The following is a 72,089-nucleotide window of genomic DNA, read 5'->3' on the forward strand; positions in this document are numbered from 1 at the left end:
ACTTATGATGGTCATATTTTGCTAAGTTAAACTTCTTGACGAAATTACCTATTTTTTATTTGAGAATGCTTTTTGTTGGAGTATTAGATAATGTTATCAAACTCAAGGATTGTAAGGGGATGAGAAAGGAAATAAAAACTCGTAATTTGAGATCGTAAGTTGACTTGTAAGATTCATAAATAGTATATCATTAAAACTAATATAAATGATAAAAATAACTCATTAATGATTCATCATAAAATAGGTTCATAACAATTAATATAGATTAATACAAGTGTTTCTCAAAACAAAAAAATCGTGAGAGTTCTCCAAATTAGAATCTTAAATTCGAATTGTAAACTTGTAAGACTTTAATTCATTACAAAAAAATCAAAATATTAAAAAATAATGTAATAATTTAATAACGTATAGTGTTATAAATAATTTTTTATATTTTTTGTGTGTATTGTTATTATTAATTTATGATATTATTATATATTACTTTTAGATATTTTTATAATAATTATTACACTTTAATTACTACTTTATGTAATGTTTTACAAGAAAAAAAATCTTAGTAATAAGAGATGAAAAAAAAAAATCCTAAACTACTAATATGACCCAACATAATAAGAGAGGGAAAAAAAATCCCTAACATGACCCAACCCGTAGATGCTCTATGATAGAATCCTCTATGCAGAACGACGACGAATTTCTTCAGTTTTGCACACGTGATGAAGCACTGATCAGAACACAAACGAGCAATGAGCTACGAATTTCGAGCAACTACCAACCTTACACTGAGCTTTTTTTACTCTTACACACCAAACAATTAAGATGGCTACCGTTTTTGAATTTACAAATCTTTTCATTCGAACTCATCGACCCAATGCAAGCTTGCAAGTTTGAGCTAGTCGAGTGAGTTTACCATCGATTCTACTGAATTTAAACAATACAAAGTTTACAACCAAATTAACTCAAAAGACCTATGTAAAAATACAAACTCGGACGACATGCGAGTTTAATAACTATTTTGACGACTCCCGTATAGGGATGTCAAAAAAATCCGTACTCGTGGGTATCCACGGATAAAATCCGCAATGGGTAGAAAACGAATATTAAAAATGGATACCCGCTACCCGTGGGTACGGGTATTTTTGATACTCGCATGTTAACGGGGGCAGATACGGGTATCATAGTATCCGTACCCGTAGATATCCATACCCGCTAAACTTACATCCCTTGACATTCTTCTCATTCCTTTCTTTCAAATTGGGCATATACATTAAATCTTATGTAGATAATAACGTTTATGGTATGTTTGTTGTCAAATGATGGAATCAAAATAAGAATACTTGACGCGTGACAATTGAGGTTTATTATTTGCTTATTTTGTTTATTTTTGAGGAACCAATAGGAGAAAGTGAGTTTGTTAATCAAAGCACTAATTAAAGAATTTCCATTGTGTTGAACGTCATTTTATATCTACTTTTACAATTATTTGGACTTGTATCAATTTGAGTGTATTTGAACTTTATTTAAAATTTAAAATTTATGACAGTAATGTATTTTATTTTATTTGAATTTATGACTAAATATTTGTTTTTTAAATAAATTTGCAAATACCCACGAGTATCCGTGGGTATAAAAAAATAGACGGATACTCGCACAATAGATATCCAACAGATATAGATACGGATACGGAACATATATTTATCCAGATAGAATACGAATGAGCTATTACCCGTACCCTACCCGCTCCATTAATATTCCTACTCTCGTATGTAATTAAAAGGACCTGGTCTATGTTTTATCAAGTGAAAAAACCTGCCCAACCCTAAAGCCCAACCTTTATCGTTTTTTATTAGGTTTACTTTCGCACCTGAAAGGCAGAAGACTCGCTATTCACACACAAAAAGTAGTCTTTGCAATCAACACCCTCTTTGTCGTGTCACTGTCCTCGTCTGAGGCTCGCCGCTGTCCTCGTCAACGACGTTCGTCGCCGTCCTCGTCAACGACGTTCTTCGCCGTCCTCGTCAACGACGTTCTTCGCCGTCCTCGTCAACGACGTTCGTCGCCGTCCTCGTCAACGACGTTCGTCGCCGTCCTCGTCAACGACGCTCGTCGCCGTCCTTGCCCTCATCCTCACGACCCCCTCCTGAAATTCTGTTCTTCTACTTGTTTTCTCACTGCATTTGTTCGTTTCTCAGTGTCAAACCCTCACTGTCACCGGTGTCGGCGATCTGAGCTTGTTCTGTAAGTTTGATTTTCTTCGAGCCTTTTCCCTTGTTCTCTATTTTGGTTCATTCATTTTCCCCATTAATCATGTCTTCAAGAGAGAAAATATCATGCTCTCGTTTCTCACCCATTTGGCTGGTGGTTTCAATTTTGAATACATTTTGGTCGTTGATGGAAGTTCGAGTTTATAATTTATTTTGGGAGAGATGATTTTGTTTGGCTTCAACGGGTGTTGAGGATAAAACTAAAGTTCGAACCGGAAGTTTGAAAAATTATTGAATGAAGAGGTGCAATTTGTTTAATTGTTATTTTAAATAATTGCTTGAGAAAATTGAATGATTTCGGTATTTGTTTTAATGATCATTTTGATTCTTGTTTGGATTTGAATTCATTGAAGTTTGGTACGAGCTGCTACTTTTCGTAATGGACGTTGCGTTAGGAGGGCTTGTTTAATCTGATTCGATCTTAGTTAATGGTCTCCATAAATCAGTGAATTCCTCATGTTTTTGCACATGTTTTCTTCTGAATCAAGTGAATTAGGTGGTATATATAAACATAAAGAGATTGAATAACTAATTAGACTGAAATGATCTATATTTAGCAAAATGTGGATAAAGTTAAAATAATATTTTTCAAACATATACTTTAAAAAAAACATTTTTAATTATATGGTCTGAGCATAGATATGATATCCTTGTTTGAATGTGAATTTGTTTCATTGGTTAGGGAATCCATTTTTGAATGTGAATTTAAGATATGTTTAATTTCCTGTAATTTCCCTCTTCTCTCAGATTACGAATTTATCATTCTCCTTAATGAAATCCATCATTTAAATGAGTTATACAATGAAATCTATGATGTTATCTTGCTGTCAGTCTTTGTGTTTCATTTTCTTATGACAATGGCTTGCGAGGTAAAAATCTGTGATATTCACTTTCTCCAGACATATGCCAGTTAATTGGATTGTGGTATTTGTAAGTTATCACACTGATAATAATGTTTTTCAAATATTTAACGTACTTTTTTATTTTTTTCATTCAATGTTTTATTAACTTGTTTTACGATACAAGTGTGTGATTGTTAGAGTTGTGATTTCAGTCAGTTTTTTTTTTTTTTGCCATTAAGTGTTATGTGTCTTATTGGATTACAATAGCGTTGCTAAAGTTCTTCATCCTTTAATCTTTCAATATCAATGGGTTTTGGTTTTTTAATTGATAAAACTCAATCGGCACCGTCATATATATATATATATATATATATATATACACACACACACACATATATATATATTTTGTAAAAGAACCTCTAAAAAATCAATTATTTTGTGTATCAGTGTTAGCATGAACTTGATCAGGCTAAGATTGAGACTGGAAAACTTGAACTTGAAGTTGTAGCTTTTGACCCACGTTTAGGGATTTGACTTCAGCATTATTAGTCCGATGTTATTGCAGTATGTTATGCTTTCTTTCTCATGATCTTCATATTATGTCCATGCTCGATTGGTTGGTGGATATTTAGATTAAAAAGAAACCTATTGATGTTGCCTACCTAACTACTTAAGCTTTTTGGAATATCAGTTTATTAGTGTCTGTGGCCAAATGATCTAAAGTTCCATCCTCAGTGTTCTCTTACAACTAAAAAAAATTTGAATTTCAGCATTAGATGGGCGGGTTTATGCATTATCTATGCTTCAAATCTAACTGGAGTTGTCTTGGGTGATTGGGGATGTTAGAGATGTAATACCAAAGAAACATCTTCTGTCCTTGAGAGTGTTGTGCCTCTAACTTAACGAGGAGTGTTTTAAGAGGCTTTTAGTTTGTATGACGAAGACGGCTAGCTGGATAATTTTTTATACTTTATATGCTATGGACATTGATTTGTTTTCCATTCTCTACTTTAAGCTGTATTCTGTAGTATTGTTACTTTATCTGGGTATATGCTTTTTCTTACGTGATTATAAGTATTAATATAGCAGTGCAATTTGCTTTTTCTTGTATACAATCAAGGCAAAAAGCTCTTGCAGATCTGCAGCAGATGCAAACTGTTCATGTAAGTTATATATATATATATATATATATATATATATATATATATATATATATATATATATATATATATATATATATATATATATATATATGTCATCTTCAGGCATATTGTTTGTAAAAATATTCTTAGCTTACATGTAATTTTTTGCACTTCAGTAATTTTTGTCTAACGAACCTTCACATTAGGTACGTTAGAATGTAATTTTTGGCTACTGAAAAAACATTGTTTTCACGAATATGCACTTTCTAACTCGGTACAGTTGTAGCTCACTTTTCCATGTCATAAGCCAAAATCTATGTAATATTTTTCTATTATTGCAAAATCTTTTATTCATAATCATAAACATTATATATTTGCTCACTAGTCCTCTCTTTATTTTTGGCTTGCTGACTGAGAAGCTTAGTGATATACAGTGTCAGCCTGAGTCACAACTTAAGTTTATTACTTAGGCCAGGCTACAAGTAAATTATTGTTTTTTTAGTGTTTTGTTCAGATTGATTTGTAGTATTATTTGAAGCTTTAACAGGGTTTTGATTGTAAGATTAGACCAGTTCATCTGCCCGTGGCAGATAGTTTCAAATGCTTTAGCTAGTCATTGAACATTTCAACAATCCATGAAACTTGTGATTTGTGAGAACTTTTAGTGCTAGTAATCTTTTTACATTTTTCTTTGCTATTATTATAACTGTAGGGAAATTCATTGTCAGCTGCCCCACTGTTTCATAAAATTCATTTTGGGAGTGAAATAGATGGCTTCCTTCCTAATAATTGTTTCATGTTTTCAGATAATCGAGTGTAGAAGAGTACTAAAATGGACATACACATGGGTTCTACTTACCCGAGCATGAACATGGGAAAAAACAGTTCTTTGAGTACTTACAAGGTTCTATTTTTCAATTTGAATTTAATTATAAATGTTTGTTCTGATTTCTCCGTAAAAATATACTCAGCTATAATTTGTTTTCAGGTGAAGCAGAATCAGGCTTGGGGAAGAGTTCAATGACTTTCGTACTAAACTAGCTGGATTGACTAGGTATACATTACATATGTTTTGTTAAGCATTTGCCTAGACTAGGCAAAAGAGTTATTTAAATCTGTCCTATAATGACTGTGGTAAAAGAGTTATTTAAATCTGACCTATAATGATTAGGCAAGCTACATGTTTTATAACTTTATAATTACGTTCTAACTAATCTTTTTACAATTTTTTTATATATTTAAGTCACTTAAGAAATATTTTGTAGGTAAGTTACATAGAAAAATCTTGATAGATAATTAAATGCTTTTTCCACAAATAGTTTTCGTAGATAAAGTTTGTAAGTAAATTATTTAAGAATACATATTTTGTAGGTAAAGTTATATATGAGCAGTTTATCTACGAATTTTTCTTCGTAGGCAATTCCTAAACAATAACCTACGAAAATTATTCATTACCTATGAATTTTTGGCGTAGATAAACATAGACATTTTTTTATATTGGTGCATATATTGTGATATTATTTGTAATAATATCTTCTATTTACTAAATTTATATTTGATTGCCATATATACTTGTATCACTATTTATTATAAATATATTCACCTTCGGTGTATTCTAGACACAAGGGAGATTCCTGTTCAATTTTTCTCTATATTTAACATGATATCTCAAGCTTAAAGTTTTGTTTTTGACATACCCTCCTAGGCAACTGCTACTAGGTTAGACACACTAGAGGCAAAAGAGACATTAGAATTTGAAGAGGCAGTGAAAGACGTCACAGAAAAGGACTTTGAAAAAAAAATCCTAAAACACCAAAGAGTTCCAATCTGATTACCAAGGCCAAATCCAGAAAGAGAATGAAGAGACGATGCTGGCGTAGGTGATAGTTGCTAAAGAAGAGTGGCATTGATCCACCATGCGCAATGGTGATGCTAGAGGAGGCTTAACTTTGAACAATGTGTTAGGGAGTGTGGTTGCTCCAACGATAGTGATTCTTACGGTGTGGGGTTCACTTGGCTAAGATGATAAACATCGTGTGGTCACCGATTAGAACTAACACTCCAGCGACAATGGCAGTGATTGTTGACGGCGATGGCAACGACAACGTCAACGATTGTGGTGGCAAGGGTGACAAAAAAAATCCTAAAAACCTTAAGTTCTAGATGCAATGTTAAATATAGAGAAAAACTGTTTATGGTTAATCTCTCTTGTGTCTACATAGGGTTTGTTAAGAAGTCAACTTTAAAATTGGCTTGTAAGGTTAGGTTTGCACTCACATATGTATTATAAGTTTGTCTTATCTATAGTTGATGTGACACATCCAACACACCCTTCAATGTTAGATATATAGATCTCGAGTATGAGACTAAACATTAATGGTTGGTTCGATAGTAAGTTAAAAAATATGCCCAATAAATACGATAGGATCTAACAATGGTTTTGATACCATCACATTAAGATAATCTTAAGTAATCTATTTGACTTTCTTTTCAACTTTTCAGCATTAGGATAACAATAAAAAAAGTGTCCCCATCCTTAACAATTACATAAGCATGAATTTCAATAGTTGAATGTTTTAATGTTAGCCACATTTTATATTTTCTAGTAATAGGAGAGTATAAACTCCCAGCTTAGCATGTCATTGCTGCTACCCCCCGAATAACATAATTGAATATAGACATCACCTTTGAATGAGTGAGAACACTCATTAAAATAACAAGTGTTAAATGATCATGATGATTCATTGTAATCGGTGAAGACTCAGTGAAACAAAAACAAGGCATTCCTCCCGAGGTTCAAGACAACCTATCATATTATATATATCAAAGTTTTGTAGTAAGGATAAAAACACTACGCTACAGTCCAACATGCAACTTAAGTTGCATATTCATAATCGTAACTCATTTACCAATGTTTAAAAGGTGGAAATGACACTTTTGAACATCTTTTCAAAAGCTATTTCAGAGATGAATCCAATAGTTGGGAAAATACATAAAATATCTCTTTCCAAAGGAAGTGACTACTGAAGTTCATTTTATAGGTTTGAACGTCAGACATTTGGTTGAGTATCAATACCATCCCACACAAAGATAAGCCATTGATCTTATGAAACCTCACTATGGTAAAGGATTTTGCATGCCGAATTAATGTAAGTTTCTTCCTTGATTTCTTTGAACTTAGGAAAATTTTCAGAATCTTCATGAAGTTAGAAATTGACCAGCTATTTTCTCAGGCTTATCTATGGCCATCTTGTCTTTATGATTGTGTTGAAATTCAGAAAAATTGGATAAGGGTCCAAATCATCACCATCTTTGCTTTTTTTTTTTTATACAAAGCTAATGACGGACAACTTTTTTTGAAAACAATAATTACTTCCCCGTTATGTGCATTAACCGAAACATAACAAAGTTGAACTACATCTCTAATGACTTCAATAAGGGGAGGACGTTTAGTATTTTAAGAAAAAATGTTGACAAATATGTTGACATCGTGATGTGTGCCATCCATTATACTGAGATAAATGACCGTATTCCAAGTAATTTATTGTGCTTCTTTCTTAACTTTTCAGTTCCAGGATAACTATAAAACGTGGTCTCCCCAATTTTAGGAATAACATAAGCATGAATTTTAGTCGTTCAATCCTCTAGTGTTATCCGCATTCTACATTTCCTAGTAGTAGGAGCTGCATTCTACATTGTCATTGATCAGGATGTTAGATTGTGTGTCAACATTTTTTGCTGAGAATACTAAAAGTCTTCTCCTTGTTGTTGTAGGGGATGTAGTTTAACTTTGTTGTGTTTCGGTAAATGCATATAATGGGAAAGTAATTGTTGTTTTTAAAAGAATTGTTCCTCATTTGCCTTGTATAAAAGAAAAAATGGTCATGACTTAGACCCTTAGATACATTTTCTTTTAAATTTCAACTTGCAAATAAAGACAAGATGCCCATAAGAAAATGTCTAGTGAACTTTCAGCTTCATGAATATTCTAATAAATTTCCTATATTGAGGGAGATGAAGGAAGGAACTTACATTAGTTTGGAATGCAAGATCCTTTACGAGAGTGAAGTTGTGAAAGATTAATAGTTTATCTTTGCTTGATAATGTTCTAATACCTAACCAAATGTCATATGTCTAAATTAACGGTTACGTTCTTTACAATTAGAATCTTTTCCTTTTCTAATAGAGATTTTATGTACGTTTCCAACGGTTGGATCCATCCTTAAATAACTTTTGAGAAAGTGTTTGAAAGTGTCACTTTCACTTTCTAAGCACTATTAAATGAGTCAAAATTAACAATATGCGTCTTAAGTTGCATGGCGCTTTTACCTTTAAAGCTTCAATATATACACAATGAAGATCAACTAAATATATACCTTTAAGTCTTCAATATAGAATCTCGCCTTGGCATGTCATTGGTTACCACCCGAATAACATGGTTGAATACAGACATCACCTTTGAATTAGTGAGGACACTCATTAAATTAACAAGTGTTAAATGATTATGATGATTCATTGTAATCGGTGAAGACTCATTACCACCCGAATAACATAGTTGAATATAGACATCACCTTTGAATTAGTGAGGACACTCATTAAAGTAACAAGTGTTAAATGATTATGATGATTCATTGTAATCGGTGAAGACTCATGAAAAGTAAAACAAGACATTCCTCCTGAGGTTAAAGACAACCTATCATATTATGTATATATATATATATAAAAGTTTTGTAGTAAGGGTAAAAATACCACGCTACAGTCCAACATGCAACTTAAGTTGCATATTCATAATCGTAACTCATTTACCAATGTTTAAAAGGTGGAAATGACTTTACTGAACATCTTTTCAAAAGCTATTTCAGAGATGAATCCAATAGTTGGGAAAATACATAAAATCTCTCTTTCCAAAGGAAGTGACTATTGAAGTTCATTTTATAGGTTTGAACGTCAGACATTTGGTTGAGTATCAATACCATCCCACACAAAGATAAGCCATTGATCTTATGAAACCTCACTATGGTAAAGGATCTTGCATGCCGAATTAATGTAAGTTTCTTCCTTGATTTCTTTGAACTTAGGAAAATTTTCAGAATCTTCATGAAGTTAGAAATTGACCAGCTATTTTCTCAGGCTTATCTATGGCCATCTTGTCTTTATGATTGTGTTGAAATTCAGAAAAATTGGATAAGGGTCCAAATCATCACCATCTTTGCTTTTTTTTTTTTATACAAAGCTAATGATGGACAACTTTTTTTGAAAACAATAATTACTTCCCCGTTATGTGCATTAACCGAAACATAACAAAGTTGAACTACATCTCTAATGACTTCAATAAGGGGAGGACGTTTAGTATTTTAAGAAAAAATGTTGACAAATATGTTGACATCGTGATGTGTGCCATCAATTATTCTGAGATAAATGATCGTATTCCAAGTAATTTATTGTGCTTCTTTCTTAACTTTTCAGTTCCAAGAAAACTATAAAACGTGGGCTGCCCATTTTTAGGAATAACATAAGCATGAATTTTAGTCGTTGAATCCTCTAGTGTTATCCGCATTCTACATTTCCTAGTAGTAGGAGCTGCATTCTACATTGTCACTCATCAGGATGTTAGATTGTGTGTCAACATTTTTTGCTGAGAATACTAAAAGTCTTCTCCTTGTTGTTGTTGTAGGGGATGTAGTTTAACTTTGTTGTGTTTCGGTAAATGCATATAATGTGAAAGTAATTGTTGTTTTTAAAAGAATTGTTCCTCATTTGCCTTGTATAAAAGAAAAAATGGTCATGACTTAGACCCTTAGATACATTTTCTTTTAAATTTCAACTTGCAAATAAGGACAAGATGCCCATAAGAAAATGTCTAGTGAACTTTCAGCTTCATGAATATTCTAATAAATTTCCTATATTGAGGGAGATGAAGGAAGGAACTTACATTAGTTTGGAATGCAAGATCCTTTACCAGAGTGAAGTTGCGAAAGATTAATAGTTTATCTTTGCTTGATAATGTTCTAATACCTAACCAAATGTCATATGTTTAAATTAACGGTTACTTCCTTTACAATTAGAATCTTTTCCTTTTCTAATAGAGATTTTATGTACGTTTCCAACGGTTGGATCCATCCTTAAATAACTTTTGAGAAAGTGTTTGAAAGTGTCACTTTCACTTTCTAAGCACTATTAAATGAGTCAAAATTAACAATATGCGTCTTAAGTTGCATGGCGCTTTTACCTTTAAAGCTTCAATATATACACAATGAAGATCAACTAAATATATACCTTTAAGTCTTCAATAAAGAATCTCGCCTTGGCATGTCATTGGTTACCACCCGAATAACATGGTTTAATACAGATATCACCTTTGAATTAGTGAGGACACTCATTAAAGTAACAAGTGTTAAATGATTATGATGATTCATTGTAATCGGTGAAGACTCATTACCACCCGAATAACATAGTTGAATATAGACATCACCTTTGAATTAGTGAGGACACTCATTAAAGTAACAAGTGTTAAATGTTTATGATGATTCATTGTAATCGGTGAAGACTCACGAAAACTAAAACAAGACATTCCTCCTGAGGTTAAAGACAACCTATCATATTATATATATATATATATATATATATATATATATATATATATATATATATATATATATATATATATATATATATAAAAGTTTTGTAGTAAGGGTAAAAACACCACGCTACTGTCCAACATGCAACTTAAGTTGCATATTCATAATCGTAACTAATTTACCAATGCTTAAAAGGTGGAAATGACTTTACTGAACATCTTTTCAAAAGCTATTTCAGAGATGAATCCAATAGTTGGGAAAATACATAAAATCTCTCTTTCCAAAAGAAGTGACTATTGAAGTTCATTTTATAGGTTGGAACGTCAGACATTTGGTTGAGTATCAATACCATCCCACACAAAGATAAGCCATTGATCTTATGAAACCTCACTATGGTAAAGGATCTTGCATGCCGAATTAATGTAAGTTTCTTCCTTGATTTCTTTGAACTTAGGAAAATTTTCAGAATCTTCATGAAGTTAGAAATTGACCAGCTATTTTCTCAGGCTTATCTATGGCCATCTTGTCTTTATGATTGTGTTGAAATTCAGAAAAATTGGATAAGGGTCCAAATCATCACCATCTTTGCTTTTTTTTTTATACAAAGCTAATGATGGACAACTTTTTTTGAAAACAATAATTACTTCCCCGTTATGTGCATTAACCGAAACATAACAAAGTTGAACTACATCTCCAATGACATCAATAAGGGGATGACGGTTAGTATTTTAAGAAAAAATGTTGACAAATATGTTGACATCGTGATGTGTGCCATCAATTATTCTGAGATAAATGATTGTATTCCAAGTAATTTATTGTGCTTCTTTCTTAACTTTTCAGTTCCAGGATAACTATAAAACGTGGTCTCCCCATTTTTAGGAATAACATAAGCATGAATTTTAGTCGTTGAATCCTCTAGTGTTATCCGCATTCTACATTTCCTAGTAGTAGGAGCTGCATTCTACATTGTCATTCATCATGATGTTAGATTGTGTGTCAACATTTTTTGCTGAGAATACGAAAAGTCTTCTCCTTGTTGTTGTTGTAGGGGATGTAGTTCAACTTTGTTGTGTTTCGGTAAATGCATATAATGGAGAAGTAATTGTTGTTTTTAAAAGAATTGTTCCTCATTTGCCTTGTATAAAAGCAAAAATGGTGATGACTTAGACCGTTAGATACATTTTCTTTTAAATTTCAACTTGCAAATAAAGACAAGATGCCCATAAGAAAATGTCTAGTGAACTTTCAGCTTCATGAATATTCTAATAAATTTCCTATATTGAGGGAGATGAAGGAAGGAACTTACATTAGTTTGGAATGCAAGATCCTTTACCAGAGTGAAGTTGCGAAAGATTAATAGTTTATCTTTGCTTGATAATGTTCTAATACCTAACCAAATGTCATATGTTTAAATTAACGGTTACTTCCATTACAATTAGAATCTTTTCCTTTTCTAATAGAGATTTTATGTACGTTTCCAACGGTTGGATCCATCCTTAAATAACTTTTGAGAAAGTGTTTGAAAGTGTCACTTTCACTTTCTAAGCACTATTAAATGAGTCAAAATTAACAATATGCGTCTTAAGTTGCATGGCGCTTTTACCTTTAAAGCTTCAATATATACACAATGAAGATCAACTAAATATATACCTTTAAGTCTTCAATAAAGAATCTCGCCTTGGCATGTCATTGGTTACCACCCGAATAACATGGTTTAATACAGATATCACCTTTGAATTAGTGAGGATACTCATTAAAGTAACAAGTGTTAAATGATTATGATGATTCATTGTAATCGGTGAAGACTCATTACCACCCGAATAACATAGTTGAATATAGACATCACCTTTGAATTAGTGAGGACACTCATTAAAGTAACAAGTGTTAAATGTTTATGATGATTCATTGTAATCGGTGAAGACTCACGAAAACTAAAACAAGACATTCCTCCTGAGGTTAAAGACAACCTATCATATTATATATATATATATATATATATATATATATATATATATATATATATATATATATATATATATATATATATATATATATATATATATATATATATATATATATATATATATATATATATATATATATATATATATATAAAAGTTTTGTAATAAGGGTAAAAACACCACGCTACTGTCCAACATGCAACTTAAGTTGCATATTCATAATCGTAACTAATTTACCAATGCTTAAAAGGTGGAAATGACTTTACTGAACATCTTTTCAAAAGCTATTTCAGAGATGAATCCAATAGTTGGGAAAATACATAAAATCTCTCTTTCCAAAAGAAGTGACTATTGAAGTTCATTTTATAGGTTGGAACGTCAGACATTTGGTTGAGTATCAATACCATCCCACACAAAGATAAGCCATTGATCTTATGAAACCTCACTATGGTAAAGGATCTTGCATGCCGAATTAATGTAAGTTTCTTCCTTGATTTCTTTGAACTTAGGAAAATTTTCAGAATCTTCATGAAGTTAGAAATTGACCAACTATTTTCTCAGGCTTATCTATGGCCATCTTGTCTTTATGATTGTGTTGAAATTCAGAAAAATTGGATAAGGGTCCAAATCATCACCATCTTTGCTTTTTTTTTTTTTATACAAAGCTAATGATGGACAACTTTTTTTGAAAACAATAATTACTTCCCCGTTATGTGCAATAACCGAAATATAACAAAGTTGAACTACATCTCCAATGACATCAATAAGGGGATGACGGTTAGTATTTTAAGAAAAAATGTTGACAAATATGTTGACATCGTGATGTGTGCCATCAATTATTTTGAGATAAATGATCGTATTCCAAGTAATTTATTGTGCTTCTTTCTTAACTTTTCAGTTCCAGGATAACTATAAAACGTGGTCTCCCCATTTTTAGGAACAACATAAGCATGAATTTTAGTCGTTGAATCCTCTAGTGTTATCCGCATTCTACATTTCCTAGTAGTAGGAGCTGCATTCTACATTGTCATTCATCATGATGTTAGATTGTGTGTCAACAGTTTTTGCTGAGAATACGAAAAGTCTTCTCCTTGTTGTTGTTGTAGGGGATGTAGTTCAACTTTGTTGTGTTTCGGTAAATGCATATAATGGAGAAGTAATTGTTGTTTTTAAAAGAATTGTTCCTCATTTGCCTTGTATAAAAGCAAAAATGGTGATGACTTAGACCCTTAGATACATTTTCTTTTAAATTTCAAATTGCAAATAAAGACAAGATGCCCATAAGAAAATGTCTAGTGAACTTTCAGCTTCATGAATATTCTAATAAGTTTCCTATATTGAGGGAGATGAAGGAAGGAACTTACATTAGTTTGGAATGCAAGATCCTTTACCAGAGTGAAGTTGCGAAAGATTAATAGTTTATCTTTGCTTGATAATGTTCTAATACCTAACCAAATGTCATATGTTTAAATTAACGGTTACTTCCTTTACAATTAGAATCTTTTCCTTTTCTAATAGAGATTTTATGTACGTTTCCAACGGTTGGATCCATCCTTAAATAACTTTTGAGAAAGTTTTTGAAAGTGTCACTTTCACTTTCTAAGCACTATTAAATGAGTCAAAATTAACAATATGCGTCTTAAGTTGCATGGCGCTTTTACCTTTAAAGCTTCAATTTATATACAACGAAGATCAACTGAATATATACCTTTAAGTTTTCAATATAGACTCTCGGCTTGGCATTTCATTGTTGTTACCACCCGAATAACATAGTTGAATATAGACATCACCTTTGAATTAGTGAGGACACTCATTAAAGTAACAAGTGTTAAATGACCATGATGATTCATTGTAATTGGTGAAGACTCAGGGAAACGAAAACAAGACATTCCTCCCGAGGTTAAAGACAACCTATCATATTATATATATATATATATATATATATATATATATATATATATATATATATATATATATATATATATATATATATATATATATATATATCAAAGTTTTGTAGTAAGGGTAAAAGCACCATGCAACAGTCCGACATGCAACTTAAGTTGCATATTCATAATCGTAACTCATTTACCGATGCTTAAAAGCTGGAAATGACTCTACTGAACATCTTTTCAAAAGCTATTCCTAGAGATGAATCCAATAGTTGGGAAAATACATAAAATCTCTCTTTCCAAAGGAAGTGACTATTGAAGTTCATTTTATAGCTTTGAACGTCTGACATTTGGTTGAGTATCAATACCATCCCACACAAAGATAAGCCATTGATCTTATGAAACCTCACTATGATAAAGGATCTTGCATGCTGAATTAATGTAAGTTTCTTCGTTGATTTCTTTGAATATAGGAAAATTTCCAAAATATTCTTGAAGTTAGAAATTGACCAGCTATTTTCTCAAGCTTATCTATAGGCATCTTGTCTTTATGATTTTGTTGAAATTCAGAAGAAACTAGATAAGGGTCCAAATCATCACCATCTTTGCCTTTTTTTTTATACAAGGCAAATGATGGACAAATTTTTTTGAAAACAATAATTACTTCCCCGTGAAGTGCATTAACCGAAACATAACTAAGTTGAACTACATCTCTAATGACATCAATAATGGGAGGACATTTAGTATTTTAAGAGAAAATGTTGACAAATATGTTGACATCGTGATGTGTGCCATCAATGATTCTGAGATAAATGACCGTATTCCTAGTAATTTATTGTGCTTTTTTCTTAACTTTTCAGTTCCAGGATAACCATAAAACGTGGTCTCCCCATTTTTAGGAATAACATAAGCATGAATTTTAGTCGTTGAATCCTCTAGTGTTATCCACATTCTACATTTCCTAGTAGTAGGAGCTGCATTCTACATTGTCATTGATCAGGATGTTAGATTGTGTGTCAACATTTTTTGCTGAGAATACTGAAAGTCTTCTCCTTGTTGTTGTAGTAGGGGATGTAGTTCAACTTTGTTGTGTTTCGGTAAATGCATATAATGGAGAAGTAATTGTTGTTTTTAAAAGAATTGTTCCTCATTTGGCTTTTATAAAAGAAAAAATGGTCATGACTTAGACCCTTAGATACATTTTCTTTTAAATTTCAACTTGCAAATAAAGACAAGATGCTCATAAGAAAATGTCTAGTGAACTTTCAGCTTCATGAATATTCTAATAAATTTCCTATATTGAGGGAGATGAAGGAAGGAACTTACATTAGTTTGGAATGCAAGATCCTTTACCAGAGTGAAGTTGCGAAATATTAATAGTTTATCTTTGCTTGATAATGTTCTAATACCTAACCAAATGTCATATGTTTAAATTAATGGTTACTTCCTTTACAATTAGAATCTTTTCCTTTTCTAATAGAGATTTTATGTACGTTTCCAACGGTTGGATCCATCCTTAAATAACTTTTGAGAAAGTGTTTGAAAGTGTCACTTTCACTTTCTATGCACCACTAAATGAGTCAAAATTAACAATATGCGTCTTAAGTTGCATGGCGCTTTTACCTTTAAAGCTTCAATATATACACAACGAAGATCAACTAAATATATACCTTTAAGTCTTCAATATAGACTCTCGCCTTGGCATGTCATTGGTTACCACCCGAATAACATGGTTGAATACAGATATCACCTTTGAATTAGTGAGGACACTCATTAAAGTAACAAGTGTTAAATGATTATGATAATTCATTGTAATCGGTGAAGACTCATTACCACCCGAATAACATAGTTGAATATAGACATCACATTTGAATTAGTGAGGACACTCATTAAAGTAACAAGTGTTAAATGATTATGATGATTCATTGTAATCGGTGAAGACTCACGAAAACTAAAACAAGACATTCCTCCTGAGGTTAAAGACAACCTATCATATTATGTATATATATATATATATATATATATATATATATATATATATATATATATATATATATATATATATATAAAAGTTTTGTAGTAAGGGTAAAAACACCACGCTACAGTCCAACATGCAACTTAAGTTGCATATTCATAATCGTAACTGATTTACCAATGCTTAAAAGGTGGAAATGACTTTACTGAACATCTTTTCAAAAGCTATTCCAGAGATGAATCCAATAGTTGGGAAAATACATAAAATCTCTCTTTCCAAAGGAAGTGACTATTGAAGTTCATTTTATAGGTTTGAACGTCAGACATTTGGTTGAGTATCAATACCATCCCACACAAAGATAAGCCATTGATCTTATGAAACCTCACTATGGTAAAGGATCTTGCATGCCGAATTAATGTAAGTTTCTTCTTTGATTTCTTTGAACTTAGGAAAATTTTTAGAATCTTCATGAAGTTAAAAATTGACCAGCTATTTTCTCAGGCTTATCTATGGCCATCTTGTCTTTATGATTGTGTTGAAATTCAGAAAAATTGGATAAGGGTCCAAATCATCACCATCTTTGCTTTTTTTTTATACAAAGCTAATGATGGACAACTTTTTTTGAAAACAATAATTACTTCCCCGTTATGTGCATTAACCGAAACATAAAAAAGTTGAACTACATCTCTAATGATTTCAATAAGGGGAGGACGTTTAGTATTTTAAGAAAAAATGTTGACAAATATGTTGACATCGTGATGTGTGCCATCAATTATTTTGAGATAAATGACCGTATTCCAAGTAATCTATTGTGCTTCTTTCTTAACTTTTCAGTTCCAGGATAACTATAAAACGTGGTCTCCCCATTTTTAGGAATAACATAAGCATAAATTTTAGTCGTTGAATCCTCTAGTGTTATCCGCATTCTACATTTCCTAGTAGTAGGAGCTGCATTCTACATTGTCATTGATCAGCAACATTTTTTGCTGAGAATACTGAAAGTCTTCTCCTTGTTGTTGTTGTTGTAGGGATGTAGTTCAACTTTGTTGTGTTTCGGTAAATGCATATAATGGGGAAGTAATTGTTGTTTTTAGAAGAATTGTTCCTCATTTGCCTTGTATAAAAGAAAAAATGGTCATGACTTAGACCCTTAGATACATTTTCTTTTAAATTTCAACTTGCAAATAAAGACAAGATGCCCATAAGAAAATGTCTAGTGAACTTTCAGCTTCATGAATATTCTAATAAATTTCCTATATGGAGGGAGATGAAGGAAGGAACTTACATTAGTTTGGAATGCAAGATTCTTTACTAGAGTGAAGTTGCGAAAGATTAATAGTTTATCTTTGCTTGATAATGTTCTAATACCTAACCAAATGTCATAAGTTTAAATTAACGGTTACTTCCTTTACAATTAGAACCTTTTCCTTTTCTAATAGAGATTTTATGTACGTTTCCAACGGTTGGATCCATCCTTAAAATAACGTTAGAGAAAGTGTTTGAAAGAGTCACTTTCACTTTCTAAGCACTATTAAATGAGTCAAAATAAATAATATGCGTCTTAAGTTGCATTGCGTTTTTACCTTTAAAGCTTCAATATATACACAACGAAGATCAACTGAATATATACCTTTAAGTCTTCAATATAGACTCTCGGCTTGGCATGTCATTGCTGTTACCACCCGAATAACATAGTTGAATATAGACATCACCTTTGAATTAGTGAGGACACTCATTAAAGTAACAAGTGTTAAATGATTATGATGATTGATTGTAATCGGTGAAGACTCACGAAAACTAAAACAAGACATTCCTCCTGAGGTTAAAGACAACCTATCATATTATATATATATATATATATATATATATATATATATATAAAAGTTTTGTAGTAAGGGTAAAAACACCATGCTACAGTCCAACATGCAACTTAAGTTGCATATTCATAATCGTAACTCATTTACCAATGCTTAAAAGGTGGAAATGACTCTACTGAACAGCTTTTCAAAAGCTATTCCAGAGATGAATCCAATAGTTGGGAAAATACATAAAATCTCTCTTTCCAAAGGAAGTGACTATTGAAGTTCATTTTATAGATTTGAACGTCAGACATTTGGTTGAGTATCAATACCATCCCACACAAAGATAAGCCATTGATCTTATCAAACCTCACTATGGTAAAGGATCTTGCATGCCGAATTAATGTAAGTTTCTTCCTTGATTTCTTTGAACTTAGGAAAATTTTCAGAATTTTCATGAAGTTAGAAATTGACCAGCTATTTTCTCAGGCTTATCTATGGCCATCTTGTCTTTATGATTGTGTTGAAATTAAGAAGAAACTAGATAAGGGTCCAAATCATCACCATCTTTGCCTTTTTTTTTATACAAGGCTAATGATGGACAACTTTTTTTGAAAACAATAATTACTTCCCCGTTATGTGCATTAACCGAAACATAACAAAGTTGAACTACATCTCTAATGACTTCAATAAGGGGAGGACGTTTAGTATTTTAAGAAAAAATGTTGACAAATATGTTGACATCGTGATGTGTGCCATCAATTATTCTGAGATAAATGACCGTATTCCAAGTAATTTATTGTGCTTCTTTCTTAACTTTTTAGTTCCAGGTTAACCATAAAACGTGGTCTCCCCATTTTCAGCAATTACATAAGCATTAATTTTAGTCGTTGAATCCTCTGGTGTTATCCGCATTCTACATTTTCCTAGTTGTTGGAGCTGCATTCTACATTGTCATTGATCAGGATGTTAGATTGTGTGTCAACATTTTTTGCTGAGAATACTGAAAGTCTTCTCCTTGTTCTTGTTGTAGGGGATGTAGTTCAACTTTGTTGTGTTTCGGTAAATGCATATAATGGGAAAGTAATTGTTCTTTTTAAAAAAATTGTTCCTAATTTGCCTTGTATAAAAGAAAAAATGGTCATGACTTAGACCCTTAGATACATTTTCTTTTAAATTTCAACTTGCATATAAAGACAAGATGCCCATAAGAAAATATCTAGTCAACTTTCAGCTTCATGAATATTGTAATAAATTTCCTATATTGAGGGAGATGAAGGAAGAAACTTACATTAGTTTGGAATGCAAGATCCTTTACCAGAGTGAGGTTGCGAAAGATTAATGGTTGATCTTTGCTTGATGATGTATTAATACCTAACCAAATGTCATATGTTTAAATTAACGGTTACTTCCTTTACAATTAGAACCTTTGCCTTTTCGAATAGAGATTTTATGTACGTTTCCAACTGTTGGATCCATCCTTAAAATAACTTTTGAGAAAGTGTTTGAAAGAGTCACTTTCACTTTCTAAGCACTATTAAATGAGTAAAAATTAACAATATGCGTCTTAAGTTGCATGACGTTTTTACCTTTAAAGCTTCAATGTATACAGAACGAAGATCAACTTAATATATATCTTTAAGTCTTCAATATAGACTCTCAGCTTGGCATGTCATTGCTGTTACCACCCGAATAACGTAGTTGAATATAGACATCACCTTTGAATGAGTGAGGATACTCATTAAAGTAACAAGTGTAAAATGATCATGATGATTCATTGTAATCGGTGAAGACTCAGGGAAACTAAAACAAGACATTCCTCCCGAGGTTAAAGACAACCTATCATATTATATATATCAAAGTTTTGTAGTAAGGGTAAAAACACCACGCTACAGTCCAACATGCAACTTAAGTTGCATATTCATAATTGTAACTCATTTACCAATGCTTAAAAGGTGGAAATGACTCTACTGAACATCTTTTCAAAAGCTATTCCAGAGATGAATCCAATAGTTGGAAAAATACATAAAATCTCTCTTTCCAAAGGAAGTGACTATTGAAGTTCATTTTATAGGTTTGAACGTCTGACATTTGGTTTAGTATCAATACCATCCCACACAAAGACAAGCCATTGATCTTGTGAAACCTCACTATGGTAAAGGATCTTGCATGCCGAATTAATGTAGGTTTCTTCCTTGATTTCTTTGAACATAGGAAAATTTTTAGAATCTTCATGAAGTTGGAAATTGACCAGCTATTTTCTCAGGCTTATATATGGACGTCTTGTCTTTATGATTGTGTTGAAATTCATAAGAAACTGGATAAGGGTCCAAAATCATCACTATCTTTTCCTTTTTTTTTATACAATGCAAATGATGAACAACTTTTTTTGAAAATAATAATTACTTCCCCGTTATGTGCATTAACCGAAACATAACAAAGTTGAACTACATCTCTAATAACATCAATAAGGGGAGGACGTTTAGTATTTTAAGAAAAAATGTTGACAAATATGTTGACATCGTGATGTGTGCCCTCAATTATTCTGAGATAAATGACCGTATTCCAAGTAATTTATTGTGCTTCTTTCCTAGCTTTTCAGTTCCAAGATAATTGTAAAACGGGGTCTCCCCATTCTGAGCAATTACATAACCAGGAATATTGGTCGTTGAATCCTCTAGTACTCCAAGTATTTTATTTTGCTTTTGTCTTAACTTTTCAGTTCCAAGAGAACTGTAACACGAGGTCTCCCCATTCTTAGCAATAACATAAGCATGAATTTTAGTCGTTGAATCCTCTAATGTTAACCGCATTCTACATTTCCCAGTAGTAGGAGTTGCATTCTACATTGTCAATGATCAGGATGTTCGATTGTTTGTCAACATTTTTTGTTGAGAATACTGAAAGTGTTCTCCTTGTTGTTGTAGGGGATGTGGTACAACTTTGTTGTGTTTCGGTAAATTCATATAATGGGGAAGTAATTGTTGTTTTTAAAAAAATTGTCCCTCATTTGCCTTGTATAAAAGCAAAAATGGTGATGACTTAGACCTTTATATAAGTTGTCTTCCAACTTTCAACTTGCACATAAAGACAAGATGCCCATAAGAAAATGTCTAGTCAACTTTCAACTTTATGAATATTCTAATAAATTTCTTATATTGAGGGACATGAAGGATAAAACTTACATTACTATGGAATGGAAGATCCTTTACCAGAGTGAGGTTGCGAAAGATTAATAGTTTATCTTTGCTTGATAATGTACTAAGAGAGATTTTATGTATGTTTCCAATTTTTGGATCTATCCTTAAAATAACTTTTGAGAAAGTGTTGAAAAGAGTCAATTTCACCTTCTAAGCACTATTAAATGAGTCAAAATTAGCAATATGAGTCTTAAGTTGCATGGTGTTTTTACCTTTAAAGCTTCAATATATACACAACGAATATCAACTTAATATATACCTTTAAGTCTTCAATATACACTCTCGGCTTGGCATGTCGTTGCTGTTACCACCCGAATAACATAGTTGAATACATACACCACCTTTCAATGAGTGAGGACACTCATATAAGTAACAAGTGTAAAATGATCATGATGATTCATTGTAATAGGTGAAGACTCAGGGAAACTAAAACAAGACATTCCTCCCGACGTTAAAGACAGCCTATGATATTATTTATATATATATATATATATATATATATATATATATATATATATATATATATATCAAAGTTTTGCAGTAAGGGTAAAAACACCACGCTACAGTCCAACATGCAACTTAAGTTGCATATTCATAATCGTAACTCATTTACCAATGCTTAAAAGGTGGAAATGAATCTTTTAAACATATTTCTCAAAAGCTATTCCCGAGATGGATCCAATAGTTGGGAAAATACCTAAAATTTCTGTTTGCAAAGGAAGTGACTACTGAAGTTCATCTTATAGGTTTGAACGTATGATATTTGGTTGAGTATCAATATCATCGTTGACAAAGATAAACCATTGATCTTATGAAACCTTACTATGGTAAAGGCTCGTGCATGCCAAATTAATGTAAGTTTCTTCCTTGATTTCTTTGAACATAGGTAAATTTTCAGAATCTTCATGAAGTTGGAAATTGACGAGCTATTTTCTTAAGCTTATCTATGAGCATATTGTCTTTATGTTTATGTTGAAATTCAGAAGAAACTGGATAGGGGTCCAACTCATCACTATCTTTGCCTTTTTTATACAAGGTAAATGATGAACAACTTTTTTGAAAACAATATTTACTTCCCCATTATATGTATTTACCGAAACATAATAAAGTTAAACTACATCTCTAATAACATCAATAAGGGGAGGACGTTTAGTATTTTAAGAAAAAATGATAACAAATATGCTGACATCGTGATGTGTGCCATCAATTATTTTGAGATAAATGATCGTACTGCAAGTAATTTATTTTGCTTCTTTCTTAAATTTTCAGTTCCAGGATAACCATAAAACGAGGTCTCCCCATTTTATCAATTATATAAGCTTGAATTTTAGTGGTTGAATCCTCTAGTACTCCAAGTAATCTATTTTGCTTCCTTCTTAACTTTTCAGTTCCGGGATAACCGTAACACGGGGTCTCCCCATTCTTAGCAATTACATAAGGATGAATTTTAGTCATTGAATCCTCTAGTGTTAACTGCATTCTACATTTCCTAGTAGTAGGAGCCGCATTCTACATTGTCATTGATCAGGATGTTAGATTGTGTATCAAAATTTTGTGCTGAGAATACTGAGAGTCTTGTCCTTGTTGTTGTTGTAGAGGATGTAGTTCAACTTTGTTGTGTTTCGATAAACACATATAATGGAGAAGTAATTGTTGTTTTAAAAAAAATTGTTCCTCATTTGCCTTGTGTAAAAGCAAAGATGGTGATGATTTAGACCCTTATATAAATTTTCTTCCAAATTTCAACTTGCACATAAAGACAAGATGCCCATAAGAAAATGTCTAGTCAACTTTCAGCTTCATGAATATTCTAATAAATTTGCTATATTGAGGGAGATAAAGGAAGAAACTTACATTGGTATGGAATGCCAGATCCTTTACCAGAGTGAGGTTGCGAAAGATTAATTGTTTATCTTTGCTTGATAATGTACTAATACCTAACCAAATGTCATATGTTTAAATTAACGGTTATTTCCTTTACAATTAGAACCTTTGCCGTCTCTAAGAGAGATTTTATGTACATTTTCAACTGTTGGATCTATCCTTAAAATAAATTTTGAGAAAGTATTTAAAAGAGTCAATTTCACCTTCTAAACATTATTAAATGAGTCAAAATTAGCAATATGCGTGTTAAGTTGCATGGTGTTTTTACCTTTAAAGCTTCAATATATACACAACGAAGATCAACTTAATATATACCTTTAAGTCTTCAATATAGACTATCAGCTTAGCATGTCATTGCTGCTACCACCCAAATAACATAGTTGAATATATACATCACCTTTAAATGAGTGAGGACGCTCATATAAGTAACAAGTGTAAAATGATCATGATGATTCATTGTAATAGGTGAAGACTCAGGGAAACTAAAACAAGACATTCCTCCCGAGGTTAAAGACAACCTATCATATTATATATATCAAAGTTTTATAGTAAGGGTAAAAACACCACGCTATAGTCCAACATGCAACTTAATTGCATATTCATAATCGTAACTCATTTACCAATGCTTAAAAGGTGGAATTAAATCTTTTAAACATCTTTCTCAAAAGTTATTCCGGAGATGGATCCAATAGTTGGGAAAATACCTAAAATTTCTGTTTGCAAAGGAAATGACTACTGAAGTTCATCTTATAGGTTTGAACGTATGATATTTGGTTGAGTATCAATACCACCCCACACAAAGATAAACCATTTATCTTATGAAACCTCACTGTGGTAAAGGATCTTGCATGCCAAACATAGGTAACTTTTCAGAATCTTCATGAATTTGGAAATTGACGAGCTATTTTTTTAGGCTTATCTATGAGCATATTGTTTTTATGTTTATGTTCAAATTCAGAAGAAACTGGATAGGGGTCCAACTCATGACTATCTTTGCCTTTTTTATACAAGGTAAATGATGAACAACTTTTTTGGAAAACAATATTTACTTCGCCATTATATGCATTTATCGAAACATAACAAAGTTGAACTACATCTCTAATAACATCAATAAGGGGAAGACTTTTAGTACTTTAACGAAAAATGTTGACAAATATGCTGACATCGTGATGTGTGGCATCAATTATTTTGAGATAAATAAACGTACTTGAAGTAATTTATTTTGCTTCTTTCTTAACTTTTCAGTTCTAGGATAACCGTAAAATGGGGTCTCCCCATTCTTAGCAATTACATAAGCATGAATTTTAGTCGTTGAATCCTCTAGTGTTAACCGCATTCTACATTTCCCAATAGTAGGAGCCGCATTGTACATTGTCATTGATCAAGATGTTAGATTGTGTGTCAACATGGTTTGCTGAGAATACCGAAAGTCTTCTCCTTGCTGTTGGTGTAGGGGATGTAGTTCAACTTTGTTGTGTTTCGGTAAACGTATATAATGGGGAAGTAATTGTTTTTTTAAAAAAAATATTGTTCCTCATTTTCCTTGTATAAAAGCAAAGATGGTGATGACTTAGACCCTTATATAAGTTTTCTTCCAACTTTCAACTTGCACATAAAGACAAGATGCCCATAAGAAAATGTCTAGTCAACTTTAAACTTCATGAATATTCTAATAAATTATTAATTACATAATTAATTAATTAATATATATTAATTGTTGGCTAGTGTGATGTGGAAAAGTGCTAGCTCTTGTGGTTGAGAGTACTTTGATTGTGTGAGAGGACTTGGGTTCGAGTCGTATGTTTGTCAATTATGTGTTGCTATTTTATTATTAGTTTTTAATAATATGTATGAGTATGAGATTGATGATGTAAACTGCTTTTGATTGGAGGGTATCACCAAATGTGAATTTGGCATAGTGGTTGTGCTTTGGCCTTATGAGTGGAAGGTCACGAGTTCAAACCTTGGTGGGCAAAGAATAAGCTTTATTTTTGCTAGCTATTAGTTGTGGTATGAATGAGAAGGGGTAAAGAAAACCTAGCAGAAGAGTAACCATTAGGTGCTGAAAAATCATCTAGGGACTTGAATAGCCATTAAGCCCACACCAAAGTCAATCTCGTTTTATTTTTAAAACCTATTTTAAAGGCACCTATAAAAGCCCAAGTTTAGGAAAAAGGAAGGGTTTTGGCAATTGTGGTGAGCTGCTATAGAGAGAACACGAAATTGAGACTGTGAGGGAAGGTTCTGAGTGTGCAAAGGGCTGAATCGAGAGGGAGTCTGTGGCACGTCATTGGCAAACCAAGAATCTCAATTTTTCTTCCCAATTTCAATCTAAAATTCAGGTTAGGGGTGCTGAATTATGTGCATTTTATCTGGGTTGTATTCCTGTGTTTTATTCTCAATTGGGATTTTATGTGTTGTGGTTTTTGGTATAAAGTATACTGCAATTGAGAATTTGGAAGAGAATGTGGGTGCCAAGTCTTTTGGGTATGAAATAAGCAATGTCATGAGGGTTTCGGGTACTATTATTGAATCATGGTTATTTTTATGCGTTTTGGGGATTTAAACTTGTGTAAAACGTGTTTTTAGAGTTTGATTGATGGTACATATTAAATGAAACCTGAAGGTATTGTAAATTGGTATTGGTTTTGTGTTTCGGGTGCGCTAGTAGTGGCAAAACTCTGCATGTTTCGCCCAAGCGACCCCTTCTCGCCTAGGCGAGAGTTGTAGGGTCTTGTGTTGGGTGCGGGTTCGCCTATCTCGCCTAGGCGACCTAGTATTAGAGTTGAGCGACCTGCTTCTCGCTCAGGCGAGAGACGCTCGCCTCAGCAAGGTTGTGATGAAGTTGCGCGTGTTGAGCGCGACTTCTTGTCCAGGCGAGGAGTTTATGGATTTTGAGTGAACCAGGGTCTCGCCTAAGCGAGATGTCATGGTCATGTGTGGTGTTTTGCTTGTATTTTAGCCCAGGCGATATGGAAATGGGTGTTTGGGCGAGAGACGATCTCGCCTAGGCGAGGGGATCTCGCCGAAGCGAGATAACGTGCTGTTGTTGCTGATTTAAACTCGCTCAAGCGAGGTGGATTAGCCTAAGCGAGACTGAGGGTCTTGCTTGGGCGAGAGGTCCCTAGCTTAAGCGAGTTTATGCGAATTACTATGTTTCTATGTGCTTGTGAGTGTGTTTTGGCTGTTTATACCATGGTCAGGTTGTACATGCATGTGGTGTGATGTTTGGGCTTGAAGGACTAAGTCCAATAGGGGTCTGGGATGTGCTTGGTGGTTAGACACATGATGGGCATGGAACTGATTGAGTTCCCATCGGCTACTAATGGGCGAGGAGTCCTTAGTATGGTGATTGCATGTGTCGGGCGCACGATGGGCAAGGAATTGTTATGTTCCCGTCGGTTCCTATTGGGCGAGGAGTCCATAGTATGGTGATTGCGTGCGTGCCAGGGTCCAAGTTATGAGACTTGGATGTTTATACTACAGGCGAGGAGTCTGTAGGGTAGGACTATGAGCAGGATAGGCTCATAGGGTCGGACCACAAATGAGTTAGTTTCGTGGGAGCATAGGGAAGTCCCAAGACCTAGTTCATGCATATGACTCATGAAGGACTATGAGGTCATGGTTGGGGTGATTTGGAAACTATGAGGATTTTAATTATGTATTTTTGGGTTGGGGAAACATATTTATTTCATATATCTGTTTATATTGTTAATGTTGATAGCTCACCCTATCTGTATGTGTTTGGCGATGATCGGATAATTTGTTATTCGGGAGCAGATGATATGACAGGTGAGCCAGGAGATGCTTAGAGACGGAGAGCATGGGCTACTTGGGATTTTGAAAGAAACTTTATAGTTTTGATTTTGATGTAAATATTTTTATGATGAGTTTTAATAACATTTCTATTTCACGATATTGTACATTCGGACTATGTATGGTACCAGTTATGGTTTTAAATTTCCCGCGTTTTTGGGAAATAGTTATAATCAATGCGGTATTTATTTTTTTAATGGTAAATTTATCTATAAAAAAATTACTAATATTCCTTGGGGATGTTACAACTGTGGTAAAGGATCTTGCATGCCAAATTAATGTAAATTTCTTCCTTGATTTCTTTGAACATAGGTAAATTTTCAGAATCTTCATGCAGTTGGAAATTGACCAGCTATTTTGTCAGGCTTATCTATGGGCATCTTATCTTTATGATTGTGTTGAAATTCAGAAGAAATTGGATAAGGGTCCAAATGATCACTATCTTTGCCTATTTTATACAAGGCAAACGATGAACAACTTTGTTGGAAAACAATATTTACTTCCCCGATATATGCATTTACCAAAACATAACAAAGTTGAACTATATCTCTAATAACATCAATAAGGGGAAGACTTTTAGTATTTTAAGGAAAAATGTTGACAAATATGCTGACATCGTGATGTGTGCCATCAATTATTCTAAGATAAATGACCGTACTCCAAGTAATTTATTTTGCCTCTTTCTTAACTTTTCAGTTCCAAGATAACCATAAAATGGGGTCTCCTCATTTTTAGCAATTACATAAGCATGAATTTTAGTCGTTGAATCCTCTGGTGTTAACCGCATTCTACATTTCCCAGTAGTAGGAGCCGCATTCTACATTGTCATTAATCAAGATGTTAGATTGTGTGTCAACATGGTTTGCTGAGAATATTGAAAGTCTTCTCCTTGTTGTTGGTGTAGGGGATGTAGTTCAACTTTGTTGTGTTTCGGGAAACGTATATAATGGGGAAGTAGTTGTTGTTTTAAAAAAAAAAAAACTGTTCCTCATTTTCCTTGTATAAAAGCAAAGATGGTGATGACTTAGACCCTTATATATGTTTTCTTCCAACTTTCAACTTGCACATAAAGACAAGATGCCCATAAGAAAATGTCTAGTCAACTTTCAACTTCATGAATATTCTAATAAATTTCTTATATGGAGGTACATGAAGGAAGAAACTTACATTAGTATGAAATGCAAGATCCTTTACCAGAGTGAGGTTACGAAAGATTAATGGTTTATCTTTGCTTGATAATGTACTAATACCTAACCAAATGTCATATGTTTAAATTAACGGTTACTTCCTTTACAATTAGAACCTTTGCCTTTTCTAAGAGAGATTTTACGTACGTTTCCAACTGTTGGATCTATCCTTAAAATAACTTTTGAGAAAGTGTTTAAAAGAGTCAATTTCACCTTCTAAACATTATTAAATGAGTCAAAATTAGCAATATGCGTCTTAAGTTGCATGGTGTTTTTACCTTTAAAGTTATATACACAACGAAGATTGTAACATCTCTAGGGAATATTACTTAAAAATAAATAATAAAAGAAAAAATTATATTAATAGTCATCCTTATAAAAATCCTAACGCGGGAAAATCTCAATTTATTAAAATAGCGCGCCAAAACTCATAATTAAATTCATAAAATGTTACAAGTTCCCAAAATTTGTATTTAAAACATAAAATACATATGAGCAAAACCCTAGCTCTAATCCCATGCTAGCCCTCACTCCGCCATTTGAACATCCTCAGCACCACCTGTATCAACATCTGCTCCCGTGTAACGAATTACACGATCATCGCCAAACACAAACAAAAAGGGTGAGCTGAGAAAAATAAAATAACAAGCATAAAAAAAATGAGATAAATCATACACCCATCTTATTCATTATATAAAATTCTTGGCCAAGACCCTAACCCCAAGACTTAGCAGTCTTCAAATCATACAATTAGTTAGCCTTGAACTCAGGAACCTGATGCTCACACGAACCTGCCGCTCGTGGTCCTACCTCTACGAACCTCCCCGCTCGTAGTCCTGCTCTACGAACCTCCCCGCTCGTAGTCCTACTCTACGGACCTGCCCGCCCGTACTCCAACACATGTGATCCACCAGCCCCCGTACCTCCCCGCACGTGGCATCTCTCAACGTGAGCATGGAACATACGAACCTACCTCGCTCGTATCCCCACGTGAGAGTAACTGGATATGAACCTCCCCGTTCATATCATCACATGTCAAACACCATCCATGAACCTACCCGCTCATGGCACAGCATCTCCCGATCCAAGCAAAGCATCATTGTCAGTTAAAACAACACACCAGAAAGCAAAGAACAACATCATTTCTGCCTGGCGCGGCCCACATGCCGCCAGGCTAAACTGTTCCAGACCGCCTGGCGGTATTCACTCACCGCCAGGCGCCAACATTCTCCCAGACCCATTGTTTTCTCGTCACCGCCTGGCGGAGCACACCGTGCCGTCAGGCGCCCCTCGGTGTAGTATTCTCTCACGCTAAGCCTATCGCCTGGCGGTTTCGTTAGCCCGCCAGGCACTATACTAGAACAGTACTTCACTGGTTTTAGCACCTCAACTAGTCTAATTGGTTATATACTCACTCTTATGGACCAATAGAGACTCCTCCCTGTGGTTAGTCTACCCCAAACATGATTAATCAAGTATCTATACACTACCATGATAAATCCATCTTATTCAACTCTTTTCAAGTAACAAGAACATTGTCATAACGGTGCATCTCCATACATCCCACGAAATTAGCTAGTAATCCATTTCCTTACTTCATACCACCGATTCTACCATGCTAAACTAACCAATGCATGCCTTCCACCCTAATTCCCATGCATAACCCCTCTTAGTGCATTCTCACATCCCTCACTTATCCTTAACTAGCATACCAAAACGCAAGCCTTATATTTACTTACAAATTATGATTACCTCTCCCACACCATTTATTTATATCGAATTCTATATCCCCATCAACATTTTCATCTCTTATCGAACATCAACAATTACAATCTCACCGCTCCCTTCTATTCACTATTTGTATACGGGTGTATTTCACTTCCTATCCTTCTCTCGCCTTACCACAGTGCAACAGCTAACCTGGGTTGCCACACCGCATCGCCTAGCGGCCAGCATGAAGGCCGCCAGGCGGCATATCAGACGCAGACCCCTTTACCCCATTTTTCTGCATACTCCACGATCCCAACTCTCTTCTCTTCTTTCCCAATAATCGTCACCTCACCAATTGCAACATTTTCAATACGCATCCCTATAACCAATATACTTTATGCATATCATAATTTAAATTATTTCTTAATTAACCCTAACAACCCAAGGTTCACAATAACCCATTGGTTTCAACCCGACCTTCCCATATATGAAAATTTTAGTATGATCCCCAACATCCCTCAACCAATCCAAGACCATAAATCGATCACACAATTATATAAAATTAATCAGAACTCGACAACTCATTACATCCATGCAAAACAGCAGTGAACCCATCAAACCGAACGCGAAAGTGTCGCACCGCCGGGCAGAAACTCATCACCGCCAGGCGGTTCATACCAAAACAAGAACAACACAACAACTTGATGTGTCGCCTGGCGGTAGGGGATGAACCGCCAGGCGGTTTCTGGAAAAATCCAGAAACTTCAATGCAACAGTGCATAAAACAGTGCAGAGGTCGTGTTATAATTCAAGGCACAACGCAGTAATTCGATTACAAGCACAAAAGACAAGAAAGCAACTCCCCTAACCTGGAATTTGCTTCAAATTACGAATCAGTGTGAGTGTGCTCCAATCAAAATCTCCTTGCCCTTGCTCACACTCCCACGCTAGTTTCTTCTCCTTACTTTCCCTCTGCTTTCAGTCCCAAATCCACAAAACCTTCTGTCCAAGTCTCCCACGTACCACAACACCTCTCCTTTCACTAATTCACTCTTTCTCTTGTCTTATGAGTAATCTATTCACTCATTCACTTTCCAAAACGAAAATTACTTTAAATGGGGTTTAATAGCTATTGAGTGGATCATCCATCTGATTTTTCAGCCCCTTAGACAACTAGGTTAAGCTGCCCCTTTCAAATTCCATGCAAAAATAAAATTTGGTAAAAAGAAATTATTTAGTTCTCACCAAGGTTTGAACCCACACTCATGCACATACCCAACCAAGACCAAACCATTCAACCAATCCTTATTTCATGATAAGTCCTACAATTCTAAGAATTTATCATCAAACCGCGCATTCAATATATAAACACACAAAACGCATAATTTAAATAACACCCAAGTGGCACACATAGGACTCAAACCCAAGTCCTCACACACAATTAAAGCACTCTCAACCACTTGAGCTAGTACTTTTCCACGTCATAGTTCTTCACATTTATTACTTTAAATGTTCTCATTACCCATCCTATTTATATAATTAATTAAATAACTATTTAATTTTCCCGGGTCTTACAAAGATCAACTTAATATATACCTTTAAGTCTTTAGTATAGACTCTCAGCTTAGCATGTCATTGCTGCTACCACCCGAATAACATAGTTGAATATATACATCACCTTTGAATGAGTGATGACACTCATATAAGTAACAAGTGTAAAATGATCATGATGATTCATTGTTATAGGTGAAGACTCAGGGAAACTAAAACAAGACATTCCTCCCGAGGTTAAAGACATCCTATCATATTATATATATCAAAGTTTTGTACTAAGGGTAAAAATGTAAGACCCGTGACATTAATTAATTAAAAAAGTAATTAATTTATAAATGCGAGTAGAAAGAGCCTTTATGGAATTAATTATTGGTTGTTGTGATGTGGAAAAGTACTAGCTCAAATGGTTGACAGTACTTTGATTGTGTGAGAGGACTTGGGTTTGAGTCCTATGTATGCCAATTATTTGTTGTTGTTTTATTATTAATTTTAATAATATGTATGAGTATGGAATTGATGATATAAACTATTTTTGATTGGAGGGTCTCACCAAATTTGGTTCAGCATAGTGGTTGTGTTTTGGCCTTATGAGTGGAAGGTCACGGGTTCAAACCTTGATGGGCAAAGAATAAGCTTTATTTTTGCTAACTATTAGTTGTGGTATGAATGTGAAGGGGTAAAGAAAACCTAGCAGAAAAATAGGAAGAAAAGATAATCTTTTTTAGGTCCCTATACCCTTTATGTTTAGCATTGACGAGAAATGGGTATTCACCTTATCAATATCTCAAATCAATTATGGATTCGATTTTATGGCTAAACCCTTTGTCAGGCTAATGTTCTCTTGTTTTGTTCCTTAAAATGGAGTAAGACACCGATTTCTTACTATAAGATAAACTTTTTTAATTACAAGATGAACTCCTCTGAAAAAAAGAAGGGTAACCACTAGGTGCTGAAAAATCACCCACTAAGGAACTTGAATAGCCATTATGCCCACACTAAAGCCAATCCTGTTTTATTTTTAAAACCCATTTTAAAGGCACCTATAAAAGCCAAAATTTAGGTAGAGGGAAGGGTTTTGGCATTGTGGTGGACTGCTATAGAGAGAAGCACGAATTTGAGAGTGTGAGTGGAGTTGTGGGTGTGCAAGGGCTGAACCAAGAGGGAGATTGCGAATCAAGGCCTCTATCTTTTCGATTTTTGATCACTAATTCCAGGTTAGGGGAGCTGTCTTTGTGCATGTGAATTCGTTGATGCGTGTGCTATAATTCTGGATTTATTGGTTTTCTCACATGTATTCTGAATGAAGTACATTTTCGTATCCTATGTACTGTGGATGTAAATTGGTTGGTTTGACATTTGGGGTGCAAAGTCTTTTATGCGTATATGGGGTACATTGAGGGTTTTGGTATGGAATTGGGTAAGGATGACTCAATCTCGAGTTAGGGTGATAGGAATGGATGAAATAACAGGTTTGATGTTTGCTAGCCATTGTTTTATGTTGGGTAATGATCGAATGTTGTTTTGGCATGTGTTGGTATGCGAATTGGGCAAGGTTGGGGGAATTGTGTGCGCAATCAGAGTTGGAACTCTGCAAGTCTCGTCCAAGCGAGTCCATCTCGCCTAAGCGAGAGTTGCAGAGTCTCATGTTTGGTTCTGGTACACGTATCTTGCCTAGGCGACTCTGGACGAATTGAGCGACTTGGTCTCTCGCTCAGGCGAGAGACACTCGCCCAAGCGAGGTCGCGAAGTGACTTGGGAATTTTGAGCGCGATATCTCGCCCAGGCGAGAGGTTTTGGGTTTTGAGGCGATGGACACTCTCGCCCAGGCGAGAGTGACTCACCTGTGTGAGTTTTCGAAGTGCAGTGGTGTTGTTTTGTCGAAACTTCGTCTAGGCGAGGTCTGTGTTTTTTTTTTGGGCGAAGGTGTGACTCGCCTAGGCGAGAGGATCTCGCCTAAGCGAGATAATGTGATGTGGTCATTATTTTTAGCTCGCTCAGGAGAGGTGGGTTAGCCTAAGCGAGGCTGAGGGCTTAGCTTGGGCGAGAAGTCCCTAGCTTAAGCCATTTTATGTGAGTTAATATGTTTCTATGTGCTTGTGAGTGTGTTTTGGCTGTTCATCCTAAGGATAGGATGTATGTGCATGTGGTGTGGTGTTTGGGCTTGAAGGACTAAGTCCAATAGGGGTTTGGGATGTGCTTTGTGGTTGGACACATGATGGGCATGGAACTGGTTGAGTTCCCGTCAGCTACTAATGGGCGAGGAGTCCTTAGTATGGTGATTGCATGTGTCGGGCGCACGATGGGTAAGGAACTGTTATGTTCCCGTCGGCTACTATTGGGCGAGGAGTCCATAGTATGGTGATTGCGTGCGTGTCAGGGTCCAAGTGAGAAGACTTGGATGATTTACTACAGACGAGGAGTTTGTAGGGCAGGACTATGAGCAGGATAAGCTCATAGGGTTGGACCACAAATGAGTTAGTTTCTTGGAAGCACAGTGAAGTCCCAAGATCTAGTTCATGTGTATGACTCATGAAGGACTATGAGGTCATGGTTGGATGATTTGAAAAGTATGAGAATTTAGTTATGTTATTTTGGGTTGGGAAACATATTTATATTCATGTTTGTTTATATATATTGGGCATAGCTCACCCTTTCTCTGTGTGTGTGTGCCGATGATCAGATGACTTGTTATCCGGGAGCAGATGATGTGACAGGTGAACCAGGAGATGCTTAGACTCGGAGCGAGGGCTAGCAGATGATATTTTGTATATACATATTTTATATGTTTATTATTTTAGCTTTGAGAATAATATGTAAACCTAGCGGGAGCTATTGACTTTTATTTCAGTTTTACGAATTATGGACTCCTGGTTTTATGGCTTTATATATTAAAGTTTTAAATTTTCCCATGTTTTGGGAAAATGTTTATATTAAATGCGGCATTTATTGTATTTCAAACTTTATTTATTTAATATCAGTAATATTCCTTAGGGATGTTACAAAAAACACCACGCTACAGTCCAACATGCAACTTAATCTACATATTCATAATCGTAATTCATTTACCAATGCTTAAAAGATGGAAATGAATCTTTTAAACATCTTTCTCAAAAGTTATTCCCGAGATGGATCCAATAGTTGGGAAAATACATAAAATTTCTGTTTACAAAGGAAGTCACTACTGAAGTTCATCTTATAGGTTTGAACGTATGATATTTGGTTGAGTATCAATACCATCGTTGACAAAGACAAACCATTGATCTTATGAAACCTCGCTGTGGTAAAGGCTCGTGCATGCCAAATTAATGTAAGTTTCTTCCTTGATTTCTTTGAACATAGGAAAATTTTCAGAATCTTCATGAAATTGGAAATTGAAGAGTTATTTTCTCAAGCTTATCTATGAGCATCTTGTCTTTATGTTTGTGTTGAAATTCAGAAGAAACTGGATAGGGGTCCAACTCATCACTATCTTTGCCTTTTTTATACAAGGTAAATGATGAACAACTTCTTTTGAAAACAATATTTACTTCCCCATTATATGCATTTATCGAAACATAACAAAGTTGAACTACATCTCTAATAACATCAATAAGGGGAAGACTTTTAGTATTTTAAGGAAAAATGTTGACAAATATGCTGACATCGTGATGTGTGCCATCAATTATTCTAAGATAAATGACCGTACTCTAAGTAATTTATTTTGCTTCTTTCTTAACTTTTCATTTCAAGGATAACCATAAAAGGGGGTCTCCCCATTTTTAGTAATTACATAAACATGAATTTTAGTCATTGAATTCTCTAGTACTCCAAGAAATTTATTTTGCTTTCCTTCTTAACTTTTTAGCTACAGGATAACCGTAAAACAGGATCTCCCCATTCTTAGCAATTACATAAGCATGAATTTTAGTCGTTGAATCCTTTAGTGTTAACCGCATTCTATATTTCCCAGTAGTAGGAGTCGCATTATACAATGTCATTGATCAGGATGTTAGATTGTCTGTCAACATTTTTTTCTGAGAATACTGAAAGTCTTCTCCTTGTTGTTGTTGTAGGGGATGTAGTTCAACTTTATTGTATTTCGGTAAACTCATATAATGGGGAAGTAATTGTTGTTTTAAAAAAAAATGTTCCTCATTTTCCTTGTATAAAAAGCAAAGATGGTGATGACTTAGACCCTTATATAAATTTTCTTCCAAATTTCAACTTGCACATAAAGGCAAGATGCTCATAAGAAAATGTCTAGTCAACTTTCAGCTTCATGAATATTCTAATAAATTTCCTATATTGAGGGAGATGAAGGAAGAAACTTACATTAGTCTGGAATGCAAGATCCTTTACCAGAGTGAGGTTGTGAAAAATTAATGGTTTATCTTTGCTTGATAATATACTAATACCCAACCAAATGTCATATGTTTAAATTAACGGTTACTTCCTATATCACACCTAGCCGATCTCGAGTAGCACATCTATACATATCATCCTTCACCGACACATCATATCGGCAAAGGTTGGGGGACTGGTGTACCGGACCTAGTCAACGTAACCATATAAATGACAACCCTCACATATATGCCGGAAACAACCCAAGTACGTGACTTGGGCCGGCATAAAATCAGACTCATAACTGAACGAAAACAAAAGTAACAACAAAACGGCCAATCTAGGACAGTGTGCGGCCAAGGACGACATCCGACAAGTTGAGAGGTAAACGGATTAGAAGGCTCTTAAAGACTTAATAAAAATGGAAGCCCCCGCGTTCAATAGGTCTTAAGGGCCTGGGTTAGGGCCTAGGCCCACTCACATCCCAAGCTAGAGCCCAAGTCAAGGCCTGGCCCATGGGATAATCAGACATCATTAATGCTCTATAAATACGCGTGGACCCCAGTAATTAAAGGTACGCATTCATTAATCACATATTTGACCTTTTTGAGAGCTTTGACTCACTTGAGCTTCGGAGTATCTTCTGCAGGTAACCCCTTCTCGGTCCAAACCGATATGTACAGACCAGGAAGAAGCCCACCGAGGAGATAACGGACTACATAGTAAGGTGACGCTTGTGCCTAACTCATCTTATTTGTTCTCTGCAGGAACAATTGGCATCCACCGTGGCGCACGAGACGAACACCTTTAGTACCCATTTTTCTCTAAAGATGGTTTCCACCTGCAGCAAAGCTGGAGTGAACAAGCAGGCGGATGCTGGTCCCTTTGGACCTGCTGGCATCACCCTTGACCTCGCCGCCATCCTGGACGGCCAAGCGAAGATGCAACAAGAGTTGACAGACCTGAAGAAATGCAGCACGGATGAGATGGAGGCGCTGCGACAAGAGAACTCTCGCCTTAGGCGGAAGATCGAGGTTGATCCCACCCTGAAGGGAAAGGCCAAGGAAGCCTCTGAAGCCGCAAGCTCCCCGGCCATCCAGCCCACAGAGGAGGAAAGCGAATACAACCCCACCCCTCACACCTTCACCACCACCCAACAAACACCCATCCCTTCTACCCACCCAACTCACCTCCCATCCAATCAATCAGGGCATACCACCGCCCCAACCCCTGTCGCTACCCTCCCTACCACCCAGATCCCCTACAACATACCCACCACCCTACACACCACACAAGTTCCAACGTACAACCCGCAATACCTCCCGACAAGCCACATCCCCCTTCACAACTTTACCTTCACCTTCCCCGCTATGATCACTCAACCCATCCCACCCCACCTGCTCCCTCCCCACCAGCCCAGACGTCGTCACCCCATCACCGACTTTATCGCCAACACCCCTCTTCATGCCCAATGGGAACCTTTCACCCTAGACCGCTATACTGGCGAAACCGACCCTAACGAACACCTCAAAGTCTACATCACCCATGTCGCCCTGTACACGTCCCAAGACGCAGTCTTCTACAAAGCCTTCCCCACCACCCTTAAGGGTCCTGCCCTAAAATGGTTCACAACCCTTCCACCCTACTCCATTGACAGTTTCGATGTTCTTTCCCAAATGTTCTCCACCCATTTCGCTGGCAGCCGTCCACACCAAACTACCACAATCTCCCTCCTGGCATTAGACAGGAACAAGGCGAACCACTCAGAGCGTTCATAGATCGCTTCAGTAAGGCAGCTCTTCGCACCCCACACCTCAACCAGGAGATGATACTCTAGTGCATGGCACTTACCCTGCAACCCGGCCCCTTCGCCAACAACGTCTACCTCCACCCACCTGCCTCTATGCACGAACTTAAACTACGTGCAGCCAACTACGTCGCATGGAGGAAATGCAAACCCTCCACACCAAATTCTGCAATGACTATGCAGCCACCACCGCCAACCCTACCCCGCAACCTCCCCGCCCTAATGCCCGCCCACGCGAGATCCGCCAACCTCGCTTCACTAGATATACCCCTTACCGTAGCTCGCTCCTGCATCCTCGATGAGGCCCTACAAGCTGACCTAATCCCTCCACCACGCAAGACAACCACCCCTCCTAATATAGACATGACCAAATATTGTCACTACCACCGCAACCATGGCCACACTACAGAAGAATGCAAAGCACTCCAAGATAAAATAGAAGAACTGGTCTGTGCTGGCCACTTTCGCCGTTTCATCCGTAGAGATGACCATTCATCTTCCTCTCGATCTTGCCACCCCCCTCGATCTGACCATAAACGCCCTCCACATGATTCCCGTCACGACAGACGCCCCACCCAACCCACCAACCAAGAACCCGAACCAGCCCGCACCGACATCACCCCCGCCGACCCTCCCCTACGTGGCACCGTCACCACCATCTCTAGTGGCTTCGCTAGTGGAGGATCCACCTCTTCTGCCAGAAAAAGACACCTCCGCCATATCTAATCCATAAACCATATCACCCATTCCCACCACAGACGCCGCATGCCTCCTATCATCTTCACAGATGATGACTTTCATGGCCTAAACCATCAACAAGATGACCCCATGGTCATCATTGTAGAAATCGAAAACTACGCCGTTAAGAAGGTCCTTATTGATCTGGGCAGCTCCGTTGACATCCTGTATTGGGCCACCTACCAAAAACTTTAACTTCCGGACACCGCCATGGTCCCGTATGACGAGCCGATCTATGGCTTCTCTGGCGAACAAGTATCCACTCGTGGCTACATCGACCTCCACACCGTCTTTCGTGAAGGGACCCAAACCAAAACCATCCCAATCCGCTTCCTCATCGTCGACGCACCAACATCCTACAACATCTTCCTAGGCCGCCCTTCCCTGAACACCCTTGGCGCCGTTGTCTCCACCCCCCACTTAGCCATGAAGTTCTCTTCTCCTTCCGGTGATATCCTCACCATCCACTACGACCAACACTTGGCACGCGAATGCTACATGGCCAACTTACGACCATAGCTCCCAATTCAACAAACCAACCACATCGAGCGACCTCCTGGCTTCGACACCACCCTGTCAGGCGAGGATCTAGACCCTAGAGTAGGCCGGGATGTTCGTCTTGAACCAGTTGAGGAGACCTCCCCTCTAGAGCTTCCCAATGGTCACTCTATCAACCTAGGCACCGGTTTGAACTCTAACGAGCGTGCCATCATCACACCCATCCTCACCAACAACACAGACCTTTTCGCCTGGTCAGCCGCCGATCTCCCTGGAGTGGACCCCCTAGTGACATCCCACAAACTATCCATCTGTAAAGAAGCCCGCTACGTATCCCAGAAAAAGCGCAAACTTGGCGAAGAACGTCGGCTAGCAGCTAAGGTTGAAGCCGACAAATTACTGAACGTAGGATTCATAGAAGAAGCTCAGTACACCACTTGGCTTTCTAACGTAGTCTTGGTGAACAAAGCCAATGGTAAATGGCGAATGTGTGTGGACTACACGGATCTAAACAAGGCTTGCCCCCGCGATGCCTACACCCTACCCAATATTGATCGACTCGTTGATGGTGTGGCAGGAAATAAAGTACTTATGTTTTTGGATGCATATTCCGGATACAACCAAATCCCCATGGCCGTATCTGACATGCACAAAACCGCCTTCATCACAGACGATGCCAACTACTTCTATAGGATAATGTCTTTTGGTCTCAAAAACGCTGGAGCAACCTACCAATGACTGATGGACAAGGTTTTCAGTCACCTGATGGGACAATGTGTCGAAATGTATGTTGATGACATGGTTGTCAAGTCACCAAGTCACCACCAACATGCTGAGGACCTATCAGCAGTCTTCTCTGCACTACGCCAATACAATCTTCGCCTCAACCCAGACAAGTGTGTATTCGGCGTCGACCAGGGTAAATTCCTTGGTTTTATGCTAACCCAGCGCGGCATAGAAGCTAATCCCGAAAAATGCAAGGCCATCATCGAGATGCGCAGCCCCGCTACCATCAAGGAGGTCCAACGGCTCATAGGCCGCCTCACAGCCATTTCCCGTTTCCTACCCAAACTGGCCGAAGAAACCCAACCCATAGTCCAACTCTTAAAGAAATCCACCACGTTCACGTGGACGGATGATTCTGAACAAATCTTTCAAAAACTGAAAACCACCCTCACCTCACCACCTATCCTCCACAAGCCGAACACCCACCAACCCCTACTCGTATACATCACGGCCACCGACTACACCATCAGCGCCGCGCTCGTCTAAGAGATAGAGGGAACGCAGCATCCTGTCTACTTCGTTAGCAGGACACTGCAGGATCCCGAAACCAGATATCAAATGGTAGAGAAATTGGCTTTATCTTTCGTCCACGCAGCTCACCGCTTACGCCCATACTTCCAAAACCACATCATCACCGTCAAAATCGACTACCCAATCCAAAAAAATTTGCAAAACCAGATCTAGCCGGACGGATGTCATCCTGGGCCATCGAGCTGTCAGAATTCAATATTCGCTACGAACCCCATGGCCACATCAAAGCTCAATGTCTTTTAGACTTTATCAACGACCTCCAGCACACCCCCACAGAGGACCAATGGACACTTCATGTAGATGGTTCCTCAAACCCAAAAGGTGTCGGTGCTGGCATTGTGTTAGAAGGACCCAACGACATCCTCATCGAAAAATCTCTTCACTTTGCCTTCAAAACATCAAACAATCAAGCCGAATACGAAGCTATCATCGCCGGCCTTTCCCTTGCCCACGAAGTAGGTGTCAAGACGCTAACATGCAAAACCGACTCCAAACTCATTGTAGGGCACCTGAATGACGAATTCCAGATTAAAGACCCCATCCTCCTACAATATTACCATCTAGTCCGAACAGTCATTCAATCCGCTTTTAAGCGAGTCTGCATCGAACACATCCCACGAACCGATAACATCAGAGCCGACATCCTCTCTAAATTAGCCAGCACCAAACTAAAAGGCCGCCACCGATCCCTGTTGCAACAAACACTATCTACACCCTCCATAACGCATACTTGTCAAAACCTAACCCACAACCCAACGGACAGCACCGCCCCTCCCCAAAACCATAACTGGACCACCCCCTATATCCAATACCTAAAAACCGGCAACCCCCCATAAGATGCGGACAAAACTTGGCTGGCTAAGGCCGCTAGGTATACCATGATAAGCGACGACCTTTACAAACGCGGGTACGACCAACCCCTCCTCAAATGTGTCACGGTAGAGCAAGCACAGTATATCATTAAAGAACTACACGAAGGCGTTTGCGGCTACCATTCCGGCGCACGTACAATGGCCACTAGGGTACTTAGAGCCGAGTACTTCTGGCCGACCATAGAAGCAGACTGCCAAGATTATGTCAGAAAGTGCAAACCATGCCAAAAACATGGCAACCTCATCCACCAGAAGCAGGAACAACTCCATCACATAATATCCCCATCGCCCTTCGCAAAATGGGGAATGGATATCCTTGGTCCCTTCTCACCTGGCAAGGGACAAGTGAAATTTCTGATTGTCGTCGTCGACTACTTCACCAAATGGATAGAAGCCAAACCATTAACCACTATTACGGCCCAGGAGGTTCAACAGTTCGTATGGAAGGACATTGTATGCAGATATGGCGTCCCACACACCTTCATTACCGACAATGGTCGGCAACTTATAGATAAAGAGTTAGCCAAATTCTACACTGGCCTGGACATAAAACACATCATAAGTTCTGTGGAACACCCACAAACTAATGGACAAGCAGAGGCGGCCAACAAGGTTATCCTAATGGAACTATGCAAACGATTAGACAGCGCCAAAGGCCGATGGCCCGAAGAGTTAGTAGAAGTGTTATGGGCTTACAGGTGTGATAGAGGTCGTACCCCACCAAATTAAAACATATTAAATATAGTATATGAAAGTGAACCAAGTCGTCTCCCAACGACCAATATTTTCATTTAAAGAGAAATTTCCAGATTAACACAACAATAAAACACAAAGGGGGGGGGTTTGGCAGATGCACACAAGTTTGCTAAATTCAAATCAAAACACCAAAACTGAATTAAACACACAAAACGTACTGGTCCCTTGATTCCACTGAAAATCCACCAATCACAGGTTACTAAATCAAGTCTCTTATCCAATTTACTCTCATGAAATCTGAATTAATCAACTATGCAAAAATTAACACAGCTTCATTATGCCATTAAGCATAGCACACATCCTACTTTCAATTTCACACACACACACACACACACAGATTAAGCAACTGTGGCCAAAACCCGAACTCACTAAGCATGACAAGGATTCTGAAATTGTGCAAAATATGAATCCATGATTAAGCATCACAAATTCCATTTCATTCAAAGCTACGAAATTGAATAGGATGAAGAGAAATTAGGAATTGGAGTGCACTGCAAAACATCAATCTCATGGTTTCAAATTAGTTTCTTCAAGGAACCAATACGAAAAACTTAGCTAGACATGGAAAATGAACAATCAAACACTTCAAAACTGCAATAACAAAACAGAACCAAGAACCCTAACTTATGAATTCTGAAAAACGCAATTTAAGAGCAAAAATAGAGATTTCAAAGCTTAAATGGAATGCAAAACGGTATTGTCATATATAAATGCGAAAACCCCATGAATGGGTATTGTTCCAAGTCAATAAAACCCACAAAACGAACTGCCCAAGCAAGAAAACGAATTCAAAACGTAAAACCCTCAATGGGTGCTGTCAAATATGCATAAAAACGGTAAAAATGAGCCAAAAACGTGAAAAACCGCAAGGGGGGCGTCCATGGAAGCTTGGAGAACGAAAATGGAGGTTTTGAAGAGAGGTTGAAGATGATGGAGCGGATGACCTCCTTTCATGCAGACCTAATTCGTGGTCATATCACCCCTGCCACTCATATTTACAAAACTACCACTCTGCCACTTAGATTTACAAAAATGCCACTCTGGGCCTCAAATGTTGACCCATTGACTTTGCTGACGTGGAAATGACATGGAAATGATGTGGAAAGTCTCTTCAACTAAATATTAATGTCCAAGCTCCAAAATTGCTTCACCCAAATACCTAAAAATAATTAAAAACAAAAATTAGGCCAAATAATGTGAAATTAGTCCAAATTCAGAACAGTGGCCCAATAAAGCCCAATAGATGAAAAACACTCTAATGATGAACAATTAAGCACTAATCAACTGTCTAATGGGTGCACAAAGGCTAGTGGAATAGAAGAAAATAATGACTCATTAAAATCGACCACACTTACCCTTTTGCACTCTTGGGCAAAATTAAAGAGTAAAGCAAAGCAAGGACATCACAAACATAACAAGAGAGACAAAAAGACACAAGACAAACAGACACATGACAAACGGAAACACATCTAACACAGAAGGATTCAAAGCTGCAAGGTATCCATGAACATCATCCAAGCAATTCAAAACATGTCAAGTACTCAGTTCAGCTTAAGGAGAGAATTGAAAGCAACATAACCTCACGAAATATGCACTGTATCACTCAAATCTCTAGGCTACTGTTTACTCTTAAAGCACCCCTGAAAAACAAACATCAAACAGACTTGGCAAGCCTCTAGAACGAACAACCAAACCAGAAACACATGCAGGTCAAGATCAGAAGGACTTTTCAAGGTTGTAATGGGGTTGAGGACAAGGTGTGGAATATATGGATAAGTAGCTAAGCAACCAAGGAAATAGAGGAGCAATGGGGAATAAGTCTCAATCAATCATGAAAGTAATCCCAAACACCAACACTTCCAACTTCGGTTCTCACACAATGCTCAAATCCAAACTCCTTTTTATTTCTTTTCTTTATTCTCTTTTCTTTTCTTTTTGTTTTCTCTATTTTTTTTTCTATACAAAGAACATGCAGAGAAACAACAATTTTGAAATCCCACTTTGGTGTACAAATGAGCAATTCCAAGAACCAACCAACAACAAGTGCGCGCACAACCACACTTGTTGTGCGCGACCACACTTAATTGAGCACCCATTCCCAAAACAATTCCAAAGCTCCAAAATTTCCTAAGGTAGGAATAATCATGGTTTTTCAGGCTAAGGGCTTGTAATGAGCTGTAGAACAATGAAAGGGTATGCAGGCTCAAAAAGGGGTATCAACAGAAATAGTTCAAGGTAGGCTCATCTGGCTATAGGCTCACAAAACAAAATGCCTAAATCATATCCCAACATGCATGTGTATCAGGAAAGTATCAGAAAGAGTTAAGCCAAGGCCACTGTGCAAGCATTCAAGAGGCGGTATCACACAACAAAGAACAGAGAGTGGCTCAAATTCTCACACAGGATAAAACAATTCCAAAAGCAACTTGACATGCAAAGAGAAAGCAAGGACATCCTCCAAAAGTGAAGTGAGTGTTCCAAACAGAAAGCAAAAACATAACACTAACTAACACAAATTAACAAAAAGGAATCAAACAAAAGGAAACAACAACAGACAGACCTAGACAAGTGCAATAAAAGTAAAGAAGAAAGGGAAAGAAATCCCTGAATCATGGTGAAGCAGTAGTGGGGTCAAGCAGGGAAGTTTCCTCCACAACAGTATCCACCAAGGCAGGATTGCTGAGGAATGGCTTAAGACGATGCCCATTCACTTTGAAGCTCTTATCTGTGGACTGGCTTTTGATTTCAACTGCACCATAAGGATAAACATTAGTGACAACAAAAGGACCAATCCACTTTGATCTCAACTTACCCCCCATGAGTCCAAGTCTGGAGTTATACAGTAAAACTTGCTGACCAACAACAAACTCCTTTCTAGCAATGGAGCTATCATGGAATCTCTTGGTCTTCTCCTTGTAGAACATAGAGTTCTGATATGCCTCCAAACGGATCTCATCCAACTCGTTCAACTGTAGCTTCCTTTCCTCCCCAGCTTGATCAATAGAGAAGTTGCATGACTTGACAGCCTAGTAGGCTCGATGCTCTATCTCCACTGGAAGGTGGCATGGCTTACCAAAGACAACCCGATAAGGAGACATCCCTATAGGTGCCTTGTAAGCAGTCCTGTGAGCCCATAGAGCGTCCTCAAGTCTATTGCTCCAATCCTTCCTGTTGGGTTGCACAATCTTCTCCAAGATCCTCTTGATTTCTCTGTTTGAGATCTCGGCTTGCCCATTAGTTTGGGGGTGATATGGTGTAGAAAGTTTATGCACAACCCCGTACTTTTGACCCCCAAAGATCTGTTGCAAAAATGGGTGCCTTGGTCACTAACAATAGCTTGAGGAACTCCAAACCTGCAAAATATGTGAGACCTAACAAAATCCACAACAACTCAAGCATCATTAGTTCTAGTGGTTTTGGCTTCCACCCATTTTGAAACATAATCAACAGCAAGCAAGATGTAAGTGAAACCAAAAGAGACAGGGAAAGGGCCCATGAAATCTATACCCCAGACGTCAAACACCTCACAAAATAGCATAGGTTGTTGAGGCATCTGTTGTCTCCAAGAAATGGCTCCTCTTGCTCGTTGGCATTCCTCACATGTGCTACAAATCCTCCACGCATCTTTGAAGATGGTGGGCCAATAAAATCCGCAATCTAGCACCTTACGAGTTGTCCTTTGTGTGCCAAGGTGACCACCAGGTGCAGATGAATGACAAAATTTGAGGACCGAGTCAATCTCATGGTCCGGAATGCATCTCCTGGTAACCTGATCACTGCACATTTTCCACATATAGGGGTCATCCCAAATGTAATACCTAGCATCACTCTTGAGTTTATCACATTGAGCTCTGGATGCTAGGGGAGGAAAAACAGAAGCAGCAAGATAATTAACAATGTTAGCAAACCAAGGTGAGGAAGAAGTAGAGAGTGTCAACAAACTTTCATCGGGAAAGTCATCTCGGATCGGTGAAGCATCATCAGTAGACCTCTCAATCCTGCTTAGGTGGTCTGCAACCAGGTTTTGTGCTCCGCTCCTATCACGGATCTCCAAATCAAATTCTTGGAGCCAGAGCATCCATCTTATCAGCCGAGGTTTTGATTCTGCCTTCTTCAACAGGTACTTAAGAGCTGCATGGTCAGTAAACACAACAACAGGAGAACCAAGCAGATAAGATCGAAACTTTTCAAGTGCAAAAACTACCGCAAGGAGCTCTTTTTCTGTTGTGGTGTAATTTGATTGGGCATCATCTAATGTCCCGGAGGCGTAGTAGATTACCCTCGACTGCTTATCAATCCTTTGAGCTAGAACAGCCCCTAATGCATAGTTGGATGCATCACGCATAAGCTCAAATGAGGCTGTCCAGTCGGGCGCCTGAATGATTGGAGTTGTGGTCAGGGCCTTCTTGAGGCAATCAAAAGCCTCTTTGCATCCTTCATCAAAGATGAAGTCAACATCCTTTTGTAGTAGGTTAGATAGTGGGAGGGCCTTCTTACTGAATTCTTGAATGAAGCGCCTGTAAAACCCTGCATGGCCAAGAAAAGAACGAACCTCTCGCACAGAAGAGGGGTAAGGCAATTGTGAAATAATTGAGATCTTGGTAGGGTCAACTTCAATGCCCTTTTTTGAAATTATGTGCCCCAATACTATGCCTTGTTCTACCATGAAATGACATTTCTCAAAATTGAGAACAAGGTTAGATTGGATGCACCCGTTTAAAACTCTATCCAAACTATCCAAACATGCATCAAATGAGGACCCATATACAGTAAAGTCGTCCATAAACACCTCTATGCATTTTTCAAGAAAATCACTAAAAATGCTAAGCATGCACCGCTGGAATGTGCCAGGGGCATTGCATAGGCCAAACGGCATCCTCCTATAGGCAAAAGTGCCAAAGGGGCAGGTGAATGTGGTTTTTTCTTAGTCCTCAGGTGCAATGTGAATTTGAAAATAACCAGAAAACCCATCAAGAAAGCAATAGTGGGACTTACCTACCAAGCGCTCAAGCATCTGATCAATAAAAGGCAGGGGAAGTGGTCTTTTTTGGTTTCTTGATTTAGCCTTCTGTAGTCAATGCAAACCCTCCAACTGTTTTGCACTCTTGTTGGAATCAGCTCCTCTTTTTCATTCTTGACTACAGTGAGGCCATTCTTCTTTAAAACAACATGGATGGGGCTAACCCACTGACTGTCAGAAATGGAGTAGATGATCCCAACTTGTAGAAGCTTGGTCACCTCCTTCTTTACAACATCCGAGATGACAGGGTTGAGTCGCCTCTATAGCTGTCTCACTGGCTTTGCTCCATCTTCCAACAATATCCTGTGCATGCATGTTGATGGGCTAATACCAGGGATGTCAGCCAATGTCCATCCAATTGCCTTCTTATGCTTCTTAAGAACTTGCAACAACCTCTGCTCTTGTTCAGTAGTGAAGGAGGTGGAAATGATGACAGGCAGTTTGTTCTCTCCTCTAAGTAGACATACTTGAGGTTGTCTGACAGTGGTTTCAACTCTAGAGTACTGGATGCTGGTTGAACATCAAGAACCAGAGGGGAGGGAGAAATGGGTTCCATAGCCTGTACCTGAGCATAACAATCAGATGCATATGTACTTCCTGCAACATGGTTAGTGCAACCTAATTGTATAACATCAAAGTGAATAGGTACAACATCCAAAGAGTCAAACTCTGTACATTCAACATTATCCACATCATATTCAACATCATCAGAATCAGAATTAGAATCAAGAACATCAATGCATGCAAATTCAGATAACTTAGACACGAATGAATGTTTTAATGTAAGCAAAGAGTGGAAATCAGAAATCAATCCATCAACAACATCATCAATAATATCCACGTGAAAAACAGAATGATCCTCGGAAGGATGTTTCATGGCATCCAGAATGTTGAATCGTACAACAATATCATCAAACTCCATGGATAAAGTACCTGTATGGACATCAATTTTGGTTCGTGCAGTTTTCAAAAATGGTCTGCCTAAATGATTGGTGCAGAACCATGTGAAAATCCCTCTTCCATATCAAGAATGTAAAAATCAGCAAGGAAAATCAATTCACCAACTCGAACCAAAACATCATCAACCAAACCTACGGGGTGGGCAACACTTCTATTTGCCAACTGAATCACCACACCCGTAGGTTGTAGGGGTCCAAGAGAAAGAGATTTAAAAATAGACAGAGGCATTACATTTATTGAAGCACCAAGATCAAGCATTGCATTTTCAAATTTATTGTTACCTATGATGCAAGGTACACAAAATGTACCTGGGTCCTTGCACTTCTCAGGAATCTGAGGAACAGATTTACCTATCAATGTTGACACGTTTCTGCCATGCTGATCTTTTCGTTTCCCTTTAGCCTCCTCTTGTGCGTGCATAGCTCCTTCAAGAACTTTGCATATCTGGGAATCTGTTTAATGGCATCCAACAGAGATATGTTCACCTCCACCTTCCTAAAAGTTTCTAAGATCTCCATGTCAACCTCTTCCATCTTTTTGCTTGGAATGGCTCTTGGAGGGAAAGGAAGAGGTATGGAAGGTGCAGCAGTAGAGGTGGAAGGTGTAGAAGTCACACCAGATGTGGAAGGACCAGCTGCATGAGCATCACGCTTTCTCTGAAGTGTGACAGGGTCGGCTTCCTTTGGTGGTGTAGGCTCAGAAGTGGGAACTTCAATGTTCTTCCCAGATCTCAATGTAATGGCACTCACATTCCTTGAATTTTCCACCGTCTGTGATGGAAGCTTGTCAAAATTCTGAGCCTGTGCCTGGTTTAGCTGAGTGGCCATTTGCCCCATTTGATTTGTCAAACTCTGGATTGAGGCCCTAGTCTCCTGCTGAAATTGCATATTTTGAAGGGTCATCATCTTGACTAACTCCTCCAATGAAGTAGAAGAAGAAGGTGCAGGTGCTGCAGCAGGAGCTGGTGTGGGTACAGGTGGAATAGGAGCAGCTTGTGGTGCAGGTGCAACTCTTTGTTGTGGAGGTAGTTGCACATTTTGAAATTGTTGGGGCTGCTGGTTACCCTGGTTTCCCCATCTCAAATTAGGGTGATTCCTCCATCCTAGATTATATTTGTTGGTTGACAAATCATGGTGGTTTTGTTGTTGTTGTTGGGGCCTACTGTTGTTGAAAATATTTGTTGCATAGGCCTGAGGTGTATCCACTGGTGTAGAAGAAGAAGCTTGTTGTTGCAATGCTGGGCAAGAGTCTGTAAAATGATCAACAGATGTACAAAGGCCACAAACTCTTGCAGCTTGAGCTCTCTGATTGGAAGCAAGTTGGTTGACCAGTGTGGTAAGAGCATCAATCTTACTCTCCAACTTCTTCGTGTACTCGACTGCTCCTACATCATGAACACCTCTAACAACTATGGCATCACTCCTTGTGCCAAATTGTTGAGAATTTGAAGCCATGTTCTCTATTAGTTGTCTGGCTGCAGCTGGGGTTATGTTACCAAGGGCACCACCACTTGCGACATCAATCATATTTCGATCCATGTGGTGCAAGCCTTCATAAAAATACTGCAGAAGGAGATGTTCAAAAATCTGATGGTGTGGACAGCTTGAACAGAGATTCTTGAACCCTCTCCCAATACTCATAAAGGGTCTCCCTAGATTGCTGCTTGATGCCAGAAATCTCCTTCCTTATGGCTGTTGTCCTTGAAGCAGGAAAGAACTTGGCAAGGAACAATCTCTTCAGGTCATCCCAGCTTGTGATGGACTTGGGTGCTAGGTAGTATAGCCAGTCTTTCGCATTACCCTCCAAAGAATGAGGGAACGCCTTCAAGTATACATGGTCCTCTTGTACATCTGCAGGCTTCATGGTGGAACAGACGACATGAAACTGCTTCAAGTGTTTGCACGGGTCCTCTCCTGCAAGACCATGGAACTTTGGCAACAAGTGTATTAAACCAGTTTTCAGCACATATGGAACCTCCTCCTCAGGGTATTGTATGCATAAACTATCATAAGTGAACTCTGGTGCAGTGAGCTCACTCATGGTTCTCTCATGAGGTGGAGGAGGTTGAGCCATGTTATCAGTATGAAAATGAAAATGCTCAGAATAAACAGTATGCTCAGAATGTAAAGAATGAGGAGTGTCAGGAATGTGATGAGAGTCAGAAGAATAAGGAAAAGTCACTAAATATTCAGCATGCAAAGATGGATTCCTAAGATGCCTACTTCCTCTGTGGAATGTCCTATCAATCTCAGGGTCAAATGGTTGTAGTTCACTTGGGTTTCCCCTAGTCATGCAGCAAAAAGCACTAATTGTAGTGATATTGGCATAACAAAGGGTATAACTACAAGTATACTCAAACGACCTTCAAATGACTTGAAAATTGGTAGGATATTCCTTTGAGTGGTCAAACAAAAGCACAAAAAAAATCAGATCAAAACTCAAAGCACAAGTTTTTTTTCAATTTTTCAAAAGTAAAAATAATGAAGAAAAATCACAAAAAACATTGCTGAAATGTAGAAAATGGCATTTTCTGGAGAATCTGAGTTTGCAAACTGGGGAGCGGGTTACAAAAAGGTGGGAAATCAAATTCTACCCCAAATCCATATAAAATAATAGTGATTCTGATAACCAGAGCAAAAGTTATGGTCCTCAGAAGTTTCACTAAAAATCAGTCCAAAATTTTTTTGAATCTCTTAACTCAGATCATACCAACTGCTCTAGCTATTTTTCCTATCAAGTTCAACGTCTTAGAAGTGGGGGAAAAAAATTTCAAGTCAAAACAAGCACCGTAGCTACCAGAACAAAAATCCAGAAGTTAAATGCCAGATTCGGACACTATTCATACACTATTCACTACTACAAATAACACTATTCATGTGCGCCGCGACACTATTTACTACACTACACAGAAACACACAGGAATGGAAACAGCCACTGAACTTAACACAACATTAACATCACAATGAACATATACCAACTCAACCACACTTAAACTACACACACACCAAAACACAAAACACAAACACACTGGAAATTTTACTTTGAACGAAACGAGTGGTCCCCGGCAACGATGCCAAATTTGATAGAGGTCGTACCCCACCAAATTAAAACATATTAAATATAGTATATGAAAGTGAACCAAGTCGTCTCCCAACGACCAATATTTTCATTTAAAGCGAAATTTTCAGATTAACACAACAATAAAACACAAGGGGGGGGGGTGTTTGGCAGATGCACACAAGTTTGCTAAATTCTAATCAAAACACCAAAACTGAATTAAACACACAATTCAAAACGTACTGGTCCCTTGATTCCACTGAAAATACAGCAATCACAGGTTACTAAATCAAGTCTCTTATCCAATTTACTCTCATGAAATCCGAATTAATCAACTATGCGAAAATTAACACAGCTTCATTATGCCATTAAGCATAGCACACATCTTACTTTCAATTTCACACACACACACACACACACAGATTAAGCAACTGTGGCTAAAACTCGAACTCACTAAGCATGACAAGGATTCTGAAATTGTGCAAAATATGAACCCACGATTAAGCATCACAAATTGCATTTCATTCAAAGCTACGAAATTGTATAGGATGAAGAGAAATTAGGAATTGGAGTGCACTACAAAACATCAACCTCATGGTTTCAAATCAGTTTCTTCAAGGAACCAATACGAAAAACTTAGCTAGACATGGAAAATGAACAATCAAACACTTCAAAACTGCAATAACCAAACAGAACCAAGAACCTTAACTTATGAAATCTGAAAAACGCAATTTAAGAGCAAAAATAGAGATTTCAAAGCTTAAATGGAATGCAAAACAGTATTGTCATATATAAATGCGAAAATCCCATGAATGGGTATTGTTCCAAGTCAATAAAACCCACAAAACGAACTGCCCAAGCAAGAAAACGAATTCAAAACGTAAAACCCTCAATGGGTGCTGTCAAATATGCATAAAAACAGTAAAAATGAGCCAAAAACGTGAAAAACCGCAAGGGGGGCGTCCATGGAAGCTTGGAGAACGAAAATGGAGGTTTTGAAGAGAGGTTAAAGATGATGGAGCGGCTGACCTCCTTTCATGCAGACCTAATTCGTGGTCATATCACCCCTGCCACTCATATTTACAAAACTACCACTCTACCACTCAGATTTACAAAAATGCCACTCTAGGCCTCAAATGTTGACCCATTGACTTTGCTGACGTGGAAATGACATGGAAATGATGTGGAAAGTCTCTTCAACTAAATATTAATGTCCAAGCTCCAAAATTGCTTCACCCAAATACCTAAAAATAATTAAAAACAAAAATTAGGCCAAATAATGTGAAATTAGTCCAAATTCGGAACAGTGGCCCAATAAAGCCCAATAGATGAAAAACACTCTAATGATGAACAATTAAGCACTAATCAACTGTCTAATGGGTGCACAAAGGCTAGTGGAATAGAAGAAAATAATGACTCATCAAGGTGCACCCCTCAATCAGCAACAAACGAATCCCCTGTCAGCCTAGTTTACGGCACAGATGTCATGATACCAGTTGAAATTGGCGAACCATCCCTGCGTCGAGAACTATACGACCCAACCCACAACGATCAAAACATGGCTACTCACCTTGACCTCCTACCAAAACTCAGAGGGAAAGCCCATATACGAAACTTAGCTGCCAAACGAAGGGCTGCCAGAAAGTATAATGCAAACCTATGTCCACGATCATTCGCCATCGGGGACTTAGTATGGAGAATGGCCAGTAGTGCTAGAAAGAAGGATGGCAAGTTCTTCGCCAATTGGGACAGCCCATACCGTATACGCGAAGACGCATGAGGAGGAGCTTATCGCCTGGAGCACTTTTCCGGGGAAGAGATTCCCAACACTTGGAATGTATCGCACCTCAAATTCTACTTTAGTTAAATGTATACTGTAGTTGGACCAATACTTGTAACCCTGGGTGTACTCTTTTTCCTCACCTAGTCTTTTTCCCTAAGGAGGGTTTTGGCCAGGGAGGTTTTCACGAGGCACCCCATATTCAATAAATAAAACGAAGGGTTCCCAACTATACAACTTCCCTACGTTTTTACTCTCATATTAGTTTAAGTTCTCCACCCTTACCACAAGTAAGCGGCTTGGGTCGAACACCCTTAACTTGATGTTAATTCGTTTAAGTTCCCCACCCTTACCACAATTAAGCGGCCTGGGTCGAACACTCTTAACATACAATAGCATACACAAACATTCCATACATACACAAATTTAAAGAGCAATTAAACCGTAAGTAATCGGCATGCATATCAAACAGCAAAATAGAGCAATGTACAAGTTATTACAGACTTAGAATAATTAAACTAAATAGGAAGTATTAAATTAAATCCTAAGCCGCCTTCTGCTCCACGTCTTCCGCCACCACCTCTTCACCACCAACATTAGCGTCAACCGCCTCCTTTTCCCCATTTCCTTCTGGACTAGATTCTTCCTCATCTATAAGCACATCATCGACAACATCCTTATTCACATCAAACCTAACATCATTAGCATCAACACTCTCATAAAAAAAATGATGCTTGTCGAACACCCTTCTTAAAGCCATTGATATGTTCTTGTATTGTGCACCTCTTCAAGTCCTCCAGCTCACCCTCCAGCCCATCATGTTTTTCCTTGATATCATCATAGTCGGCCTCCAGTTCTGCAATTTGACCCTTCAATTTTTCCTCAGAATCAAGGCATCGTACCCTCCATGTAGCAAGCCTCTTCCTTTCCAGTTCCCACTCCTCCTTCTCCTTTTTCCACGCTTCCTTCTCTTCATCATGCTTATCAACTTTCTCCTGCAACTCCTCCACCTTGGTTCGATTTCCTTCTTTCACCTCTCATTCGTATAAAGAACCCACACGCCGACCAAGCAGCAAGGTCTTGCTACTAAATTCGACCATGGCCTTCACCAAAGCTCTTGGCTCCATATTGTCAATTGAATTTATCAACGATTCCGGCACATTAATCTCAATATCCTTCCTCACAGTAGTTTCCGGAAGCTCAATCAACCCAGCTTCCGGCCCCTTCACCCCACTGGTCGAGCCTGCCCCCATCACGGCAGCTCGCACTTTCTTCACGTCCTTGCCCTTGCCCGCCCTAATAGGCAACTCCGCTTTCCTTTTTGTACCGCCATGCACGTGGACGTCCACTAGTGAATCCTGCAAGTTGGGAACCATAGTGTTCCCGGCAGCTTTAGCCTTCACCGCCTTCTCCTTACGAAGGGCTTGGAAGAGTGTCAAGTTCTTCTTGCCAAGTTGCGCCATATGCCCTGAAGTACACAACAAACAAATCGTCAAAATACTCCAATCAATAACAATGCTCAAAGTTACAAAAAAATACCTTCAATATCTATGATAGGGTGAACCGAATTATACACCCTAACTAAGCCCTTAGTGGGCATCTTATCGCTAAATCGCATCAAAGTATCCACCACCTCCTTCTCACCCACCGACAGATCTTCCCTCGAAATCACCTTATATCTCCAAGGGTTGCCGATCCAGAAGAACGGAAACTTAGTATTACCATCAGCGGTATAGAAATGTGACCGACCAGCCGGCTTTACTACAACTTTGAAGATCCCATCTTTGAAATGCTTGAACGATTGAGTGAAGGCCTCCAATTTGTTGAGACCAGGCCGACTGATTAACGATAACCATGTTATCGGACTCTTCGGCCTTGTGACAAAAAAGTATAAGAACGCTTGGGGAGACGGTTCCAAGTACAGCACCATGCACAGTAATCTGAAAGCTTGCAAGTACGCCCAGCTGTTCGGATGAAGCTGAGTAGGGGCAACATTCAACAATCGCAACACTCCCATAGTGAATTCGTCAAAAGGTAGGCGGATGTGTAGCTGTGAAAAGTGGCACATATACATATAGAAGAATTCTTTGACTGCTCCTTCTCGGCCATGGCACCCGCATTCAACAGCAGTAACCCGCTCTGCAGCAATTATGTCCCTTCGCACACCCTTCTCGATAGGTGTACAATTCAACCACGATTTTAGCAAACGCGACCACCGGAACAACGACCGCTGAGTCCGCACGTCTGTCGCTACCCATTCATATCCGGTCTTTGTCGGCCAATTACTCTCAGCTAGCTCCTCGGGCGGATCCTCCCTAATTTCAACCACCCTCTCCACTGGAATTCCCCTTACACTACCAACTTCTTCCCTATCGCTACTATCATCTCGACTACTCCCGCTATCCTTAGACCGCTCACTACCCGAGTCTGACAACGAAAACCTATCGCTACTACTAGACATACCTGATTTCTTTAGGAAAGATGACGGAAGAGGAAGGGAAGATATCAGACAGCTCTATACGCACACGAACGAATTTTTTGCAAATGAAACATAGTGAATGAAATGCAACACCATCTTCATTTATACACACGAATTTCAAGCGTCAGAACCCTTTCCCGCCAAAAAACATAACTCTTTTTAATCATCACAAAGTACCAAAATGGCGGTGCCAAACCTCCCTAAGTCAGCCTTCTAACGCCTTTTCACCTGCCACAAACCCTTTCACCTGCCACAAACCTCTTCTAGCCTTAACATTGTTCATCACACTTAAAGGTTAGGGGACTGGTGTATCACACCTAGCCGATCTCGACTAGCACATCAATACATATCATCCTTCACTGACACATCGTATCAGCAAAGGCTGGGGGACTGGTGTACCGGACCTGGTCAACTTAACCATATAAATGACAACCCTCACATATATGCCGGAAACAACCCAAATACGCAACTTGGGCCGACATAGAATTAGACTCATAACTGGACAAAAACAAAAGTAACAACAAAACGGCCCATCTAGGACAGTGTGCGGCCAAGGACGACATCCGACAAGATGAGAAGTAAACGGATTAGACCGCTCTTAAAGACTTAGTAAAAATGGAAGCCCCCGCGTTCAATAGGTCTTAAGGGCCTAAGTTAGGGCCCAGGCCCACTCACAGCCCAAGCTAGAGCCCAAGTCAAGGCTCGGCCCATGGGATAATCAGACATCATTAATTCTCTATAAATACATGTGGACCCCAGTAATTAAAGGTACGCATTCATTAATCACATATTTGACCTTTTTGAGAGCTTTGACTCACTTGAGCTTCGAAGTATCTTCTGCAGGTAACCCCTTCTGGGTCCAAACCGATATGTACAGACCGGGAAGAAGCCAACCGAGAAGATAGCGGACTACATAGTAAGGTGACGCTTGTGCCTAACTCATCTTATTTGTTCTCTGCAGGAACACTTCCTTTACAATTAGAACCTTTGGTTTTTTTAAGAGAGATTTTGTGTACGTTTACAACTGTTGGATCCATCCTTAAAATAACTTTTGATTAAGTGTTTGAAAGAGTCACTTTCACCTTCTATGCACTATTAAATGAGTCAAAATTAACAATATGTGTCTTAAGTTGCATGATGTTTTTACCTTTAAAGCTTCATTATATACACAACGAAGATAAACTCATTGTAGAACGCCAAAAGGTTTCTGATTAGAGACTACCTTTAACACCAAAAGGAATGCCTTGTTTGAGTTTCCTTGAGCCTTCACAGATTATAGTGAATCATCATAATCATATGACACTCTTTACTTTAATGAGTATCTTGAATCCTCAAACATTTAGAGGTGACAACTATATTCAAGTGTGTTGTTTGGGTGGTAGCAGCAATGTCGTGCCAAGTTAGAAATCTATGTTTTCATACTATTCGTAAATATAGAATGTAGCTAACACTTAGTGTAAAAATGATTGTGTTCTTGTCGCTTAGAGATTCTAGTAACATCATTCCCTACAATGACTAAATCATTAAAATACATTATTAAATACACACATTATCAAGGAGTTATGATCCTAGAAATTGAATGATCTACCTTTATCGCATTTTAGCCTAAAGGTTTGAACAATGTGACTAAATTTTCCAAACCAACCATATGGAGATTGCTTGTGACCAAGTGACACAATTTAAAACTAAGGTGGTTGCCCTATGTACACTTCCTTTTATATCATAATAAAAAAAAACATTTTATCTAATTAACGAAGATACTAGTATGAATAGCTGCCATGGCAAGAAAAGGACAGGCCATAGTCATGTTTTAATTGAGGCCATAAACTGTATCTTATAGCCAACATCAAGTGTTGAGGTGATCAAACTCACCATTGGGTTCTACTTAATGGCATATAAACATACACAATAGTAACCAATCGTCTTTATCTTGAATATAAGAGGAACTAACTCCCAAGAGCTTGTGTTCCAAAAATCATGACTTGTCATTATCAATCATGACTTGTCATTATCCAAGACGATCAAGTGCTTTTATCACAATTTTTAAAATAGGGAATAGAAGATATAAAGAAAATAAATGAGAATAGGAAGGGATAACTTGTAATAGCTAAGAAAATTATATATATGATGTAAATTATGATTAAAATGAATCAAGTCATCATTATAAAAGCCATGTTGTTAAGTGATGATGGAGAAGAACTTCATGACGAAGACTCACTTTGGAGCATTTGACTACTTATTTGGTTCCTCCATTGATGGGTAATAAGAGGTGGTGATGATGGTTCAAGAAAATTCAATGTGGAATTTAGGTTGTCATTAGTAGGAAGAACAAAAGACTCAACAAATGGCATAGGTAGGACTTGTTGGACAAAATAAATATCATGTACAAAAGTATGGAAGAAAGGATATTGTGTAAAAGGGTGACATTAGTAGACATATAATACCTTTTTGTTTCAAAAAAGTAACACAATTATCATTTTTTTATGACAGGAAAATCCTAAGAAAACACATTTGATGATTCTAATTGATACTTTATCTAAACGTAGAGACATGTCATATACAAAGCATACACATAAGTTCATCTTATAGGTTTGAACGTATGACATTTGGTTGAGTATCAATACCATCCAGTCAAAGATAAATAATTGATTTTTCTCAGTCTTACTAGAGTAAAGGATCTTACATGCCAATTTAATGTAGGTTTTTTCCTTCATTTCTCTGAACATATGAAATTTACTAGAACTTTATGAAATTGAAATTTGACAAGCCATTTTTTCAACTTATCTATAAGCATCTTGTTTTTATGTTCACTTTGAAATTTAGAAAAAACTTGATAACATTCAAAGTCATCATCATCTTTGCCTTAATACAAAGCAATTGAGGAACAACATTTTTTGAAAACAACATTTACTTCTCCATTCTATTTGTTTTCTGAAACACAAAAATGTTGATGAATGAAACTTTAACAATTCCTCTGATATCATCACATTCAAATACTCCAAGTAATTTATTCAGCTTCCTTCTCAACTTTTCAGCAACGTGATAACCATAAAAAAAGCTCTTTCTATCCTCAATAATAATATAGACATGAATTTTAGTAGTTGAAATCTCTAGTGTTAGCTATATTATATATTTCGTAGTAGTAAGAGAGCATAAGTTTTCAGATTGACATTGTTATTGAAATCACTTTCGCAAAGATAACATCAGACACAAATGATTATTGTGTCCTAAGATAATTATTGGCACACATCACGATGTCAACATAATTGTCAACATTTTTGTTGCAAAATTTTGAAATTCTTCTTCTTGATGCTACTGTTGGGATGTCGTTCAACTTTGTTGTGTTTTGGCAAAATCATAAAATGGAAAGTAAATGTTTCTTTCAAAAAATGTTGTTCCACATTTGCTTTGTATAAAGGCAAAGATGATAATGACTTTGACTTTTATCAAGTTTCTTCTAAATTTCAACCTGGATAAAAAGATAATATGCTCATAGATAAGCCGAGATAGTGGCTTGTAGCCAATTTCCAACTTCATGTAAATTCTTACATTAAATTTCATGTCCAAAAAAATGAAGGAAAAAATTTACATTAAATTGGCACGCAATATCCTTTACATAGTGAGGTTGCGAAAGATCAATAGTTTATTTTTTATTGGGATGATATTGATACCCAACAAAATGTCACACATTCAAACCTATATGATGAACTTAAACATCCATTACTTTACCATTTGAACCTTTGCCTTTGCCAAGAGAGATTTTATGTACATTCTCAACTGTTGGATTCATCCTTAGAATAGTTTTTTAGAAAGGTATTTAGAAGAGTCACTTCCACCTTTTAGGCATTTGTAAATGGGTCAAGATTACAACATGCGTCTTAAGTTGCATGTTGGATTGTGACATGGTGTTTTTACCATTATTATAAAGTTTTGATATATACAAAACGAAGATCAGCTCATTGTAGAACACCAAAAGTTGTCTAATGAAAGACTATCTTTAACATCTTATAAAGTCCCCATAATTTCCTTCATACCATCAATAATTGAGGAAAGCCCAAACACATTTTGTGCCCCGAGACCAATTCAAATTGGGCCAACTCCCTAGTTAATCTTCATCACCTCATCCAAGCCTTTTCAAGCCCTTGGCAATTTCATGGATGTCATTCAAATAGTGTTTCAAAAGAAATGATTAAAAAAGTGTTCATTAGTAAACTGATTAGACCAAAGAAATTATTTGAAAAAGTAAAAAAATATCAAAGTAGAATGATTCCATGAATTCGAAATAACAATGAAATGGGGATCAATTTGAATTTGTTTTCAAAAAAAATGCAAAATAAATATTCATACATAAGGTATTTGATACATCATACCAAGTCATGCATACATGAGTCATTCATATTTTTGAATAAAATATTTTTCTCATTTCCAATCAAAACCCTCTTCACTCATACGAATGGTTATTGAATCCTTTCGTTTTAGAAGGAAGAAAATTAAAAAAAAAATACATAAATTTTGTTTCTATGATGTTTCTCAAATTTATGGCTCTCTTCATTCATATGAATTACCAATGTACCATAAGCCTAGTTTCCACTAGCCCCCAAGCCCAGTTCCCACACTGGTCCCCAAGCTTAGTTCCCATATTGGTCCCCAAGCCTAGTTTTCACATTGGCCCCTAAGCACAGTTTCCAGACTAGCCCCCAAGCCCAGTTTCCACACTGGTCTCTAAACCTAGTTTTGTCTGCCTCAGTTTTTTTTCTAGCCTTAAACCTAGATTTCCTTACTCTCAAATTAAAATAAAGGAAAAATGAAAAATGAAAAAAAGCAAATTCCACCCATGCATCCACGCATCCATGTATGCATCATCATATAGGTGCAAAAAGAAATCATAACATATCATGCATCATCAAATCATCCATCATACTCCACAAAATCATTGAAAATTATTTAAAAAAATAAAGAAATTTGAAAAAAAAAAGTTAGCAATGACATTTTTTTTGTGTAAGGTTCACAAATGTTAGGCATTCACGCGGTATTTGTCGACACTTCAAGACCAAAATACAGGTTCTCAGTTTATACATCATGACCTCTTGCGAGGAAATGGTCATTGATTTTATGTTTACATCAAGATTCTCTACGCGACAATGGTCATTGATTTTTTTGTCACATCAAAACCCTCTATGAGGCAATGGTCATCGATTTCTTTACATCAAAACCATTTGCAAGACAATGGTCAGTGATTTCCTTTTATACATCAAGACCCTCTGCGAGGCAACGGTCATTGATTTCTTTGTCACATCGAGGCCCTCTGCAAAGAAATGGTCATCGACTCCTTTACATCAATGCCCTATGTGAGGCAATGGTCACTGATTTCTTTGTTTACATAAAGACCCTCTACGAGGCAATGGTCATCGATCTCTTTACATCAAGACCCTCTACGAGGCAATGGTCATCGATCTCTTTACATCAAGACTATTTGCGAGGCACTGGTCATTGATTTCTTGACATCAAGCCCTCTACGCCAATTGATTTCTTTGTCACATCAAGACCCTCAGTGAGGCACTGGTCATCGATCTCTTTACATAAAGACCCTCTGTGAGGCACTGGTCATTGATTTCTTTCCATTAAGGCCCTCTGCACGACAATGGTAATTGATTTCTTTGTCACATCAAGACCTCTACAAAGCAATGGTCATTGATTTATTTCCTTTTGATATAGACCCTCTCCTCGGGATTGGTCTAATCTGTTTTTTCAAAAATTCAAAAAAGAAAATAATAAAACAAAGTGATTTTTCGGATCGGGACCCTCTACATGGTAATGGTCATCGAATCCTTTGGATATAGACCTTCTCCTCGGGATTGGTCTAATCTCTTTTTCAAAAAGTCAATTTACAAACAGAATGTGGATTTTCAAACAGAGGCCCTTTACATGGTAATGGTCACTGAATCCTATGAACAGACCCTTTCCACAGGATTGGTCTAATTAATTTTTTTTTCCAAAAAGTAAAAAAAAATGGTGTGTCGGATGGAGACCCTCTACTTGATAATGGTCTCCTAGTTCTTTTCTTTAAGATACAGACCATCTCCTTTGGAATGGTCAAGTTTGTCTTCAATTTTGTCTTCTTTTGAAAGTCGACCGAAATTAGTGTTTTTATCTTTACTTATCTTTTATTACGATAATATGAAAAAGTCAAATTTTTCATATTATCTAGTAAAATATAAGTAAAGAGGGGCAGCTCTCAACACCCAATTTCATCCGGGTGAATAAATTTATTTTAAAAAAAATAAAAAGATGTGAAACAAAATTTTCTTCAAAGCTTTTTCAAACTTTAATTTTTTTTAAAAAAAAAAGATGGAAAAAAGAAAAAAAAGGAAAAAGAATGAAGATCCCAATTTGTTATTTGTTATCACGCTCATTTTCATGAGCCCAACAACTCAAATATTTTATACCCTTTGTTCCTAATAGAGAAATTAGTGATATGATTCTACTCATCAGAAGTAATATCTCTTTAAATGATAAGAATCAATATTACTAATAGGGATTGATTTTGTGCTCTGATTTGCTCCGATATAAGATCATGACCAATTCCTTCCTTATATTGTTCATTACAATTAAGGCTGAGATTGCATTGATATTGCAAGGTGTGAGTATAAATACGCACTCTATCATGACTGAAAAATAATATTTTATATACTTCTCTAATTCTTTCCCATCACCACTCCCACACACACCTCCTTTTTATTTCTCTTTCAAAAAAAAACATATTGAAGGAGGTGAAAAAAAAAAGAAACCTCTCATCTTTCTCTACACTCTCTCTTTCTCTCATTACCACCCACATAGACACCTCTCATATTTATCTCTATGGGAAAAACAAACACAAAAATATTAGAAAAGGAAGCAAGAAAAAAGAAAAGAGAAAAGGTGAGGAGATATTGAAAATTTTTGAAGGTACATCACTCTCAGTTCTTTCATCTTTTGATTTAGTTTTTCCAATTTTCATTTCTTTAATCATAAAAAAAATATTTTTTCCCTTTTTTTAGTGTCTGCTCGACCGCTCGCGTCGCATAACATCAATTTAACTTTTGTTTTTTTTCTAAAAAGTATAAATAGATGATCTAAAAATAAAAAATAGCTTTCTTTGTTTACTTTTTAATATTTATCTTGCTCATGACATCCACATCCACTTTTAAATAACTTTAAAAATATTAAAAATTTATAAATGATTAATGAAAAAAATAAAAGATAAAAAGAAAAGAATTTATTTCAACTGTCTGTCTGGCCACTCGCGTCACATATACCAATTTAAAATAATTCAAAATACGAAAAATTTAAATAAAAAAGTTTTCAAAAATATCAAAAAATTCAAACCATTTTCCAAATAGTTTTTTTGTAAAAGAACTACGTAATCCTGATTTTCCATTGTAAATGGAGATAGGTAGGAGCGAGGATTAATCATTGTCGGACTCAAAAAACAAAAAAATATTTTTGTTTTGTAAATTCATTTATTATTATATTTTGGGAAAATAAATATTTTGAAAAACCATATAACTTTTGCACATTTAATTAAAGGTAGCGTCTCAAGACGGGCGTTGTGAGGTGTTAATACCTTTCCCACGCGTAACCGACTCTCGGACCCAAAATCTGGTTTTTCGCATACCTTGTTTTATCTTTTTTGGTTTTTAAAGTTTTCCAAAATAAACTATGTGACGACTTCAAACTCTATTTTTACAAATTTTATTTTTGCTTCGTTGGCCCATCACGATTTCGGTTGCGACAAAGACCAGACTTGATGCATGTTGTAAGTCTGGTCGCTCGTTTCATGTAGAATTCCACAGTGATGCATCAACAAGCTGTGAAAAGGGTTATATGTTACTTGAGATGAACTACTAATATGGGGATGTTCTATACACGCGAAGCATGGAAGGTTTTGACTACTTATTGTGATAGTGATTATGGTGCAAATTTCGAAGATTGAAAGAGCACCTCAGTATATGTTTTTAAAATGTCAAATGGGTTAGTTGCTTGGAGTTCGAAGAAGCATCCAGTTGTATCATTGTCTACCATTGAGGTTGGTTTTATTTCTGCAGCGGGTTGTGCAGCTTAAAGCAATTGGATGCTCCGCATTCATGAAAAGCTAAGAGTGAAGCAAAATAAATGTGTTATCTTTTGTGATAATAGTTCAGTAATTAAATTGTCCAAGAACCTTGTTATGCATGGTAAAAGTAAGCACATTCACGTTCAATTTCTTTTTCTTAGAGAGTTAGCAAATCAAGGAGAGGTGGAACTAATACATTGTAGACCAAAGATCAATTGGTTGATATCATGACAAAGGCCTTTGAAGTTGGAGGTATATACGAGCTTAGAAAAAGATTGGAAATGTATAAGTTTAAGAAAATAAACGAAATGTGTAAAATAGTTCGGTCTAAGAGGGGATTTGTTAGAGTTTTATTGTTATTAGAATAAAATAATTCCTATTATTTAGCAGCAATTATTTCTTGTTTCTAGATTCTTTCCTTGATTGTAGTCGTGATTCTTTTTCTTAATTGTAGTCGTGATTGAATCACGAGCGATTTTTCCGTTTCTTTGCTTGGCTTTATAAACAACCAAGTTATTTATTCAATAAAATAAGCTTTTACAACTAATTGCATACTTCATCTACCTAGCTTATAATAGAAAATATTTTCATTATAAAAATATAAATATAAAATGTTTTATTTAATTTGATTAAACTTTAAAAATATAAAAATAATATTGCTTTTAATTTGATTAAACTTTAAAAATATAAAAATAATATTGCTTCTGTATGACGTAATCAAATTGTTTTTAAACATATATGTCATAAATATAAATATAAGCATCGTCTCGGGTGTCATTTATTTTAGCAATAGATTTTTTCAAGAAAATGTAACCACTAATGTAATGGTACTGTTTACACTAGATAGGAGTAGGTTTAATCATCATTGGACCCATTATGACTCAAGTAGTTGTTGGATTAAGCTTTTACCATTAGGGCAAAAGTTATAACTAAGAACTCACCTAGCATCTGTTACAAGACAATTGTGCAAATCGCAACAATTTCTTCCTTAACAATTGCAACAATTTCCCCCTTAACAATTGTCCTTAAAAAAGACATCAAGGATAATCATTAGTTGCAAGTGTTAAAACATTGTATTTGTCTTAAGTCAAGAATGATTTGTTATTTTAAAAATATTCATGTTAAGTCAAAAGTTACTTGTTTAAGCTTTTTTATATTGGTCACCATTTGTTATTTTAAAAATACTCATATTGGTTACCATTTCATTGGTCATTGATGTATGGTGAACAATTTAGTGACCGAAATTAATAGTCGCTTTAGTCACCAAATTCAGCGACCATGACTAAAATAAGTAACTGATTTAGTGACTGAAATTAGTAACTAATTTGGTGATCAATTTAGTAACTAATTTATTGATCTTAATCCATAATCAATTTAGTCACCAATTTCTGCATAATTTAGTGAAAACTTTTTGGTCACTAATAATATTATTCTTTAATTTTAATTGTTTGCGAAAAAAATAATATACTTAATAAAAATATAATATATGTTGGGCATTGGGCTCCCTTCCTATGTGGAGAAAAGGCCCAAAATTTGAGAAGCCCATGTCTCACTTAACCTAGTGGAGAGGAGGCTATAAAATAAAGAGAGAGGCAGAACAATAGAGTCAGAACACACTGAAAGCCCTAACACATAGAGGGAGAGGGAGAGGGAAAATTCTGTTCACGTTTTTCACAAAGCTGTCACAGTAGAATCGGTGCTGCGGATTTGTTCACCGTTGCATCGGGCTGAAATTTTTACAGCAGGTTCGGAACTCATTGCTCTTCATTCTGACCGGTCGGATCTTTGATACGAGGTCTGAGTTGGGAGATATTAATTTCGCACTGCAGCAGTGATTTGTAGAGGTTTTCCTCTCTTGTTCTTCTCTATTTGAAAGCTTTGTTGCTTTGTTATTTGGTTGGGTGTTGGCACTAATTTGTGTTATTGATTGAGACTCTTTTGTACTCTTGTTGATCATAGTGAAGCTATTTCTTTGGTCTGGACGACTCGTGGTTTTTACCCTTGATTTGAGGGGTTTTCCACGTTAAAAATCTTGGTGTCTTTATTTGTGCTTTTGGTGATTTATTATTGCTGCTCTTTGATTATTGCTCCTCATAGATTCTTGCAAGTTAGGGGAAATTATACCCGCTGCATTCTCTGGTATATTGTTTGTTGTTGTTTTCCCCATCAGAGTGGTATTAGAGCTCTTGGTTGGGCTATATTTACTTGTTTGAATGATGGAGGAAAATGTAAAGATGGTTGCTTTGAATGGTACAAATTATCATTTGTGGAAGGGCAAGATGAAAGATTTATTATTTGTCAAGAAATTGCATCTTCTGGTCTTTACTACACAGAAGCCAGATTCTATGTCTGAAGAAGAATGGGACTTTGAGCACTAACAGGTATGTGGTTTTATTCGGCAATATGTTGAAGATAATGTTTATAATCATATTGCTAATGAGACACATGCCAGAGCTTTATGGGAGAAGATTGAGTCTTTGTATGCTTCTAAGTCGGGCAATAATAAATTGTATTTGTTAAATTGCTTGATGAATTTGAGGTACAGGGAGAATTCTTCTATTTCTGATCACTTAAATGAGTTTCAAGGGCTCCTAGATCAATTGTCAGGAATGGGCATAAAGTTTGATGACGAAGTTATGGGATTATGGTTGCTTAATACTCTACTAGAGTCTTAGGAGGTATTTCGAGTTTCAATTACAAACTCTGTCTCGAATGGTGTTGTTTCTTTTCAGATGGCAAAAAGCGGTGCTCTTAATGAAGAGATGAGAAGGAAGGCATTGGTTCTTCATCTCAGTCTGAGATGCTTGTTACAGAAGCTAGGGGAGAAGTCAGAAAAAGGAACATAAAGGTGGTAGAGAGAAGAGTAGGAGCAAGTCCAAGTCAAGATACAAGAATTTAGAGTGCCATTTTTGTTATAAAACTGGGCACATTCAGAAATACTATTTTAAGTGGAAAAAGGAGAACAAAGACAAGAAGGGCAAGCAGAGAGAGAATGACCATGATGATGGTGATCGTGTCACTACTGCTACAGATGGTGATCTTGTTCTTCTTCGTGACTTTGAGTCCGTTAATCTTGTATCTGATGAGAACATGTGGATTATTGATAGTGGTGCTACACTGCATGTTACACCTAGGAAGGAGTTCTTCACATCTTACACCTCTGGTGATTTTGGAGTGTTGAAGATGGGTAATGATGGTGAGTCTAAAGTGATTGGTGTTGGTGATGTTTGCCTGCAAACCAACATGGGAGTGCAGTTGTTGCTTAAAGAAGTCAAACATGCTCCGGATGTCCGTTTTAATTTAATCTCTGTGCAGTTGCTTGATGATTATGGTTATGACAATCACTTTGGTTCTAGTAAATGGAAGCTCACTAAAGGTAACTTGGTTATGGCCAGAGGGGAGAAACAATCTAAATTGTACTGGACTAAAGCTTTGGTTGCTAAAGACAGTGTGAATGCTATGTATATGGAGCCATCTTTGTGGCACCGGAGGCTTGGTCATATAAGTGAGAAAGGGCTTAACTGCTTAGCTAAAAAGGATGTGCTTATGGGATTGAGGAATGCAGAATTGGAGAAATGTTCTCATTGCATGGCTGGTAAACAAACCAGAGTATCTTTTAAGAAGCATCCACCCTCAAGGAAGTTAGAATTGCTTGAATTGGTGCATTCTGATGTTTGTGGCCCATTAAAGGTAAAATCATTTAGTGGTGCACTTTACTTTGTTACTTTTATTGATGATTGTTCCAGGAAGCTATGGGTCTATGCTCTTCAGCGAAAAGGTCAAGTACTTGAAAAGTTCAAGGAATTTCATGCTATGGTTGAGAGGCAATCAGGCAAGAAGCTGAAATGCATCCGTAGTGATAATGGTGGTGAGTATCGTGGACCTTTTGATGTTTATTGCAGGCAGCATGGTATTAGACACGAGAAGACTCCTCCTAAAACTCCTCAGTTGAATGGTCTAGCGGAGAGGATGAACAAGACCTTGGTTGAAAGGGTTACATGTATGCTTTCAGAAGCAAAGTTGCCTAAGCACTTTTGGGGAGAGGCATTGCTTGCAGTTGTGCATGTTATTAATCTCAGTCCCGCAGTTGCTTTGAATACTGAGGTGCCAGACAAAATTTGGTTTGGTAAGAATGTTAGCTGTGATCATTTGCATGTATTTGGTTGCAGGGCATTTGTTCATGTTCCTAAGGATGAAAGATCCAAGTTAGTTAAAAAGACAAGGCAATGTATCTTTATTGGCTATGGTGAGGATGAATTTGGCTACAGGTTTTATGATCCTGTTGAGAAGAAGCTTGTTAGAAGCCGTGATGTACAATTCATGGAAGACCAGACCATTGAAGACATTGATAAGGTGGAGAAGACCACACCCGAGAAAGATAGTAATCTCACTGATGGTAATCCGATGAGGTTGTCCGCTCACAATTTGGAGACTGTTGAAACGGAAGCTCAAGACAATGAGCAACATGGTGATGTTGATGATCAACAGGTTGGAAGTGGAGTAGAGGTTCCAATTGATGATGCTCAAGAGGAACATGATGATGATGACGATCTTGGTGATATACCTGAATCACCTCAAGTCCAACTCAGGAGGTCTAATAGACAGAAACAACCTTCTACAAGGTATTCCTGTGATGAGTACATAACCTTGACTGACGGTGGAGAACCTGAGTGTTTTGAAGAGGCTTTGGATAGTGAAGAGAAGAAACAGTGGTTGGATGCAATGCAAGATGAAATGAAATCTTTGCATGATAATCACACTTACGACTTGGTGAAATTGCCTAAGGGCAAAAGGGCATTGGAAACTAGGTGGATTTTCAAGGTGAAACAAGATTCAAATTCTACGCTTCCAAGGTACAAGGCTAGATTAGTGGTGAAAGGTTTCAGACAGAAAAATGGTGTTGATTTCAATGAGATTTTCTCACCTGTGGTGAAAATGTCATCCATCAGAACTGTGCTAAGTTTAGCTGCTACTCTTGATTTGGAGGTTGAGCAGATGGACGTGAAGACAGCTTTCCTTCATGGTAATTTGGAGGAAGAGATATACATGAAGCAACCTGATGGTTTTCTTGTTAAAGGCAAGGAAGATTATGTATGTAGACTAAGGAAGAGTCTATACGGTTTGAAGCAGGCTCCAAGGAAGTGGTATAAGAAGTTTGAGTCTTTTATGTGTGAGCAAGGTTACAAGAAGACTACTTCTGATCATTGTGTCTTTGTTAAAAATTTTTCTAATGATGACTTTATTATCCTGTTATTATATGTTGATGACATGCTTATTGTTGGGAAAGATATTTCCAAAATTGACAGGTTAAAGAAGACACTTGGCGAGTCTTTTGCCATGAAAGACTTGGGAGCTGCTAAAAGGATTCTTGGCATACATATCTCACGTGATAGGAGAGAAAAGAAGATTTATCTATCACAAGAGCAATACATTAGGAAGGTGTTGCAGAGATTTCAGATGGAAAATGCTAAAGTTGTGAGTACTCCTCTTGCTACTCATTTTAAACTGAGTGTTAAACAGAGTCCTTCAAATGAAATTGAGAAGACCAATATGAGTAGAGTTCCTTATGCATCTGCGGTGGGCAGTTTGATGTATGCGATGGTGTGTACAAGACCAGATATTGCACATGTTGTTGGTACAGTTAGTCGATTTTTGTCAAACCCAGGTAGAGAGCATTGGAATGCTGTGAAATGGATTTTGAGGTATCTTCATGGTACAGTTGATATGAAGCTTTGTTTTGGAGGTGATAAACCTACTTTGATGGGTTACTCAGACTCAGATATGGCTGGGGATATTGATTCCAAAAAGTCCACTTCGGGCTATTTGATAAAGTTTGCAGGGGGAGCTGTGGCTTGGCAATCAAGACTACAAAGGTGTGTAGCGTTGTCTACTACAGAGGCAGAGTTCATTGCTATTACTGAAGCATGCAAGGAGTTGTTATGGTTGAAGAAATTCTTGCAGGAGCTTGGTTTTAGGCAAGATAATTATTCATTGTTCGTTGATAGCCAAAGTGTTATCCATCTTGGTAAGAATCCAACTTTTCATTCTAGATCCAAACATATTGATGTGAGGTATCATTGGATACGTGATGCTTTGGATGCTAAGTTGTTGGAGTTGGAAAAGGTTCATACAGATGATAATGGTGCTGATATGATGACTAAAGCATTGCCAAGAGGAAAGTTTGAAGTTTGTTGTGAGATCGCCGGTTTGGCGGTTATCTCCACATAGTTGTGAGGGGGAGATTTGTTGGGTATTGGGCTCCCTTCCTATGTGAAGAAAAGGCCCAAAATTTGAGAAGCCCATGTCTCACTTAACCTAGTGGAGAGGAGGCTATAAAATAAAGAGAGAGGCAGAACAATAGAGTCAGAACACACTGAAAGCCTTAACACATAGAGGGAGAGGTAGAGGGAAAATTTTGTTCACGTTTTTCACAAAGCTGTCACAGTAGAATCGGTGCTGCGGATTTGTTCATCGTTGGATCGGGCTGAAATTTTTACAGCAGGTTCGAAACTCATTGCTCTTCATTCTGACCGGTCGGATCTTTGATACGAGGTCTGAGTTGGGAGATATTAATTTCGCACTGCAGTAGTGATTTGTAAAGGTTTTCCTCTCTTGTTCTTCTCTATTTGAAAGCTTTGTTGCTTTGTTATTTGGTTGGGTGTTGGCACTAATTTGTGCTATTGATTGAGACTCTTTTGTACTCTTGTTGATCATAGTGAAGCTATTTCTTTGGTCTGGACGACTCGTGATTTTTACCCTTGATTTGAGGGGTTTTCCACGTTAAAAATTTTGGTGCCTTTATTTGTGCTTTGGGTGATTTATTATTGTTGCTCTTTGATTATTGCTCTTCATAGATTCTTGCAAATTAGAGAAAATTATATGCGCTGCATTATCTGGTATATGGTTTGTTGTTGTTTTCCCCATCAATATATATTATGTGGTATAAAATTACTCATTAATATAATTTAAAATTTATAAAAAATTATATAACTATACAAAATAATTAACTAACATGTTTTATTGATCGATCAATAATAATTTCAAAGTAGCGAAGTATTCAAATATCTAAATAAAAGAGTACAATATTAAAAGATATTAAATAATAAAACGGTCTATATTCGTTATCCTAATCCTTCTAATATATTTTTGTTTTTATCACTTAAATTTTTTACATCATTGGAAATTCCATATCAGAATATGTAGTGTTTGTAATAATTAAAAGATATAAATAATTATTCATTTTAAATATCAGCCAATGAAAGTCGACAAACAAAGTCCCCTCTACCTTCATAAACTTTTTTACTCATGGATATAATAATTATTGGATTTGACGGGTTATATTACATGAACAATTGAATGGTATTTTTGGCATTACAATAAGGCATTTAGTACCTGCAAACCATTATTTTTGCACCATCCAATTAGTCACTATTTTAAAGAAATAAATTTGTTTACTAATTCAATTACCGAGCATGACTACCGTATTTTGTCACTAATTTGAGTCAATTTTTATCATTTTTTTAATGGTGAGATAGATATCTTTCATCTTTATTTTGTATTGATTTGTTAGGATTTGATTGAAATATAACGATTAAATAAAATAATAATCCAATTATATGAATATCAGAGGTAATAATTAATTGTACCGAAAACATATATGAACGGGGAATTTAGAATTATATTTTAAAAATTAATTATCTTTAAGGATAAAGATTTTCCTCCGTCTCTTCTCTTGTCATTATCTTCTTGTCATTATCTTCTTTATAGGTAATTAACTTTTACCATAGATTTAAAAATAATAATTAATGTCACAAATAAACCGAATAATTGGATTTAGGTTTCAAAAAATTAAATAATCTTAATCATAAAGATTTCTTTTTTCCTTATCATCTTTATCTTTGTCTGTGATACATCCCGTAATATATTTGCAATTAATCATTTATTATATCAAGAAAACTGAATTGAAAATTTAGATAAACTGAATATTTAAGATTTGGAATTAGATTTTCGATCTTAAATTATCTTTAACATACAGTAAATATTTCCTCTTTCCTTAATTAAAGTTTGATCTTTATAAATAGTCCATCTTACATTAGATTTACAAACAACACAATGCTTAGAAATTTCTGAAATTTCTTTTGCTGTCACCAAATACATTTTCTGCCAGCATTCAACATTGTTTGTCTTTCTTTATAATTTTCTTGATCACATCTTCTATTTGGTTTTGAAGAAATAGAAGATCTTTGAGGGTTTAATATGAATACACCAGTAGTAAGAGGAGGCTCCAGAAGATCTATAGTGCATCACTCTAATAATTTCACTAGAGAAAGGAGAAGGCACCACAATAGAATCATTCAACAAGCAATTCTTCCATCATATAGAATTCCAACAACAACATATCATTCAAGAAGATCTTCAATGCCCATACAAAATAATCTTCATCCTCCGGCCTTTCGTGTAATGTGTCATTCTCTTTACTTTTGGTAATTTCTAGTTCTTAAAAGCCTACTTTCTTTCTCACTTATTATTCTTTTTTCTTATGTAGGAATTTCCTCCATTGGATGACCCTCAGAGTGATATCCTCATGAACAT

The 72,089-nt window shown here is 36.8% G+C and overlaps 1 long non-coding RNA gene and 2 pseudogenes across 4 annotated transcripts; 1 reads left to right on the forward strand and 2 right to left on the reverse strand.

Annotated features, from left to right (window-relative positions):
* The first annotated feature begins 1,797 nt into the window (after positions 1 to 1,797).
* LOC114170148 (uncharacterized) lies at positions 1,798 to 27,554 on the forward strand. 4 transcript variants are annotated; one of them, XR_014986524.1, is made up of 4 exons: positions 1,798 to 2,235; positions 4,224 to 4,266; positions 5,052 to 5,149; positions 5,234 to 5,444. It is a non-coding gene; the product is annotated as an uncharacterized LOC114170148 (long non-coding RNA). The 4 variants fall into 4 exon arrangements; XR_014986526.1 differs by lacking the exon at positions 4,224 to 4,266 and adding an exon at positions 27,315 to 27,554 and having other exon boundaries at positions 1,800 to 2,235; positions 5,234 to 5,299; XR_014986525.1 differs by lacking the exon at positions 4,224 to 4,266 and adding an exon at positions 5,951 to 6,572 and having other exon boundaries at positions 1,800 to 2,235; positions 5,234 to 5,299.
* On the reverse strand, positions 12,960 to 13,624 carry LOC146880970 (protection of telomeres protein 1b-like; annotated as a pseudogene).
* A 7,341-nt stretch (positions 27,555 to 34,895) lies between the features above and the next one.
* LOC146880971 (protection of telomeres protein 1b-like) lies at positions 34,896 to 35,778 on the reverse strand (annotated as a pseudogene).
* Positions 35,779 to 72,089: the final 36,311 nt, after the last annotated feature.

Source organism: Vigna unguiculata, chromosome 11, assembly GCF_037176805.1.
Source record: "Vigna unguiculata cultivar grain cowpea cultivar isolate G323 ecotype 2 chromosome 11, ASM3717680v1, whole genome shotgun sequence".
NCBI lineage: Eukaryota > Viridiplantae > Streptophyta > Magnoliopsida > Fabales > Fabaceae > Vigna > Vigna unguiculata.